General features: G+C 39.4%; 1 protein-coding gene across 2 annotated transcripts; it reads right to left on the reverse strand.

The window, feature by feature from the left end:
• Positions 1–20,253: 20,253 nt before the first annotated feature.
• Positions 20,254–60,435, reverse strand: LOC135711182 (troponin C, isoallergen Bla g 6.0101-like). 2 transcript variants are annotated; one of them, XM_065233964.1, is made up of 4 exons: positions 60,258–60,435; positions 46,459–46,486; positions 21,133–21,528; positions 20,254–21,071 (listed from the first exon to the last, which is right to left on the reverse strand). In XM_065233964.1, exons 1-4 carry the CDS (start codon positions 60,267–60,269, stop codon positions 21,037–21,039), a joined length of 471 nt encoding a protein of 156 aa, XP_065090036.1. In that variant the 5' UTR covers positions 60,270–60,435; the 3' UTR covers positions 20,254–21,036. The 2 variants fall into 2 exon arrangements, with proteins under 2 accessions (XP_065090036.1, XP_065090037.1); XM_065233965.1 differs by lacking the exon at positions 60,258–60,435 and adding an exon at positions 59,611–59,789.
• Between the last annotated feature and the right edge of the window lie 11,536 nt (positions 60,436–71,971).

Raw genomic sequence — 71,971 nt, forward strand, 5'->3', positions numbered from 1 at the left:
TATTGCCTTCTAGTATTTTTCCACATTGAGCTGCAAAACAGTTCGATAGCCATTCTTGTATAAAATTTTCTCTGTTTGATCGTTTCTATGTAAAACGAGACAGGAAAAAGTTATTAATTATTTAAGAGATTGGTAAACTTATGACATGATCAAGCAGCTGCTCTGTAGGCAACACTGTATTTTGCAGTGTGACATATTAGCCATGATTTTTGTGTCCTATTCAACGCCCCAGAAACACCAATGTTGCCTGCTGAGCAGTTGATTGAGCATGATTATAAGACATCAGCGCATTGAACCATTGATAACTTTCTATCCTTGCATTTAATCAAAAATGGTCTTGAGCAAAGTTGTAGCTTGGAAAATTTCCTACAAGTACAATTGAAAGTTTTTGAAACAGACCGATGTGGTGAATTATTAGATAGACATGAGCAAAAATCTTGCTTTTACCATAGTAATTCCCATACAAACTTCAAATGGTTTGTGCCATCTCAGTTTCTCACCAAATGGGTTCAAATTTTGAGAGGTTAGTCAGGATCCGATTTGGAATCGTTTAAGTATTGTGGAGCGAGGTGGGAGCACATATGCTGGAGGAATAACATCAGCAACAAGAGCCGGGTACATAAATAAATTGGATAATACCCGGGACGGGACTTGACAATTCTTAATGTTTTTGAAGAATGCCCTTCAATTTCGTTGTTTCATCCCCATTACCCTGGGATTTTGGCAATCTTCTGGAGGTGACTTTAGATTTCTTTCAGCGCACTTTAGGGGAGAGGCATTTTCCTATTGAGGATCCGCCCATTTTATAAGGTACGTGTATTACCGTAGAATCACCCTCATTGGATGAGTCAGAGTCTGATTCTTCAGCTCGCAAAATCGAAACTTGGTTTTCATTCTGGACGGCTGATACCTTTACCATTTATGCATAAGACTGCTTGGAGCGTCCAGAGATTGAACGCTGCTCTTTATCGGAGTGTTGCTTGTACACAGTAAGCGCATTTTACTGAGTATTTGTGGCAAGAATCCTCTTTGTGGTTTTTGCCACAATTGCCACAACGAGTTTTGTTTCCGCAATGGCTGACCGAGTGTCCCAGCTTGTTGCAGTTGGTGCAATTGTATACCTTCTGTACAAACAACCGTACCGGTAAAAAAGGACAATCAATTTTAACTTTAGTTTGGGAGAATTGAACCTACGAAAGTAACCCGAAACAAGTCTGAATGTCGATAAACTTGTCAAACGTCTAGCAAAGATACTGAATGCATTTGCCTTACATCGAAGACTACAAATCAAGAAGACTGGCAACTGTTCCCTTCTCCCATACAAATGTCAAACGTCACTAATAACAGCGGATCTGTCAATCAAAGGTGGAACTTTGAAGCACAAGTGTTAGTGGATCTGCTCATAAATAATGACTGTGTGTGTGTGACCTAATGTCACCGAAACGAATAATCAAAACATGGTAGGGTAGAGCACTACTTCGTCGTAATCGTCCATTTCCGCTCTATCGAGCAGAAAACATCAGTATAATCAATGATTTCACCGTGCACAAATCAGTAATGCGTTTGTACTGATGCGTTAGTTCACAAGCTACAACACAAAGCCTATTAGAGCGTATTGGGTGAATATTTACACACATTGTTCTCAAAACAAAATAAGCGCTCCTAACAAACTCACTTTTTCTACCTTCATCCGTAGGACGAAGAAAATCCAATGGCGTTTCAATGCGTTTGGACGGAATTGAAACTCGTAGGACGAATTTGGAATCAAGAAGCAGTGTTAGATTTTTAACAATATCTCAACAATGTGTGGCTCTTATAACTTATGGAAAGGGGAATAAATTTAGAAACCATTTTTGATAGAAACATTTTATTTATTGTTAAAACAAGTTCAAGAAAGAGAGGTAAAGCGTGGGTTGTGCTTAGTAAGACGGAAATTAGATCAACAACCCTACTCGTTGTTGTTTTTGTTTTGCTCTACAAAATTGCACGGCGATTTGTATCCTAATCCCAGCAAGCCGGTGGTTTTCCAACTCCAAACCAAAAAACTTGTCATGGTGGGTCAAGTAGAGGATTGAAACTCGGATCGATACCTAGTGAAAGTAACTTTTGCTGGTCAACGAGGAATTGGAATATTGTTTATTTTGTCTGTTGAAAGCTATCAATTATAAGGAATTAACAGCTTCCACCACCACCACTACCGTCATTCGGAAGCTGCTGAAAATTCAAGGATTCAAAAAGAAGAAAGATCCGGTACCTACATCACGATCCAATGGAAGGCTAATGGCTAATGTTGGAGAAAATGAAAATGAAAGTTTGAAGGACTACAATCCCAAACGGTACGTATTGATAAAGAATATATTTTTATGTTAGATGTTGTTAGAACATGAAACCAGCGAATAGTGATCCTCTGTATTACTTTAACAATTCTTGGAATTGACCAACCCCTTCCAGATAATGATAAAAAACGACACAACTTATACCCCTCCAATGTGGCCAGGTGCCAAAGCCGTGCGGAATGGGCATGTATTTTTCTAATGCACCATACGAATGCCCATAAATGCATCACTAAAGGGCTTAGAAAAAGTGGAAGATAATTCTAAGATTGCTAATAAATTATCAAAGAAGGTCCCACTATCATTGTGAATAGCATCATTGTCATAGTTTTTATTTTCAAAACAAATTTACTTACCCATCTGTTCAATTTCAGCTGGAATTTTACTCGTCAGCATAAAGCAAAGAAAGAAAGTTTAACTTTTTACGACAATAATAACAAAACCAATAATTGACAGCTATTTATTGCTACCTATGTGTGTGAATGCACTCGTGAATTAACACACACCATCATATACGGGTTCCACTTTTGCTCCGAAGAGGCGTTACCGTTACTGTCTCCTGATTTTTGGCAGAGTTGCCAGTCTTCTTGATTTGTAGTCTTCGCTTACATCCAGTATTTTCAGTAGCGTGGTAGCATAGGACGAGTTTTTAAAACTACCCAAGGCATGTTTCAAGTCCTCGACAGTCAGACTCGCGTCGGAGATCACGCTTGCTATCTCCACATCTCGAAAAGGGATGTAGATGTTAACACTAGAAGGCTCGTGTTCAGCAATTTCATTTGCCACATCATAATTCTGTGCTTATACACGCTGTTTGTTGAATCCCTTCTTACGCTCGTAATGTCGATAGTTCTCAAGGGTTTATTTTTGGGACGAAAAAAGACAACTCATGGTCCTATTGAAAACGGTTGGTAGTAGCTGGTTTGCCCAACGTAGGTATCTGAAGAAGCCATACGTGTTGCGCAAAAGCGGCACGCAACCGCTTAGAAGGGATACAAAATTTGCAAAAAAAAAATATTGTTCAATTAATAAGTTTAAAATACTAGTACTACTACTAGTAGTAGTATACGATAAAATCAACAAAATAAAGCATTTTGATTCTACAATAAATTGTGTCTAAACTTTATTAACTAGTAAATCTACACGATCATCAACCTTCACCAAGGTGTCAGATTCAGTATTTCACCTCTCGTCGTGTATCGTGTAATATATATATATATTTGTCCAGCGCCGCGCCATAGTAGAAGAAGTGGGTGTTTTGATCCAAATGCGTCCCTCCGTCCGACTGTTTCGCATTCACTTACGAGCGCGGTACAGTGAAACGGCAGGAATCCCGAAAATTAAATTTAGGCACATATAAAATGTATCACTTAATCAAAAGAATTTTCCGCCGAACCGTACAAAGTGATGCGGCTCAGGGAGTCCGGACAAGTGTCCAAGCGGTAGAAAACAGAACCGGCGGTGATCGTTCCGCCACATTTGAGAGGACATTTTTCGGTTCGTTATTTTCTCCGAGAATCGAAGCAAGATTTTTCCTTCTATCATCCAGGTTCAACGGTGCGGGAGCGGATGGCGTGCGGTATGGAATTTTATGCGGAAAGCACCAGAATGACAGTCGCATCTGTTGGCTGCCGGTGTCGATAGGAGCAATGGCGCAAAAATCAAGACGACAGCAGCGTGACGTTCGGCCGAAATGAAGCAACACATGGCGTATGTTTTTTTTTAGATTCTGGAAGCAGTGTTGCCGGTGTGAGGGAGTGCAAAAGCAGTTGGGCTGTTAACGTAAAATCGATGCATACGGCATCCGTGTGATTAGGGAATGACAGGTTGTTTCCGAGCAAAGTCGAAAGGCAGCAATGGTCGTTTGGTCGGTCAGCAACGTGAAGATGTCCATCTACGACTACGACGACGACGACGACGGCGACGGAAAGGAATGTAAATTTTTAACGATGTTATCATTCGTCACGGTCGGACGATGTCAATAAAATTCCATCCCCGACTTGGCACGACTTTGGATGCGCCTAATTCGAGAGATCAGCTCGGGTTTTCTTATTAACATTTTCTCATTTCTCCTGGGTCATGGCCGTGGAAAATGTACTTGTATCGCTTTGATGGAAGTTCAGTTTTGTAATAATTTGATTTTGTAAATTGTTCCAATAATGAAACTCTAGATGGAGATTCTTCCTAGGCAGATGAAATCGCTCCACATAACGCGCCCCAAGCAAAGGTAATGAGATAGACCTCCAAAATGCACAACCTTTTACGAATGCCTTATTATTGGCCTGATAATATAATGGATTAGATTAGGGTGCACCCAGCAACAGTTTTGGACCAGAAATGTGATGCTGTGAAAGTTAAGTTTTCTTTATTAGAGAGGCTTTTAGCCTGAGGCTGGTTCGTCTCCGATATGATGCTGTGGCTGGAGCGACCACCTCGATGTTTTGGGTACTTTTGCGCAAAGTAGATTCATTTGCATTCGCAGTCAGCCGCTGATGGTGGGGTAATTTTATGGCGAAATGAATAAAGACCGCCGAAAGAAGTTTCAAGAAACAACTGAGTAGAATGGAGACTAGCCGGGAAATGTGATTCGGTTTTTATTTCATATTTTCACGGAAAATTGCCAGTTGAAAGAAACATCATCAAGCATCTTGCGGATGTTTATATAGCGATCAGCAGAGGAAAATAAGATAAGTTAAAATGATCTATGGAAATGTTTTTGGTTGGTTTGATTTTTGTCGAAACGTTGCATAAAATCTGAACTTATCCAGCTATGCCAAGATTTGACCTTTCTTATGAATTCAAATTCCGACAAGAATGCTCCTTTACTTATTCAGACAATTTCTGAATGATGTGAGTATGGGACCGTCAATAATCCATACTTAATAGTTAGATGGCATTATGCATTTTATTCAAGTTAGATTCTGGACACTTCTTCACAAGGTGCAACCAATTTATCTCCGGGTACTCAAGATGACAAATAGAATTCCCAAGTGCTTTGATACGCAGCATGATGGGTTTATCACACATCAGTGTCTGGTCGCTCCCCCGGGATCATGGCAAAGTGTTGCTTATGTGGTCTCTGGTACTAAATACCTTGCCATATTATTGCTACTTCACCGGAGAGTTCTTGTCCGGGTGTTGCAAATGTAGCCGTGAGTAATCAATGCATCAATAACCATTTAGTCAAGCAACTGCATTCATTTTCCATAAGATGTCACTGTTGTTGCTTGCGGTAGCATCTATTGTAAATTATTGTAATTTCCATTAGTTGCTCACCTAGGATAGTGCAGTCAAAAAACCTTTAAATCCCATTAACAGACTACAACATTGAGTACCTGACACTGAAAACATGTCTGGTAACTCTAAAGGGTGTCCACGATTAAATTGCCACACTATGAAATTGCTCTAACTTTTTAACCGTTGGGTAGAATTTAATGAAAATTTGGGTGGATTTAGTTCATAGTGCATTATTTACATATTTACATCCTGCAAGTTTTAAAGTCCTGTGATCAAAACTCGCGGAAATGGAGTCGAAAGAACAGCTCGTGCGTGATAAAATCTTGCGCATTCATCACGAGAACAAGGATCTCTCACATCGTTCCATCGCTAAAACGTTGGGAATCGCGAATTCCACGGTGTCGCGAGTGATTAAGCGGTTCGAGGAACGGTTGACCACCGATCGGAAGCCCAGAAGTGAAGGAAAAAGTATTCCGTACAACACCAAAAATCACAACCGCGTAGTTGGGGCCTTCAACCGAAATCCGAACGCCTCCGTTAGGGATGTGGCTAAGAAGCTGCACCTAAGCCGAAGTTTTGTCCAGAAGGCCAAAACTAAGGCTGGGCTTCAAACGTTCAAGGTACAAAAGGCCCCTAATCGCGACGAGAAGCAGAACAAGTCCCCCAAAACCCGTGCCAGGAAGTTGTACCTCAACATGCTGACGAAAGTTGAATGAATGCTGCATCATGGACGACGAAACATATGTGAAGGCCGACTTCAAACAGATCCCCGGCAACCTGTTTTTCACGGCCAAGGATAAGTTCAGCGTTCCGGAGCATGTCCGCACTCAGAAGATGTCCAAATTTGCGAAGAAATTCCTGGTTTGGCAAGCCATCTGCACGTGCGGGAAGCGGAGTGCACCTTTCTTGACCCAGGACATGATGCACGGACAGGTGTACATAAAAGAGTACCTCCAGAAGCGGCTGCTTCCTCTCCTGAAGGCCCACAACGTCCCAACAATCTTCTGACCGGATTTGGCCTCATGCCACTACTCCAAGGACGTGCTGAAGGGGTATGCGGACAATAAGGTCAATTTCATGCCGAAAATGTTCAACCCTCCCAACACTCCGGAGCTCCGCCTCATCGAGAAGTACTGGGTGATTATGAAGCAGCACCTTCTTAAACGACCTAAGGTAGTGAAGACAGTCGAGGAACTGAAGAAAGTATGGGTTTACATGCAAAAAACGGTTGATTCACAGGTTGTGCAGAATCTTATGGCCGGGGTTAAGGCCAAGGTGCGGGCATTTGCGTATGGACTGTAAATAAAATACGAGTAAAATGGTAAAATGAAGTTTAATAGTTATTTCTCAATCCCTGAAAATTTGATGGCAATCGGATGAAAACTCGAATTTTGCGAATCAATTTTGTGTGTGGCAATTTCATCGTGGACACCCTTTATATATACATTTTGATTCGCATTCGAAGTCCTTCCTTCTTTGCATACTTGACACAAACATATTTTCTAAACCCCACCCTTAACAGGATTTTGCACAATTGGTACGAATAGGACAGGATTAAGAAGCCATAATTTGTGCCGAGTATGTAAAAAAGGAGGGATTACGCATAATTAGGCCAGTTAGAATAACATCAGGGAAAGTCTAAACTTTTGGGAAACTTCTAAGTCGTTGAAGTTTTCCGTTCGATAATTACTGCGCCTTAAAACATCAGGAAACTCTAGGCTATTAAACAAGATTTGAAGTCACGTCGATAATTTAAGTGCAATTCCATGAACATCAGAAAAATCTTGACAACTCCAGTGAAAATCAGAGAACTAGGGGAAATGGATGTAATGTCGGCCTAAATGCCCCTAATTTGGGCCCATACATAAATTCAGCAATCGACTAAATTTGCACCGTCCCAATGACGCGGTCATCTAGATAAAATTGATATATAGCAGATTTTTAGCGATGGGCCCAATCTTAGATCCATAGGCCAACACTAGAGCCATTTCCCCTATATATTAATTATTTCGTTTTGATTCCAAGACAATTTTGATAGCTTAAAGAAGTTCCAGAAATTTCAGAAAAACTTCAAATTTTACAGATCTTCAAAGACGTCCATGAAGCTTAAGGGAAGATCCGAAAATGTATGGAACTTTCATGGAATTTTTAAAGAAGATAAGTACGTTCAAAAAAAGGTAAATTTCAGGAAGAGTTCAGCTCCATATGTTTCGAAAATTAGCGGGAAATTTTAAGAAGTTCCCAGATGTTCAGAGAACTTCGGAGATGTTGAAACAAATTATTTCAGTCTTAACATAAGTTCAGAAGTTCATGAAAACTTAAAACATTTTCAGAAAAATTCAATTGAATTCAGGGCAGTACATGAAGCTTCATGACAACTTCCAATAACATAACTGACATTTCGAGAACTTCAAGAAAGAACAGAGAACTTCAGAGCAGTTCCGTTAACAGTAGGTAAATTAAATATATTTTAAAGAAGTTTCGTGAACTTCTATGAATTGTTAAAACTTTAGAGAATATCTATGATCACTGGTAAATTGAATGAGATGTATTTTGAGCATCAGGCTAGTTTCTCAAACTACAAAAGAACTTCAAGGTAGTTAGCTTAAGAAGAAAAAAATTGATTCCACATTCAACCAAGATTTCTCATGATTTGTATACTCCCGAAATTCGCATTTTATTATTCAAGAAATTCACTTCGACCGCTTCTATGAATTTTCTAAAAAATATCACCATAATAAATTTATTTAGAATGCTTCTCGCAATTCTATTGAATAATTCTTTAATATTTCTTTTGAACTGTCCTCCAAATTTAAGTTTCTTAGAATTTTTGTCGGAATTACCTTGAATTCTTCTCAGTAAGAAACCTTTTGGAAAGATTCTTAGAATTTAATTTCAGATTTCTTTTTGAATCGGAATCCTTTCCTCAATTCTACTCACAGTGAAAATCTCTTCAAAATTCATTTGCATTTCTCCTAAAAAATTCCGTAGATTTCTCTTCATAAGTTGTTTGTTAAACTCTGCTGGAGGGGGTGACCTCGGCGAAGTGGTTAACATTCATACCTCTCACGCCAAAGTCACGAGTTCAAATCTCACCCCCGGACAAGTCACGGATGACCCAAGAGTGTTAACGTGACTATAATAAAAAAAAACTCTGCTGGAATTCTTCTCTCAATTCCGCTCTTTTTAGAGTCCCCATCAGTATTCTCCAAAAATGTCCAAGAACTTATTCTCCGGAATTATTTTCGCCCACAAACTTCATGGAATTGTCCTCAGAATTCCCTTGTAGTTTTCCAGGGGTTCTAGTTCTCAGATATTATAATGAGTTTTGACAAAAATTTACTTTGAATTCAATTCAGGGTTTTCTTGAAATTCTACTCACAAAACTACCTCAGGTTTTACATAAAATCCAAAATTCCACAGAATAACCTTGAAAGCAGATTGCACTTGACCCTTGTTCAAAGATCAAGATTTTCAAAGATTTTTTTACCCAGAACTCCCTTGGAATGAGGCCCTTAGAAATTATTTAAAAAATCCATGAGTCTTTAGAACAGTGCAAGTACAGTGAAGTTCAGAGAAATCAAAAGAATCTTAAGAAAGTTCAGAAAACTTCGAGGAAGTCCAGAGAAATTCATGAACAATTCCGGAATCATCAAAAAAAAACTTACAATTTTGAGGAACATTTTAAAAATCGCAGGAACTCTATGGATGTTGCCTTACATCTAATATCTGACTATTCAACTTGCCATGAGTCCAAGATACCCTGTCTTGGTACTACGTGTATGCGGGGCTTGTTGTAAGTGAAAGTAACCTCGGAATGGACGGGAGTGACCAGGCATTCTGAAATGAGTTACTGAATCTCAACAGAGCTATCACCTTTCAACTTCTGGGCTAAAATTGTTTGCAATGGGATCAGTATCAGATAATAATAGATTGTATTGCAAACATTTTTCTTCCATAAAAACACTGCTGGACAGTGGAAGTTGGATTGTATTTACATACATACATGCATTCCATCATTTGCATGGTAGTTTTAAGATCTTAATAAATAGCTGCAACAATGAGCAACTGAAAATTTTAGAGATTTTAAAGAAGTTTCATTATATTCAGGGAAGCTCCAAGTACTTGAATGACGAACAGAGATCTTCAGATCAATTCCATCAATTTAACGAAAACTGCAATTCCATGGAGTTACAAGTAATTATGAGATATTCCTAGAATTAAGGAAACTTCATGGATGTCCAGAGAAATAAAAAAAAAATAGGCGAAGCTCCTTGAACTTTATAGAAGTTTTTAAAACGTAATGAAAATTAATGGAATTTCAAGGAACTTAAAGTCAACTAAATTAACTTAAGTAAAACTACGGTGACTTAAAAAAAAACTGATAGATGAAGGGAAGCCTAAAACACTTGAAGGAAGCTCAAAGATCTTTCTGGTAGTTTCAATAACATAAGGAAAGCACATTAAACATCAGGATAGTCACTGTTCAGGGAATTTTAAAATTATGATAAATTTATTTTCATAATCAGGGCGTTTTCATGAGTTTCAGGAAAATTTTGAGAATTTGTTTGAAAATCTTAGAACGATATTTATTATTAAGATTTGAATTCAGTTAAATTGCGGGGACTTAAAGAAGTTACAAAAAATCAGATAATTCCAATGAACTCTAGAGAAGTTAAGAACCCAAGTAACCATAGGCACATTATTTCGCCTTGTTGGCTATACACAAGTAAACAACGGCTTTACCAGTATTTGCAAGTTCTGGTGAGGCCCTTATATACCAAAAAGGCGACATAACGTGCCTATGGTTATTTGGAAAGTTTCAGGAAAACTGCGGAATCTTCATACAATTCCAAAGAACGTCAGGAAAGATCAGAGAAATTCTGAAAACATCACGAACATGTGTTAAGTAAACTTTTATGGGACTAACTTCGACTGATTTTACGAGGATTCAGTGAATTACTGATGAGACCTCCTTTCTTATAGACACTGTTAGGTAGAGTTTTTGGTTTACAAGATAGTTTTTTATTCTACATCATTCCCGATGTTATACCCAATACAGTACAAATACAATGATACCTTGAGATACCGGAACCTATCACCGTTTCTATTGAATTATTAGTCAATACAATTCAAGTTATAGCAAATCAAATAAACTAAGTATATTTAAGCGAATTATTCCTTGCACGGTATCAACATTTAAATAAAAATGTAATTAATTTCAAGAATCAACAACATGCCAACACAATTTAAAAGAAGCTCCGTAAGCTTCAGGGCTGGTTTGAGAATTGATGGAACGTCACGGAAGATCATTACAAATCTATTAGTTGCAGAATAATAGCGGGAAAATTTAAGATGTTCCCAGAAATTCTGATTTTTTTTTTTGGGAATTTCAAAGAAGTTCAAAGAACTCAGAAGAACGAGAGTGTCAAGAACTTATAAGAAGTTCCGAGAACGTCAGGGAAGATTAGGGAACTTAAGGACAGTTCCATTCATTTCAGAGATATTTCATAAAATTTGAAGAAGTTTCAAAAACTTCATGGAAATTGTCAGTGTTGGCAAAATCAGAAATTAATTGATATTTTGCCGCTCTCATGCGCTCGCAATATCACGCGTGCTATTGGAACAAAATATCATGCTTGATTTTGATTTTACAAGCTCCTTTGATATTGTGAGACTATTCACAATGTGCAAAAATCAAGCTGAGAGTTGACTCGACGCAAAAATGATTCCATTGTACATCGTTTTTTAAGAAAAAGAAAGCATAGTTTGCTATCTCTTTTTAATCTTCACCGATGGCAGACGCAAAGGGACTGCTGCAAGCCGTTATGGAAGTTTCGGTTGCATTCGGGTGTAAAGCAAAAATCATTAAACTCAATCTCACCACAGTTTGGTGAGATTTGCAGTTGGTTAGTTCTGTTAGCTTGATATTCCGAGCTGCGATATCACAGCTTGCAATATCAACCGCAGTAGTTTGTTTGTTGATTTTTGACTACGAAAATCAAGCGTGATCTTGGGCGATGGTGAGATTTGATTTTTCGATATTTTCCCAACACTGGAAATTGTTAAGACTTTAAGACGTTCCTAGCATTCTAGAAAAATTTCGAGAACTTCAAAGATGAAACATGCTCGTTAGGAAAATAGAGTGAACTTTAGGAAAGTCCAGAGAAGTTCAGGGAAATTTAAAGATTTCAAGGTAAGTACGGTTAACTACCCCATTTCCGGCCTATTAAGCACAACCCACACTTAGTCTTTCTTAATCTAGCGCAGTTTAGCACCAAACGGAATGTTATTATTACTGAGGGCTTCCAAATTTATTTACCTTTCCGTGTGTACCAAAAAATTTGATAAAGAGAAACCAATCGTTGAGATATTGTCAAAATTCTAACACTGCTTCTTGACGCCAAACTCGGCCTACGGATTCTAAACTCGGCCTAACGCATTGAAACACCATTAAAACGCCAATGAATTCACTTCGGCCTATCGGATGAAGATAAAAATTGATTCGGTCGGAGCGCTTCTTTTGTTTTTGGGAATAATGGGTGCAAACCTTCATATCACGCGTTCTCATAGGCTTCGTTCCGTAGCTTATAAACTAAAGTATCGTACCAAACGTATAATTGACTTGTTAACTCTGAAATCATGGATTTATTTGAAGTTTTCTGCTCGATAGGCCCAAAATGGGCGATTAGGCCGAAGTAGTTCTCTACCCTACCGTGAGCATCATTTTTTTTTTAACTTTGGAAGCCCATCAAAGCAGTTCCATTAATTTCAGGAAAATTGTGTAGCTTCTAAGAAATTTTAAATACGTCCAGTGAATTGCAAGGAAATCCAGAGGATACAAGGTAATTTTAAGCAGCTTCGGTGGTGTAGTGGTAAGCGTGATTGCCTCTCAACCCAGCAGGCCTGGGTTCAATCCCAGACGGCACCGCCGGGATGTTCTGAGGCATAACATCTCTGATCACGCCTTTCTTTGGAAGGCCGTTGGTCCCCGGTTTATGAGATGATGGGTCGATATATAGGGTCCAGGTGTGGGAGCTGCCTTCCTGGCACGTCGCATTGGTGCTCAGCACGGAAAACAAGATCGACAGAAAACAAATCAAGAAAAACAAAATAAGGAAATTTTTAGAAGATAGAGGAAGTTTAGATAATTAGGGCAGTTACGTGAACTTCAGCACAGTTCCGAGAACTACGTCTCAGATTGTATTATGGCAAGCTGAACGGAAACAAGTTTTACTCATATCCAGGTATGGAAAGCTCTTTCGGGCATTTTTTCATTATTTTTAATTATAGAATGCTTACGTTAAATACTATCCAGTTAAGCCATCTTAAAAAAAAGCAAGTTTAGTGCTATTAATCTCTCTATTAAAATTCAAAATTTCCGCACCGCAGAGCCACACTCTATGGGCCACACTGAAGGTGCATCTGAGAGCGCTCTCGAGTCCACCTTTAGTGAAAACACAGAGTATGGTTCTACTGTGAGGAAATTTAACCTTGTGAGGTTAATAACATTAATAACATTAAACTATTTATTTAACGATGGGTAAACTGAATTCCACTGGATTTTACGTAAGCAATATAAAGGGTGATCGGTCAAAATTTGGTCAATATCAACTTGACGTATTTCTTTCAATTTTGCATTTAAAAAACCTGAACACCCCTCATTTTGAAGGTGTGTGTGTGTAGAATGTTGCTCCTATTTTGATTTTGGAATTCACTCTTCAGTTGTCAAAATGCCGTCCAAGCAAGAAGAGCAGCGTATCAAAATTTTGCTCGCGCATCGCGAAAATCCGAGCTACTCGCACGCAAAGTTGGCAAAATCGCTAAAAGTTGCCAAATCAACCGTTACAAATGTAATTAAAGTGTTTGGGGAACGTTTGTCGACAGCCAGGAAGTCTGGATCGGGGGGAAATCGAAAACCGGAAGCCGCTGAGACGACAAAGAGAGTTGCCGGTAGTTTCAAGCGAAACCCTAACCTCTCTCTCCGAGATGCCGCAAATAAGCTGGGTGTATCGTCTACAACCGTGCATCGAGCCAAAAAACGAGCCGGACTATCGACTTACAAGAAGGTAGTGACTCCAAATCGCGATGATAAACAAAATACGACGGCCAAAGCGCGATCCCGGAGGCTGTACACGACGATGCTGACGAAGTTTGACTGCGTGGTAATGGACGACGAAACCTACGTCAAAGCCGACTACAAGCAGCTTCCGGGACAGGAGTTTTATACGGCAAAAGGAAGGGGAAAGGTAGCAGATGTTTTCAAGCACATGAAACTGCACAGCTAAAAAAAAGTAGTGTAAATTTCCGTTACTATGATGCACATAAATGGAGCGTCATATATCATACAAGTTTAGATTATAGATCGTGTAAATTTATGAGACATGTCATGTAATATCCCATATATTGTATGCAACTGTCCACTTTTGTTTGCAACATTTCTTGCAAGTTGCTAGTTTACGTGAAAAGGAAGTTTACATGCATGAATGTTTGCATGCATGGATGTTTACATCGCCAGTAAAATTCAGAATTTTTTGGTGTGTGTCAAAGTTCGCAAAGAAATATCTGGTTTGGCAAGCCATCTGTACCTGTGGCTTGAAAAGCAGCATTTTCATAGCTTCCGGGACTGTCAACCAAGAAATTTACGTGAAAGAGTGTTTGAATAAACGTCTGCTGCCTTTCCTGAAGAAACACGGTTGTTCCGTACTGTTTTGGCCGGATTTGGCATCTTGCCATTACGGTAAAAAGGCCATGGAGTGGTACGCCGCCAACAACGTGCAGGTGGTTCCCAAGGACAAGAACCCTCCCAACACGCCAGAGCTCCGCCCAATTGAGAAATACTGGGCTATTGTCAAGCGGAACCTAAAGAAGACCAAAAAAACTGCTAAGGGCGAGCAGCAGTTCAAGGCAAACTGGCTTTCTGCGGCGAAGAAGGTGGACAAGGTGGCTGTACAAAATCTGATGGCAGGGGTCAAGCGTAAGGCCCGGCAATTCGGATTTGGAAAAGCGGAAGCCTAACTGAATATTTTTCCTGAATTTTATACTAATTGAACTTGAAAAAGAAATTTAATTTGATTTTTTAAATAAACGATTTCACCGATTTACACGCGTTTTCCCTTGACCAAATTTTGACCGTATCACCCTTTATAATAAAAAGTAATGAAAACTTCATCACTACTCATATATCAGTGTCAGTTTGAGGGAACTCAATTGTATGTACATGCAAATATACAAACACCTATATTACAATTAAGGGCACTCCTGAATGGGGGAGCATCCCAAGTAGCAAATGGAATTTTATGAGGGTTCTGTAGAACCATAATTTAGGCTTGAAGAATGCTTTAAAACCTCTATAAAACTTGAATTGTTACTTGGGATGGATTTTAGCTCGTGGGGCGAGCGCATCGAAGAACTCCGTGAGTAACCATCTCTAAATTTACCATGACAGTACTCATGGTAGGATAGAACAGTGATTTGGGGTTTGGCTAACAAAACGAGCTGGCACTTTACAAATGGCACTCTTCCTTGTTAAGTGGTTGTGGTTGTGGTATTGTTAAGTTTCATAGGAAACTGATTGCATACAAGTTTTACCCATACCCCAGTGTCAAGTAGAGGGAACTCAATTGCTTGTACATGCCGCGCTCTTGAAAGGGGTGCATGAATTTGAGGTGGGTGGGGTGGTCACATCTATAATCAGTGAGTAACTAGGCCTAAATTTACCATGACAGAACTGTTGTATACAACATCGCTGATTTAGGCGTTATTTCACTTAAATTTACAAGAAATTTCGTGTAAAGCTACGCCAAATCTAGCTGTTGAGCGAAGCGTAACGAGCGTCACTACGCACGCCTCAAGATAGCACAGGGACATAGAGTCACCCCGTACCGACTAGGTTAACATGTCAGAAGTCCGTTCACATAGATGACGGAGAGAGATTAGTTGTGAAATTGAAAGGAAAAAAAAAAAAAAACAAAGTGGGCGGTGAATGCGCGGTGTTAAACCAACCGATTTTCACTAATTAGTAGTATTATTGAGTAATATATAATTAAAGCTAGTGATGTGATGATGTGAATGGAACCCACCATCAGTGCAAGGATTACCAATGTCTGCAGATACTATACCGGTTGTAAAGTTCTGCCTGATGGTTTGTTACAGCAGGGTGAATCAGCTTCATTGAAGACCTTTGGAAGACAAAACGACCAGATGGCCATCTGTAATCACGTGACAAGGGACTGGCAAATCCACGAACCCTCGTCCAGTCAACAATTCCTTTGATTCCCTTAGGCTGCCCCCTCTATGTTTTAATATATATGAATTACAGTAATGTTCCACCACATGCTCAAAAATGTTCAGACATTTGGCGTTCAATGATGATTTCAAATAAACAAAAAATGGGATGTGTGGAGAAAACTCCATTAATAATTTGTCAAATTTAAGAGAATCATATAAATTTAGATTATATAGATAAAATCAAATACGATCTTACCAAGTTAGTCCAAATGAATCCACAGGAAGCATCCGTGCTATTGTTGCATTGTAGTTCCAATGAAAGATGGTTCGCTTGATGAGGATCGACATAAACTAGTCCCGTCCTATGTAGATCCAATTTGAAGTGTCCAATCGTCGAAAATGTAAACCGGATTAATAGCCAAATAAACATAAAAAACTCCGAGAAAAAAAACGAACGTCATGTTCGTTCACACGCGCAGCCTACTCTGATTATGAGCACTATACAATTGCAAAAAAAAAGGAATCGGTGGGCAATTTTGTGATTCGGAATTTCCATAATCAACCGGGAATGGACGAATTTCACCACATCCAACTGCGAAACACGTTCAGGGGCACTTTTGGTACACTTTCGATCGAACACACTTAATTTTTTTTCAAAAAAAATTGCGAGTGAACCAACATCATCACCGCGTAAATAAACTAAAATTAAAATTATCACTAAAATCAAACAACGCAGATAGCGTCAAATCTTCTGTTGCTTGCAAAAATGATGAATCATGTTTTCTTTCTCGATTCTAAAACTTCTTCGGAAAGCGAGAAAACCACCAATCACACACGCATAACCGTCCGGGAGGCAGAGTGCCAGCGCTAATCCAGCAAATGCAACCGAAAAATATGAATGCGAACGCACGCACAAAACAGAGAACAAACTTAAGACACAACCGTATCCAAAGGCATTCGAAACTGCACTCAAGTAATATATAATTGAAGCTAGTATACAAATAAACAAATTAATAGTAGTGATGATGCAGTTGGAGTAAGTTGCATTATTGCTTAATCTATTATGAATTCCTATGCTAAAATTTATGAACTATTATGAAACTTATAGGTTATGATCAACTACACATATTATGTCTACTGTATTTGCTCAATCATACTAGCTTAAACTAGCTAAAATAGTAAGTAAATTTATTCTAAATAAATTATAAACTATCGTAATCCTAATCCATCAAAGCTATAGCTGTTAAACCAAGTGAATCGAACGTATTCGACTAGAAGTAGAGTTGAGAATTGTATGGAAATTAAATCTCTCTACAATATCTTTGCTGACGATTATTGTTCAATGAAAGACTAAAGCATTGTTCAATAATAAAAAATAAAGCATTGTTCAATAAAAGACCACGAACTGCTTAAAGAACCGTGACTCATTGTACCTACTTCGACGTTGGAACACTATTAACATAACTTACTTCATATGGTGTGGATGCTAACCACTATCTATATCTGTATCTAACTGTATCTATAATTAGTATTTTTTTAAATTTGGTCGTACCTGTTGACGGGACTTTTATGAAGAGCTTTTTTGAGTGTGTTGATTTATTTCCTTTTAATTCCGTTATAATTGCTTATATTTTGACAGATACGCGTATTTCGTCTACTACTTGTAGGCTTCATCAGTGTAAATTGCTGTTCAGTACTTGACACTGATGAAGTCTACGAGTAGTAGACGAAATGCGCATATCTGTCAAAAGATAATCAATTATAACGGAATGAAAATGAACTAAATCAACACACTCAAAAAAGCTCTTCATATAATAATTAAATACTTAGCAGTACAATTTGAATATTTGATTGAAAATTATGGGACAATCCTAAGAGTATGAACACAAAACTGAACTATCCCGTTCAATACGGTACGTTTGATCAGTATGTAGGGTGTTCCAGAAAGTATAAGCACAGTTTATTATTGGAATAAAACAACGTTATGATAATAAACTCAAATTTTTATTTCATATATAGGGGAAATGGATGTAATGTCGTGTGTCTCTAATTTGGGCCCATACATAAATTCACCAATCGACTAAATTTTCAGTAGCAACCAAAAATATCCATTTGTACCATCCCAATGACGCGTTCATCTAGATAAAATTGATAAATAGCAGATTTTTAGCGATGGGCCCAATCTTTGATTCTTAGACCAACATTAGAGCCATTTCCCCTATGTTATCTATAGTATTCTCTTTCAATTAGATGAAAATAAGCAAACTTTTGATCTGACGCTGCCCATGAGCTTTAGCACAGATTCCCAGATTGACTGTGCCTCCGGACAATTCGGAGGATTCATTTCTTTTGGTACGAATTGCACATTGCTTTGTACCAAGCTACCGTATCTTTCAAGAAGTGCATTGACACCAAATCGGACCAAAATAGTACTGGGCCATCATGTTGATGGATCATATACCACAGACGCCGATTCAAACACTCCCAAATGTAAATTTTAGTGTTCATTGTCTACTTCGTCACAAATGGCTATGACAACTTGCCATTCTCACATATAGCTTGCCAAACCATGGCCTTCTTACCACATTTTTCGGAATCAATTGACTTATCGGCATCGTCAACTTCCTAACTATCACTGACTGTGTAGTATTGGTCTCCTGGAAGCGTTTTATAGTCAAATTTTAAATATGTTCCATCGTCCATAACAACACACGTCAATTTGCCATACAGCATACTATCTTATAGCTTTCGAGCCCTCGGTTTGACGGATGCGACTTGTTTCTGACTCCGTTTCGGCTTTTTCTGCTTCTTGAACGTTTTCAGCCCGTTTCTTGCCTTGGCACGTTTGACGTTACTCTTCGATGTTCTAAGTTGTTTGACCAAATCTCGAACAGAGGCTTTTTCTTAATGACGAAAGCTTGGTGATCTTCTGCTCCACCGTTCCCGGTTTACGGCCAGATTTCGATGTGTTCTCGAAGATAAATTCTTCGCCGAACTTCCCCATGGCGGTTTGGACTGCTACGATACTTACTTCCTTAATTTTCGCCAACTTCCTTACTGATAGGATGGGAATAGTGCACCATTTGTGCACGATTGGTTTGGGCTTTACCGGGGAAATGCCTCGCATTTGGATGATTTTGTGAAAAAATGCACTCTGCGCACACAAACTTGTTGAGCAATAAGTAAACAACAACACACATGGATGAACAGCTCATAAACTTCATCGGGGTAGAAATGGCGGTGAGTGGAAAGTGTGCTTATACTTTCTAGGACACCCTATATACCAAACGGTACTCAATGGAAAGTGTACCGAATCAGTAGGTGTCTTAAGTAGAAAAATTCATTTATTGTGTGTACAAATCTGTTAAAAATATAAGTTATTTGCGGGTTGTACTTGGTATGATGGAAATTGGATCTGACCCAACACAAACCCATGCAGAGCTGGATGCTAATAACTTGGAACAGCTTCAAAGAAACTAAGTTGAAAGCAGGCGTTTTCACATGTAAGAACGTCAAAGCCAGCAAGAAAAATAAATAGTTCATTGCATCAGGCAGGATGAATCAATCTACTCTAGATATTTATCAAACTCCAGTTTACCGGATGGAGCAATTCAACTTATAAACCAGCTGACATGCATGAAAATTGGCAATCAATTGCCGAATACCAAGCCTAATGTGTATACACGTAAGCATGCGAGTTATCCTCTCCGGAGATAAATTGAGTCAACTTTTCCGGAATGTATCGATCGGTCATCCATCATCCGAAGCACTTCGTCAGACGTGAGCGGAAATTTACGCAAGGCGATACCATGTCACACGAAAACGTTCTTCTTCAATTCCCGACACGATCATGATTGATGACGGTAGCAAGATGCTGGGCTCCCGGGTAGAAGGAAATATCAAAATAATATAAATTTTACTATCAATATCTTATTATTTTGTTGGTAAGTTGAGCGCTATAACAAATCAATAGCTTATTCTGCTATCATAGCATAATTTGCTATTGTTATGATTTTTTTTTAGTATCAGTAATTCAAGATCTAATTTTGATCTGACAGGAGAGTAAGCTAATCATATGTGATTAAATTTATTAATTTAAACAATACATCAATAGCTTGATGAGATATAATAGCGAAATGTGATATTAATTTGCTATGATTTTTGCTTTTCTCTAGAAATGCAATGAACTGACTTTGCTATCACTCAGTTATGGTCCCATTGATTTTTTGATATTTATCTCTTGTATGAATCATACTAATAACAATTTTTGATGTTTTGTTCCCCAATTGCAAAAGTAAAACCTTCTATTAATTTGATATTATCGTCTACTCGGGCTCTGACACCAAATTTTTGAGCTCGAATTGTAAAAGACTCACTTTTTGCTTACTTCAACGCACACTTAGGAAGGAGGGACTTTCTTTGTTCAGCAGAAAACCAAAAACCCTTATTGATATTATCCAGTACAAATTGATTTTATTTTGTACAACAATACAATTACTGTTTTCGAAAAAGTTGAAAACTAGCTCCCGGGTACCAGCTGCTGCTGCTTTTTGTTCACGTGGTTCGGGTGGAGTTTGAAACAAGGGTGGTAGCTGGTAGGATACAGAGTTTGACCCGGTCCGAGTTGCAGCGATAAATTGTATGACTCAATAAACACTGTTACATAGATGTTGGCTAGCGACGCGATTCAAACTTTGAACTACCCCCTGCCGGCATCGATGGGGCTTCTTGTATTGTGTGTGTAGTGTCGAATATTGTTATTTTTATTCCTGACCATTGTTTTTCTCCTTTCTCGGTGGTAGCAAATACAGTCGAGTGTCCTGATTCCCGGATGGCTTGGGTGCCTGTATTCCTTTATTCGGATTACTTTAACCGGATATAATGTTGACCGGATATGATATCCTCTTCAGCAAAATAATGGCGTCCAAGTATCCGGAACAAAGAACACGGACGATTGAACCATCCGGGAATAAGGATTCCTCACTGTAAAAACTTTGCTTTCGTCCATTCCTACGCGGTTGGTTTTGACTCTACGACACGTGCATTCTGTTTCTCTGTTTCTAGCTACTGTGCTACTGCGTTTACTTGGTAACATGATTCCTTGTATAGAAAGCAAGGTGGAAAATTTAAGCTAACATTATCAAGATAGAGTAGAAGGTAATTAAATATTAAAACGAACATTAAGCTAGCGAAAGGTGGATGGTATACTGAGTTGGACGGGATAGCGCTGATGCGTTTAGTCATCTCCACCAGTCATGACTTCCATGAATTCTGCAAAAGAGATGGAATCGTTAGTACGGTTGTGGCTGGCGCGAAAAGTTGATAAACTTACCATCGAAATCAACGGTTCCGGAACCATCAGAATCGATTTCCTCGATCATCATGTCCAGATCGTCATTGGTTATGTTGTCGTCCAGCTCCTTAAGGATTTCGCGCAGCACCTGGGTGGTGATGTAGCCGTTGCCTTCCTTGTCGTACAGACGGAAGGCTTCCTTCAGCTCCTGCTGCATGGCTTCGGCATCCTCCTCAACCAGGAACCGGGCAGCCAGGGTAACGAATTCCTCAAACTCCAGTTCACCGGAACCGTCAGCGTCGACCTCGTCGATGATTTCCTTGAGCAGCTGGTCGTCCAACTGGTGACCCAGCATGCTCAGGATGGTACCGACCATCTGGGTGCCGATGCATCCCTTCTTCTCCTGATCGAACGCGTTGAAGGCGTTTCTCAGCACTGTAGGGGCGAAATAGAAATGGAGAATACGTCAGTCACAATCGCAAATGCGGGTGAACAAACAAGAGTGTGGACTAGGGTGGGTCAAGTTTGTATGATGGATCACAACCCCCTGTTCCCCATTGCTCTTCCGATGTCCCCAACAACGCTGTCAAATTTGAACGAATTTGGTTATCATCTGAATTTGCGAGAGAATTTTATATTTTGTATGGGTGAATGTATTGGAAACGAAACGAACCTATTAATTTGCTTGCCAAATATTCAAATATTGATCAAATCGCGGAAATAAATTGAGAATACTATGCAGAACAACTTTATCGAAAACTGCAAATAATTTAGACTTCTAAGAAAAAAAAAAGTTCGCACATACCTACAAACGCATGCATGAGCTTGTAGGTACGTGTGGAACACTTGGTCAAAAGTGAAAGATTAGTTTTTGTTTTGCAAAAAGATCAAATTGATTTGCAATCTTTGACAAAGTTTGTTTGTTTTCCTTGATTTGTTTTCCATCGATCTTGTTTTTCGTTCTGAGTACCAATGCTACTGACGCCAGGGAGGCAGCTCCCACACCTGAACCCTACCTATTAACCCCATCAACTCATGGATCGGGAAACAACGGCTCTACTTCCCTTCCGAAGGAAGGCGTGATCAGGGATGTTATGCCTCAGAAAATCCCGGCGGCGCCGACTGGGATTGAACCCTCGACTTTTGGGGTGAGAGGCAATCACGCTTACCACTACTTCATCGGCACCACTTTTTGACAAAGTTTGTTGTATAGTACGTTGAGCAATATTTGGAGTATTGGTAAGTAATAGGATCAATCCGTTTCCCATCATTTGCCATATAATGTTAAAAATTCTCCCGCAAATTCGGTCAAATTTTGCACAGGTTTTGAAGCCTTCAATACATGTTGAAAGAGCACCCTAGTGTAGACACAATCCCGAGAACCTTGACCCGATGCGACCAAAATGCAAATTAAATATCAACATTAGCCTCAGCAGCTGCCATCGTCGGCGAGTGAACCAAAGCGATAAATTCCCACCAACTGTATCCTGCCGACGTTGATGTTGCATATTGAAGTGCAACTTCTAGCGCTTGCTTCATTGTAGATAAATTGTACAGACCGTCCAGGATTTGCGCGAATTAAGCCATTCAATTTGTCTTTGTTATTGCCGAGCAGAGGGAGAGAGGCGGGCGTTGGTGGCGAGGTAAATTTTTGATGGCGAGCACGTTCTCTGCTGATGAGGTATTAATAGACGTGCAAATTTAATTAGATTGCAGAGCGCTACAGAGTAGGTACAGAGCAGGTACTTGGTGCGGAATAATTTGAAGATGAATCGTGTCATTAGTGACAATCTTGCCACCAGAACAGAGGCAGCTCGAGTGATGAAATCTTATTGCTGTGTGTAATTAATAACTGATTTATGGTTCTTGAATCTGGTTTTCTGGTGCTATTTCTGTGTAAAATAGATTGACGGTGGACAGTTTGTAATTAGCTTTATCTCAAAGATACAAAAATGCAAAGCGCAGTTCAATTTGACCATTCATGCCTCACAGGCTATAGGTCATGCGTTCAAATCTCATTCCCGGACAAGTCACGAATGACCTTATATTTGTTAAAGTGACTAAACTAGCATTCAAATCATTCGGGTACTAATTTGTATCAAACAATAGTTAAACTATCCTTAGCAATGGGAGTAAGGATGATTCAAAATGAATCGGTTTTTGTTTTCACAGAACGTGTTGTCGAATTGAAAAATTCTTACGCTAGGTCAAGTTCATAAGTAATTTGATGAGAAATTCGTAATGCTGCTAGAGGAAATAGTGCAAAGATCAAGCAGGAGGAACCTTTTTGCATTACTAGGGTCAGGCTTGTTATTTCCTCACATATTGAACGCAAAGAGCAAACTGCAAAGTTTATCACATTGAGGAGAACGATTGCACAGCTTTATGAAAAGACATTCACATTGAGGCAAACTCAAAACGAAACGGAGATAATATCCTGGATTTATAAAATTAAGATTCTGGATCAAATTATCGTGCCATGAGCCTTACATGGGGATTTCCTTTATTTGACAGTTTGAAGAATTTTTAAGAATGTTTTGATGAAGATATCAATTAAATTTGGAGGAGAATATATAATAACTCTGACTAAAATTTATAGGAAATTGTTATGTAAATTTAGGACAACTTTTAAGAAAATTTCAATTAAGTTTTGAGGAGAAGCTAAAGGAATAGAATTCTGATGATAGTTCCTAGAAAATGTAGAAGAGAGATCAAAGTGAATTAAAGGTTGAAGATACTGCCATTAAGGCATTTTTTTTATGTGTAGAATTTTCTAAATTCCACTGAATCAAGCTAAGAGTGTATCGAATCACAGTAGACATTGGTTGTCAGGAAAAGTTCATGGCATCATGGCATCACCGCAGCAAGCACGTCGCGATTCGATCATGTACGCTCGAAACGCAAATCCCGGTCTATCCGTTCCTGGCAGTTTTCGATCAAACTTCTGGGCAGGAATATAACGCCTCAAAAAGAAGTCGAAACTCCCCAAAAAGTTCCTTGTCTGGCAAGCAATCTGCAGTTGTGGGCTGAAAAGCTAAACTTTGGTTACTGTTGGGACCATGAACCACCAAATTTTCCAGAAGGAGTGCCAACGGAAGAGACTTCTGTCTTTTCTGGAGCAACGTGAGGTGGATTGCCTATTCTGGCTGGACTTGAAAAGCTGTCACTATTCAGATTCTACCAAACAGTGGTACAGCGAACATGGCGTGACAGTGGTTCCCACAAGGGGTGGTCACTCTACACACGTATTTTGCGCAAACTTTTTTCTCAGTGTACCTCACGTGTGCCTACCGGCAGTGCCGAAAGTGTCATCAGACTGATTTTTTTTTTGTATAATTGTATGTTTGGCAACCTGGTTTATTTGACTGTTTACAATAAGCAGTGGAATCCTATCCCAGATCCTAAAGCTGGGTTTAGACAGGGCAAGTAAATTGATCAAGTAAGTTGAATTCAACTGACTTGAACGCGAATTGAACGTGTAAACCATGCCATTCAACTGACTTGATCAACTCACTTGAATTGAAAAAATTTGAACCAGGCTCAAATTTTCAAGCCTATTAAGTTCAACTGAGTTGATCATTTGACTTGGCTAATCTAAACCCAGCTTAACTGTCGTGACTCTCGGTTCGTTGCTCCCATAAATCGGAAAAGGACTCCACTGAACCTAATAAGCAACGGCCTCGGCCAACGAATCGAAGCCTCGAGCAAGAACGTTCTCCGGGGGAGGCACTTCCAATTTCCGACAGGACAATAACTTCTACTGGATTGAACCACAGGTGACGGTGGTAAGTAGACGAAACGAGTGTGCATCATCATATGAAACTGATCCAGGTGCTCTTCAGATTCTGATGAACGCTTCTGGTAGGAGTTTCTCCCGAAAGCCATCGACTCAGTCAAAGATGCGTCGCCAGCGTTCTGGTGGTAAGAAAGTAAACAGCGGTGAAGATTCTACTTCCGAACATGGTCCGAGTGATCATCGAAGGCGAATTCATCGATGTCAGTTACGATGAGGAACGAATCAAGGACGTGAATGTCGGTTGGCTGATCAACGAAGTGGTGAAGCGGTACGGAATCAAACGTGGTAAACGACCACTGATAAAACTACTACGGCCAGATGGTGACTTTGTATGGACACCGATCCCATTACGATCCTCTGTGCGGCTGGGATTCCATAATTAATTCGTACCTCATAGAGTTCGAAAAGCTGCGTTCGCATCAGTTCTACGAGGATTATTGCAAACATCGCGATGTTGAAATTCTTACTGAACTGGGCATCATGGAAAATACCGGTCACTTTACACTTCGCCGGGACTTCTTCTCGGCCTAGCTTATAAATATTATATTTCAAGCGCTGGGTTACCAGGGTTGTGTCTGAGAGCTAAACCTATCCTTCAACCAACTCACCGATGTCGACTTTCAGGAGCCAAACAGCTGACCAATCAACATCCTACAATTACACGTAAAACTTTGACTGTGATTTCAGCTCCGTCACGAATCTCCCCTTCCTCTTTCAGGGTCTCGCTCTCCCCACTAATCAGCTCACTAATTACATTCCGAATCGGCGTTATGACTTGTAGCAGTCCCTTCATGGTCATCTTTTCACTCAGCTTCACAGTTCGATCATCTTGAGTGGATGTTCTCCGATCTAGCAGTCTTACAGTAGCGACTCCGGAGCGCCATCCGGAAGAATTCCAGTATGACCTCCAGATTACAGTTGTACTTGGCCTTGATAACCTTGCTCATCCTGATGTTTTGGAAAACTGTACGCTGTGAGGAATCCATGGCAGAACTTCACCGGAAATTCACGGTTGAAGTTATGAAATCAAAAATTGGATTGTGTCAACAACAATGATTGCAATGATTAACATTTTGACACATGCACAGAGCAGGTGCAGATATAGTACAGTGTTGCCAGTAACTTTAAATATTATGAAAATTTCTAACCATGGGTGCCAATGAAAGTACCCAGGTGTGCCATCTGTATTTTTGGCAAAATGTTTGGAGTGACCAACCCCTTGGGTTCCCATGGAGATGAATCCGGCCAATATTCCGGAACTAAGGCCAATTGAGGAATACTGGTCAATTGTGAAGCACATACTGAAGAAAAAGGATGGAATTGAAATTGACCGGACGGATATCAAGCAGCAAAGAAATTGGTAGCCAAACAAGAGGGAACAGGACTTGTGCAAAAGAAGATGGATCATGTACGAAGAAAAGTTCGAGCAACAGCCTGTAGTAGAAGGAAGACTGAACCTTTAATCGTAATGTTGAGCACCTGTTGTTGTTGAACCTTTAAGCATATTGTTGAGCAGTTTTGGGAAGACATTCTACCAGCGATTTAACGAAAATTTCAGATTCGCAATTAATTCCAGATTTGTCATGCTTAGCATGAATAAGAGCCTATTTTCTCGAGGTTTTAGAAGAAAAATCCAATACCAAAATATTGCTCCATGGCATAGTGCGAGTTGTAGGAAACGTCATTTTTAACTGTTCGAAAAATGTGATCCATTTCGAAAAGTGTTCGAACTATGCGTTCAGTTTTAAAGGCAAATATCTGGAAAATTGCATGGCAATTTTAAAAAGAACTCAAAGTAATTTTTGAGAATTTAGTGATGGTGAGGGGAAATATCCCTCACTGCCCCTCACCAACGGGTGACTTCGGTAAAAGGAATGCTCGATCCGATTCGTACCTTCCTTACAATTGTCCTTCGCTCGCTTTATACTTTCCATATACAATTTTAACACTGCAGTACTATAACGAAACTATCAATTCTATACTTTCATCTCCTCATCTATCGTATGGAATGCTCACTTTAAATCTGATATTGATGTTTAGTATATTCAGCTATGTAACCGTTAACTTGACGCATGCTGTAAAAAAGCATGATTAGTTAAAGTTTTGATTGATGACAAATAAATTTAAAATGCATGAAACGGCGAGATCTAGTATCAACTCAAATTTCTTGAGACTTGGTGAATCTTCGGAAATATATTTTTTAGACTCTTGATTAACTTAAAAATGCATGAAATGACGAGGTTATTCCTACATCGTTTTAAACTTACAAGGTCACCGCTCTACCCGGAGTGTGGAAATGTGGATACACCGGAGCACACAGTCTTTGACTGCTCGGGATTTGAGGCAGTGCAGATGGAGTTGCTTACTGTTAGCGGAGTGATCATCAAAACAGAGAATGTTGTACAAGAAGTCTATAGCCATAATATCTTCAAGCAGTGCACTCTAATGCATGACTTCTCTCACGGGAGAACCCAGGAGAAGATAAACCATTACATGAGGAATACGCCAGTTGCCTAATCCTCGCCTTCCCATCATCCCGAAATTTAACGACTCTTCTATCTGCATTCATCTAGCAAACCCATTTCAATGGAGGGTAGCAAAAACTTCCGCTAACAGTTGATAAAAGGATCCCCCAAACAACCCGGCACTGCTGAGCAACAGGGTAATGAAATAAACGAAACAAAGAAATCTAAGCAGCGGAAAAACAGCGGAAAAGTCCCCCACCACACCGTAAACATAATGGCAATCCTGGTACTAGTCATGCCGTCCGTGAAAAATGACACAACTCGAACCAAGTTGGGGCAAAGCAAGAAGTCATAACCCGAACGCCGGATTCTCTGCCGGGTATGCAGCAGTGTTTTTTCTATTTTAAATAATATATTGTATTCATAAATGGTGATCAAATTTCCAACTGCTGGCATGACAAGGGAATCTCGGACAGGAGTGAGTTGAACTTATTTCTTTTGTTGTTGGAGCTTATACGTTGTTTGTGTCTCTCATCGTCAGGTTGTGCTACGCTGTGACCTACTGCTGGCTTCCCGAGTCGAGCCACACAGGAAGTGAGTTAGAAAAATGAACCTCTCATTTTGTTTTATAAAAGCAGGAAAAATGGTGAAGATGAAATATAGGAGGGGGAGGGGCGGGGAATGAACCAAGATAGGATTCGCTTTTCGGGCTTGCTGATGGCATTGTTATTATGCCGCCGCCGGTCGGAAAGTGACCGGATGGAAGCAACAGCACATGGCATTCTCCGGGTGGCGAGTTTCCGACGTGGCATGGAAGTGAGAAAAATCGATAGCGTCAGCATCATCTACCTAGATCTTCCGCTGCAAGTGTATAGCCGCCTGAGGCAAGAAAGCAAAATGTGATTATAATGAGGAAAGTAGGACAATCAAAAAGACGGTGAGGCTTGTGGGAATGTGCCTTTTCCTTTCCGGTGAAGAGGTGACCGTTGAGGTTAATTTGGGGACGGAAGGTTAAGTAATGCTCAACGTCAAACTTGTGTTGATTTTAATGGAGGGTCCTGCAAAAATGACCAAGGGCGGCAGGGAATGGGGAGAATTCAAAGAGGTTTTCCTGGAAACTTCACCACGCAATTAATTTCATCGACATTTAATCAATGGGCGAAATTCCAAAGGTATTCTGCAGAGAACTCCTAGGGAATTTTGGAAAAAAAAATCTTGAGGACTTCCGTTGAGAATTTTGAAGCAATTTTGAAAAGTACTCCATGGGCTTCCAATGACATTACTTCACTGAAGATGTGACCAAATATTGTTGATATCGGCTAAGATTGAATCCAGTCATTTTGCGGTGAGATAGCAGTCACGCTACCCGAGCAAAGTCGGTTAACAAAATGAAAGCAAATCGATATTAAAGTGTGCAGTTCCTATCATAATGAAAACTCATTTTGATTTCAAATGTTGCGACATAAGTCTGATATCATATTGTGCTTTCATTATGCAGTCAAGACGTTTTAAATGAAAGCAACTTAACTTGAAGTTCTGCTGTTTACGTCTTGTTTAAAATTTAATTGAAATTCATCTGTCGTTGAACTAATGATTATCGTTTATCTGATTTGTTTAACACATTTTAGGTCATTCGTGACTTGCCCGCGGTGAGATTGGAGCCTAAGTCTTTCAGCTTGAGAAACATGAATGGTAACCATTTACTCTAGGCCCGTATTCAGTTAAACATTATGAATGCAAAATCAGTAATCAAATTGATTTCATTGAAAGCAGGATTAGTTTTCCGTTTGCTTCAACAGTGTAAAATTTTGCTCTCATTTTTGCTGTGTTAACCGTTAAGTCAACCAAAATGAGATCAACTGGAGTATTCAAAATAAGTTACATCATAACAGCAAATTTTGATTTCAATTTGATCTTCAGCTTTGCTCGGGTAACCACTCAACCATCGGCGCCGTCAAAACCAAGCATTTGATTGTTTTGCAATTTGGAAAGGTTGCCATTTCAAAAGATTGTCAAGGGTTCAGCAAACCCTCACGCATCAGTTTGGCTCTCCAACTCGTCTTGAATGTATTCTAAATATTCAAAAAAGTTCTTAGAACTCAACAAAAATTTGGTTCGTCGCCATTAAGGGAGCTTGATTTTCCTATAAAATACACAGCTATTCGAGTTCAACCAATGCCAACTTGTAGCAAAATCGTATCGAAATAGACCCGTCAACATTCTTATAAACGTGCAGTACAAGTCTGTTCATCCATTTCCCACCACACCATCCAATACTGCAATCGACAATAATACAACTGATTGAGAAAAGTCTGCCAATGAGGCGATCTCTCTATCTCTATGCCTCTGTCTCTAACCTCGCCGTCCAACGTCTGCCCAATCCACAGAGCTGCCAACAACCCATCAGCGAGAATTGTTGTTCAAGAAAACGATCGCCGCCCTACGCCAAACGCATCAAATTGCAATATTTTCTCATCTTCAGCAATTTTTGCTCTACTCAACAACAACAACAAACCGCTTTCAACTTGTCTCGGGTTTAAATTTATATCGAAACATTTTCCTCGCTGTTGCAGCTCTGCACGTGCTCAGGTTCAGCAAACATCGGCATGGGCAGTGTCTGTCCCATCCATCCATTGATCAAAAAACGTTCTGCTCTGCTCTCCGTCAGGAGAGCTAACAGAGCCGCATCTTCTGCCCGGACAAACCTCGCTTTTCCCTTGCACCACTTCGGTGCACTCGACTTGAAGAGTGAGTAAGCGCGCCGTGTAGAGAGGGCAGTTAGTGGATTATATTTTTAGCACCCGTCCCGGTACCGAATTCCTCTAAAATTTGATCGCTCCCATAACACCTACTCGTTTGCGAGCGCCGCCGAATCGAATGGGTGTTTATAGTCGTTTTCCCTTTGCAACATGAGGCAAAAAGTAATTTAAGTAGAAGTGTTGCTTCGACGCCCAGCTTGAGCTTGACTGAGACGAGCATCATTCATAATGACGACGAAAACGCCGACGATCAGTCGGTACACAGTCGTTGAGTTCGACTCAAAACGCAAGTCACTCATAGACTAAGTACAAATTTCCCAGATTTACAAGGGAAATCGAGGAAAATTTTACTCAGTCTCAGTATGCTCATTCTTCTTTGGCTTTAATACGTCCCCAATGGGACTTTCCATCTGCTCTCAACTTGGTGTTCTATGAGCACTTCCACAGTTGTTAATTGAGAGCTTTCTTAGCCTGCACCATGTTTGCATTAGTATATATTGTGTGGCAAGTACAATCATATTACTCAGTCAATCAGGGAAGTCAACCCCTAACATTCCTTGACTGAACTGAGAATCGAACGCTGCCCCCTCCAGTATGGTCTTGCTTTATAGCTGCGGCTTTACCGACTGACCTAAGGGAGGCCCCCGAGTATACTCATAGACTGATTAAAATAGTCATCGATTTTCCTCATATTCGAGCAAATTGTTGTGGAAAATCATGAAAATTTTTGAATACTTGATTAAACGGAACTCAAAATTTAGTAGGAATCATTGGCCGTGCAGGAACGATCGACTGTTGCTGATGCCACCAGAGAAGGTGCTGCAACTGAGAAGGTTTGTTTCTCGGCTGAATCGGTCCGCAACACTTTGCATGGTGCTGCGCGACACATACAACCAGAATGGTTCGGTCATGGTTAGGGGGAACCTAAACAAACACAAGGAAGCCAGGCAGTTCGCGAGCGAGTGTATTTGTAGGAAGCGTGTAGTAATTTTCTTCTCTCTTTTCACCCGATTCGATTTGTTTACTTCAACCGATTAGAGGTGATGCACATATGATGTCACGCTCTAGGGGAGAGGAGGTCTAAGATTATGCGACAAGCATCGCATTAGGCATAAGAAAAACGTGACGAAAGGTGGGGGGTAAAATTTTCTCAATTTAATTAATGCATGGTTCCTTAGTCAATAATGATCAAAATTCTTGCTACTGATTTAAATCATGTAAGACCATTGAATAATAATCGAATTGGTCATTAGGCCGACTTAGGTAAAGTGAAAGACTGAACTTGGAGTAGCTTTTTTCTTTTTTTCCTTTGGTTTATTTTTTCCGTCGATCTTGTTTTCCGTGCTGAGCACCAATGCTACCGACGTGCCAGGAAGGCAGCTCCCACACCTGGACCCTACCTATCGACCCATCAACTCATGAACCGGGGATCAACGGCTTTACTTCCCATCCGAACGAAGGCGTGATCAGAGATGTTATGCCTCAGAACATCCCGGCGGCGCCGACTGGGATTGAACCCAGGCCTGCTGGGGTGAGAGGTAATCACGCTTACCACTACACCACCGGCGCCGTTGAACTTAGAGTAGTTGTTGGAACAATTTTCAACACTCTGAAACTTTGATAGTTACCTAAGATCTCAGTCTAAGAAGGGACAAACTTAGATTTTTATCTAGTTCGTTTATTTGGAAGGCTTAATCGCATTGGCTTTGCTGAGTCGATAATTCGTTATTCTTTGTTTGCAACAAAATTCACTTAATTCTATGTATAGTAGGAGTTGGGCCGAATACTCGTGGCTTAGCCGAGGTTAGAGGGGTACATTGTCGAAGAATAGGAATAGGGGAGGAGCTCGTGGGTAGGATTTCGTTGTCTCATCAGAGCGATGTCGCCAGTATGAACGGTAGTGTGCACACTTAGAAAAAATTATGTAAATTTAGTTGCTCTGAGACTGACATATACGAGCGTCAGTTTTGACATAAAATTGAATCATAATAGACGCAAAATTCAGCTCAACCAAACGTGCTTTCAAACTTTTCAGTCTCGGAGCACTTAATTTTACATGACATGTTTGTTTTCGTCTCATCTTTTATGTCAAAGATGGGTTCCGTCATATATAAAATTAGGTATTTTTCTAAGTGTGTGGCTCTAGACTTTGAGAAAATATCAAAATCGCATACTTGAACTATGAAATCGTTGGGAGCAATTTTCATAATTCTGCGACTTTGAATAATTTGAACCATCTCATTCTAAGGTAACCAAACTTTTATATTATTTGAAGATTGTCAATTTGGAATCCAAACCGCGAACCTTTAAATAATTTGCTGATCTTAGGCGAACAAAATGTTCTAAGAATTAAGGTGTTTCCTCGTTGAGTCCGTTTTTCCATCACACCTCGCAATTTCAAGAGCACACATCTCATGATCTACGAGGTGTATACATCTGAAAATTTCAGACATTCTTTGCTTCTCCACAGCAAACAACAAGTAGTAGTTTCAGCTACGTACATTCACAAAAACCTTATTATTTTTACGTGTGAAATGGCGAAGTGTAACACGAACAAGGACGCTACAGGGAATCACCTTAAGGCTATGACAATATTTGAGAGATCTCGCAGTTAGTAACATATACGGATGTGGAATTTTTGTCCTTTGATGTTTAAAAGTAGATTACTCCTTCTGTCAAACGTGAGAAGTTCTCCGAGTTCCAACACTTTCATCTAAGTATATTTCTAGCGTTAGACTTTTCATTGCAGATTTTACCTGCTTTAAAATATGATCGTTTCTTTTTGGGGCGCATTATGTTTTTATATTTTTTCTTGAAAATTTATGATTTTTTTTCACAACATATCAAAAAATCAGCGATATGTTTTTTTTTCGTTCTTCAGTTATATTTTTTTGAAGTTATTAAGTTTGGGTTTTCACCCAATACTCCTATGGGACTCATGCGTCTCCATTGATTTATAGCGGTGCTCTGGCCAGCTCTGAAGGCGTGTTGCCTTTTGTCGAGTCGTCCGTTCGACTCTAGTTTGGTTGTTAATCTTCGGTTCACGACAGGCTTGATGGAGATTCACTCGTGAGTTTGAAATGAGCCGAGCGTAGCATTTTTCTGAGGAGTAGAATGCCTACTGCCAAATCACTCCACTGAGCTTGTGAGCGAAGGGGGGATAAAATGAGAATGAGGTTTGCTGCCATTCATGTTCATGTTTTCTATCACACGCTCTCACTCTCACTCTGGGTGAACTCTGAGCTTCTTGCGTCGAACAAAAAAGTCATCCGAAGTCTCGAAAAGCGCATCTCACGTCCATCCTCTCGCTGAATTTCGCTCTTCCTCTCTCTCGAGGAGTTTTTGTTTACTTCTTTCATATTCCTGCCGCCACTCACTCGAGGTGAGGGCTAGCTAAACTCGCAGGACAAGAGTGTTTCAAAACCTCCAGTGAGTTTGAGCAGTTTCAGCAAGCCTGGTTCACGATACGCTTGAACACCTTCGCAATACAGTTGATGGGTCAGAAAGCGGCAGGGCCAGACTCTGTAGAATTCGGTTTCGGGATAGGCACTATTATTCCATTTCGCCAGCTGGTCGGAAAAACACCACTATGCCATACTATGTTGAGCATTCTTGACGGATGATAGAGGAAGTCGTCGGAGCATATGGAGTCGGGACCTGTAGAAACACTACATCCTTTATCGAGTGCTCACACAAGCTCGTTCAGGGTGAAGTCCGAGTTATATACATCGTTGGTGTCTGGTAGAAAATCAACGCGATTCCGTTCCCCTGTTTCCTTCACCGATCTCTAACAGTAGTATTTAGCCAGTTCTTATGCTACTTCTTCCGCATTATCCGTGTACCCTTTGGATCGTTTGATGACAGCCCTGCTGAGCTGTTGCTTGCCTCTTAAAGTGTTGACCGTCTGCCACATTTCTGCCGTAGTGTTGCTTGGAGATATTTTCAAAACGAATTCTTCCCATGATCGACACTTGGCTTCGTTCACTTCCTTCCTTCGCTTCCTGGTACTTTATCAGGACATCCACTGTATCTGTACCCACTGCTCTGGTACGCTTCAGTGCTCGGATGTTCGAGGTATGATAGCTGTTCCTACAGACAGAATCCGGTCAAAGAACTCTTCCACTCCAATTTCATCACCCGGGCTAGCAACCAGCCGTTCAAAGGATGTCCAGTCCACTTGATTATAAGCCATCTTTTTCGCTTCGTTGTGACCTGTGATCGGAAAGTGGTCGCTGCTGTGTGTGTCCGAGATAGCCTGCCAGATAAATTTGGGAGCAAGCTTCTCGGAACAGATCGAGAGGTCTGAAGATGAACCGGTTGCTGGGATAATCCGAGTGTGCGATCCATCATTCAGGATTATCAGCTGTTCAGTCAGCGTTTTCTCGGCGATGAAGCGGCCAAGTGAATTCGAAGATGTGAAGCCCCAGGCGGGATGGTGCGCATTGAAATTGCCAAGTAATAACAATGGCACTGGTAATCGTGCAAACAAATCGTCTAGCTCGGTATGACTGGGAGGGATGTATATCGACACCACCGTCATTTGTATCGGAAGATAGATCCAAACTGCGATAGCTTGGAGGTCACAGTCGATTTCGATGCGTTCGATTACAAGACCGACTCCCTGTTGCCAACACCGACAGCTGCCGGTTTCAAGGAACAAAGTGAAGTTCTTGCCGGCGAAGTCCGTCGCGGTTGTCCACTTTAGTCTCCTGCAAAGCTATTACGGATGGTTCATGCTGGCTGATGAGCAGCTTGAAATCGCTGATGTTGGTGCATAGGCCACGTATGTTCCACTGCAATGCAAAGCATTTTGTGGCATCACGGTGGCTTATCGTAGACGATGATGATGATCTGTGTGTTCGTGCAGGATTCCAGAAGGAGACAAAGGGTGCAAGACTTTCGTGGTTGGTCCCACTCTCATCCCGCCGGAGATCTACTCCCATCCTTGGGAGGGGGGGAGGTGTCTGCTTCACGCTCTTCTTCCTACTCCGATTTTTCAGTAAAGATGACGGTGGAGATGCATCTCGACTTTGCTGTTGACGACGAACTTCACCGGTGGAAAAATTCCCGAACCGGTTACTAGGAATGATAGCGCCGGTAAAACTAACAATGTTGTGGTGGCTAGTGTTGGCTGACAGTGGTTTTACGATTGGCAGTACATGCCGACGGCTTTTTTCGTTGGAAAGTGGCCATATGGATGTATTGGGTGTAAGCGGTAGATAGGTGGTTTGTGGCTCTAATGTTTCATAATCAGCCGCAGAGGGGGAGTCTCCATTAACGGGTTGGGGTCCCGGACAGATCCTTCAGCCTGCTGTGCCTGTGCTCTCTCCTGTGCAAGAGTACACTTTCCCTCCCTGCAAATCGATCAATGGTAAGATTTGATCTTTTTTTTTAATAATTTCCCAACACAGTGGATGAATATTCCAAAGGAAACCGGAAGAAACTTCCAGAGATATCTACTTGAAAGAAACTCTTGAAATGAAGTAAAAAAAATATTTGGAAAGTCGGATGACGCAACATGGAGTGAAATTTCTTGAACAAGTTCTTGAGCAAGCAATTTTGTTATTGTAATTTTTCTCACAAAACGATTGAGCATAATTTGATTCATAGCAAATCGCTCAAATTGACTCACATTTTGGATATACGAAAAAGTGTTAAAGTTGACTCAAAGTTTAGATTAAAAAACAATTTAAGATTTGCCTCAAGGCTCTGGGGGTGTTTACTGTGTTTTACTGCGCTAGTGACCAGGACCTTCTGAAAGAAGACGTGTCCAAGGGATTGTTTCGCTTCAGAAAATCCCAATGATCTCGACTTGGATTGAACCCAAACCGACTGAGGTGAGAAAATAAGTATTTTTGCTGGAAAGGCCAACCAATTTACGGCAACTTTGTCTCAGATGTCATATCGATTAGATGAGCCGTTGTCGTGCTATGATTTATTAAAAATATCGAATAGGCCATTTTTAAAAATTAGGTGCCTGACACGCACCTAGTTTTTAAAAATCGCGTATTCAATATTTTTCAATAAATCATAGCACGACAACGGCCGACAAAGCCGAATTCCAGCACTATATTATTTCAGTTTGGAATCTGACTTCCATTGTATTCCACTGTAGTTGCATGGTTCAAGCAAAATTGTGGTCTCCAGGGATGAAAATAAAGCGGCGCCGGTGGTGTAGTGGTAAGCGTGGTTTCCTCTCACATCAAAAGGCCTGGGTTCAATCCCAGTTGGCGCTGCCGGGATTTTCTGAGGCATAAAATCTCTGACCATGCCTTTCTTCGGAAGGGAAGTAAAGCCGTTGTTTTGCACAGTTGATTGGGACCCCAAATGGAATCAAAAAAGGTTTGTTCTTGCTTGATAAAGTCAAGTTTGCGTTTTTCCACATACCGGTGATCCACCCAAATATGTATGGATGATTAGCTTCTGAGTTTTATAACAGTCGTATTTCAGTCTTATATTGCAAAAACGTTAATAGGCGGGCTTGTTGGTACTTGGGTATTTGGACTTTTCCCATTAGCTAGGTTAGTTGCATGCCGTTTCTTCATCACATTGCATTAACAGTGTTATGCTTGGGCTTTCTCCAAATTATCCTTGAAAAGAGCGCTTATACTCACGGTCTCAAGCCAAAGCCATAGAGAACGTTCTTTACGATATTGAGCCTGAGCAATTTGCGTAGATCGAGGTAAACTACTCTTGCTCAGTCTGCTGCTGAATGATATTAACCATGTTTTATTGATGCTTGAATGATTCAGAAACATGTCAATGAAACAAACAAACAAACAAACAAACCAAAAATTGAGCTCAGGTATTGAATGTGCACTAATCACGCACATGTTAGCCCTCTAGGTAACAAGAACTATAATGCCAAAGTTTACTCAACCAATAGGCTATCAAAAATTTTACTGCATGTCCTCGCTTGACCGGCCCTCCAACCACCCATGCTGCAATGCTGTACCAATCAATTATAGCTGTTGTGTGCTTAACGCCATGTTATAGGATCTTTAATTACCTTGACAAAACTCCATAAAATCAGTGGTGCTTTTCTTTCATCACCTTCGGAAGGTACACACCAAACCAGAAATGTCTCTATTTAGTAATGACCCACCATAAGCTGCAACTGCACTTGCCCGAAAGGCAAACGTACCTTCAGCCGAGCGCGTGTACCGCCAACTGCCAATGGGTGACCTTAATTTGGTCCGTTAACCGTGCACGGTGTGGTACGACATAAAATTTGCCTGCCACCGCAAAATAAAGGGCATCAATTTAATGCATGATTTGGGTCTTTAAGAATGTCTTCGAAATGGGCGAAAATTGTATACCCAAGTGATTGTCCCCAAAACGGGTCTTGCCGGTCCATGGCATGTCAAATGCCAGACATTTGACACCTCATTGACCGGGTCATCGATTGGTGTGGCAAATTTCCAATCACAGTCCCCAAAGCCCTACAAGGCAATCTGATCGTTTACGCAACTCTTGTCAGTCGAAAAATTGCTCTTACGATTTATCCTCCCTCAAGCGAAAACGAAATCCAACCATTTTTCGGAGCTACACCCCTTTGCTGTCACTTTCCGTTGGAAATGCAGAAAACGACTTTCAATTTGCAAATAGAAACCGATTATCGCTTCGTAACTTCCTTCCCCCGTACCCCGAAGCGAAGAACAATCGTTTGAATTCACCAATGTTTCCCATCTTGCCAGACCGCGTACCTAGTAACCCAATAATGAATTACAAAAAAAAAATAGCAAACGATCGACAAATCTGGTTCAAACGGCTGGTCCAATTACGCAACGTGTCACCTCACCAAGTCTGGGAACAACGCACAGCCTAACTCGGGGGAGACAGTCAACCCAAAAAGAAAGAAGTCAATTATAATTGACACCGGTTTTGACTTGGACGAGCGCCGGCACTTTTGCCTGCCTGCCTGCCTTCGAGCCAATCCATCATCTCTTCTGTATGACTGACTGGTTGGGCTTCGTTTGCCCAGCCAAGACCACCACGTCGCAGATTTTGCACCAAATTTCGATGCAAAACCTGAGGCTGGGAGGTGGGCTTTCACTTTCACGATAGGGGTCCACCCAGGGCGTTTGGATTCTTGGTACAGCCTCCGGCTGCATGCTGTGAGTCGGCTAATCAGCCATCGAAATGAGTCTCTTTAGATGCAGTTTAAGTCTCGCAAAAGGCTCAGGTGGCACGGGTTGAAAGGTCGCTCATCGGGTATTATTGTACAAAACGATCGTTAATCAAACCTCAAGACTGTGTCCAACTGCATTTTCGTCAGCTATGGTCAAGCCATAACATCGACGACATAACTGGAGGTTGTGATAAGCTATTGTGTTGGCTTTGGGGGCGATAAATAATCGTGTTTTATCTTATGGATAAAGATACCGGAGGGGTCCGTAGCTGATCAACCGTAATTAAGGTTTTGCGAACGAACACATTTTGTATCAAACGACTATTTGCTGCATAAGGCACGCAAAATGATTGACCATTGGAAACAATAACATTTCGGTTGGTATTTGGGTTGGGTTCCGACTAGGTGTGTAAATTGCATGACGGACGCGTAAGAATGGGTAAATGTGTTTTTGTTCAGTAATTTTGTTTTGGGCTGTCGATTGTTTGTGCATTATCGGTTAATGCTGACAAAATGTGTTCCACGATCGTTCATCATCGGTGCGTTGTTCGCATTGTGGCAAAATATTAAATATATATCATATTAATAATGTGACCAACTCTTCTGTTGAGCTGACGAACCGATTTCAAAGAGATCAGATCGGCTCTGTGTCAAAAAAATGCTACCAACGTATTTATTGTTATTCTCCATAAGAACCGAATAAACTCCCCAAATTATCACTTAAATTGGTAGTGTCTTCGAAGAATTACGGGCAAAAGTGTGTTTAGGGATGATAGATTATATCATTTGTATCGTAGAACGGGGTAACAATGATAGCTTTTCTTAAGTATATTCTAAATATTTTTTACATCAATTAATGTTTCTCAAATTTTTATTTTTTTTTTTTAACAAGTACTGAGGATCCTAGAGTCAATTCGTAAGTAATATGTTTAAAGAAAATTATTGCACTTGCATTATTTTTTTAGTCTTGTGACCGAACATCAGTATTTTGATTTGGGGTTACTTTGATAATGCTCGATGAATGTTGACAAATATGCGTGAATCTCGAACAATTTAGTTCAAGAAATATGAAACTTTGAATGAGTCTATAATCATAAACACCATAAGACAACATTGAATTTGTGATGGCTATATCAGAAACACATTTCATACGTGATGGTTTGAGTGCTTTTTCAATATGTTTGGCAAACATGTAACACAAACAATATAAAAATTATATGCAACATCAAGGGAAATATCCTAAGCTACAATATGGAACCAATGTTTCTTATTCGGAAAAAAGGCAGAGAGTAAAATAAATCATTATTTTTTACTATCAAAGTTACCCGCATTATCAAAGATACCGCATTTTACGGTACACACTTTGGGGGCGTACATCAAGATAAAAACAATAGTGAATCACCTCAATTTAACTTCAAGGCATGATTGCATTTCTCTTGAAGATGAGTTTAGAAGTATCAGAGTTTTGATAGGTCATCAGGAAGCTGGAATGGCCTATAGTGGGGCAAAAGTTCGAGTCGTGTCCCAGACCCATTTTATCATTCAATAATGTTTACAGCATCTACGATAAGCAATCATAAATGGAGCATAATTTTACTTAAACCTCGCTCAAAATTCAACCTTTTTGCATTTATTGTGGAAAACATTATTTTCTAAAGGATTTCGTTGTTTGTCAAGTTCTGACAATATTTGGATATAAACATGTGTTTTTTTTATGGCCGTCACAAAACCAATGGTATCGATCTGAATTTCACATAATATTCATGTGATCACATGATTTCAATATGATAAATAACTTAAATTTTATTTGACACATAAAGTTCATGTCATTTTGTGGTGCAATTCCTAATTATGATATCACATGAAAGTTAGGTGAAATTCTAATGAATATTTTCCATTGGATATGCGATATATTATTTGAGTGTACCATGGAAGAAGATTTCCATATGCAAACATTGATATATAGGGGACACTGATATATAACGCACTCCCTGGACAGAATGCACCAGCTGACCATTCATTTTTGTTTTTCAAGGATCTTTCGTAACTTTTCGTCTTATCAAACAGCACTTCTTGCATAGCATCTGACCGCGAAATGCTGCATGAGATCCTAAAATTGAATATAAAATACCAAGAAAAACTCAAAATAAAATGAAAAAGTGCGTTCCACCCGGGGATCCGTTACGTACCATTCTCCCCCACACCTATCTCAAACTGACACAGAGGCGGGAAAGCATCGAATTCCACAGTGTCTAATTCCTCACATAGGTTTTGATTTCTTTATGGGGGTACACTTTGTGAAAACCGAAAATCGAACATGTAACAAATTAAGAAAGATTTTGAACGTTAATAACTCAGCTGCCCCTGGTCCAATTTCAATAATTGTATCACCAATCGATCACCAATATGGCTACGCATCGATAACAATGCTTCCGAATGTTGATTTTCAACAAGAAACTATTGAAAAACTGGTAAATGTCCAGCATTGTCCAAAAGCTTCGAATTAACTAACAAATCCACCAATTACCTACATGCATATGCTGCTTCCCCAGCACAGTCGTCAGAGAGTAGTAAGTAGACGAAACAAGTCGAAGTGGCATTCGCCTCCGATCCTCGGGCCCGTGCAAATAGGGAGGATGGAATTGCGTAATATTTTGCACACTCATCGCCATATTCAGAACCAAACGCAAATTCTTCGAGATAGCCACCATCCGTCGTCTGGCTCGCCGTGGTGGTGTCTGACGTATCTACGGTCTGATTTACGCGGTGTGCTGAAGGTGTTCCTGAAAAATGAGATCCGTGATGCTGTCACCTACACTAAACACGCCAAGTATAAGCAGCCATGGATGTCATCTACGTTTTGAAGTGACAGAGACGCACTCTGTTTGGTTTCGGTGGTTTAATCATCACCAACGTTGGCAACAAAACGGCTCTTTTCAGGGCCACCAAGCTTATTACAGTAAAGAGTAGGAATACAATTCATCTGCCTGTTTCTCCATATTCAGAACTAACGATCACACAAAATGCTCATGTAATCAAACTGGAAGCAGGGGTACAAATTATTTTGATCAACTTGATCAACTTTGAATCGCCACGGCCGGGTATTTTCGATGGAAGAAGCAACAATCTAGCATCTAATTCGACGAAGACGGCAGGAAACATTTGTGAAGCCGAGTTATTTACGAAAGAGAGTGTCGGTTAAGAGAATCGATCAATGTAGATGGGACCTATTGAAAAGTGACGCGAGATTTGTTTTCCATACTGAGCTCCAATGCTACCGACGCCAGGGAGACAGCTCCCACACCTGGACCCTACCAATCGACCCATCAACTCAACCGGGGACCAACGGCTTTACTTCCCGAAGGAAGGCGTGATCAGAGATGTTATGCCTTAGAACATGCCGGTGGCGCCGACTGAGATTGGACCCAGGCCTGCTGGGGTGAGAGGTAATCACGCTAACCACCGGTGCCGATATCTTTCAAGGTGATATCATGGCAAATGAGATCGACCCAAATTTGAGCTTTGTTATCTCAGAAATAAGAAATAAAGTGCAGGAAGACCGCGATGAGTGAATTTGCTTCATGTTTTCCCAGGATTTTCCAGGGAAAAATTCCCGAATTTGAGAAAAGTAAAAGTTGGATTCACTCAGTCTATTGCTACTACTCCGAGACTGAATAAAATTTTCGTCGATTTCCTCATTTTCTGGCAGATTTTTAGGTTTTCCACAGGAAACCATGAGACAAATTTACTCATCGCTGAGTTCCTGCACTTTTGGCGATTATGAGTGAACTAAACTCAAACTTGGATCGTTATCATTCGCCGTGTACGCAAAAGGAAAAGAGCCAGTGTCGCTACTTGATAGCAAACTACTCATAATGGGAGGAGTCTTTGTAGCTTTTATACCACTTGGTTGCACATCATTCTGCTTTTACCTGAAAAGATATAAAAGAATGCTGCTGTATGGCATTAGCTCATTTTCGCTTCGGACGGCGTCGTGAACAGCAATAGCAGCAGTAAGAAAGTGTTGGCTAGTCCACTCCTTCACACCTAACAAGCAACAATTGACTGTGACTGGGTGTGGCAAAGGAGGAAAAGGTCTGGTAAAGGAGGCGCCAAGCGTCATCGCAAAGTTCTTCGAGATAACCGCCATCGGTCGTCTGGCTCGCCGTGGTGGTGTCAAACGTATCTCCGGTCTGATCTACGAGGTGTGCTGAAGGTGTTCCTGGAAAATGAGGTCCGTGATGCAGTCACCTACACTAAACACGCCAAGTGTAAGTGGCCATCGATGTCCTCTTCAATAAAAGCCCTTTTCAGGGCCATCAAGCTTACATCAGTAAAGAGTTGGAATAGAATTTATCTGTGCTTGTTTGTCCATATTCAGAACCACAAGCCCCCAACGACCACACAAAATGCTCTGTTGTAATCTTGTTACCAAACTTAGAAGCAGGGGTGCAAGTGATTATGGTTGATTATCTTAATCAACTTCTTCTTTGAAAAAAATTACTACAAATTTGGTACGCCTACAATTCAAAAACGGAAAGAGTTGAGATAATATATAATTGATCAATTAAAAGAACTAAATGCTCTTCACATTTATTCTGTCCACTAGCGGTCCTACATCAAGCTTCCGTTCGTGCCCCTAGACGCAGACCCTTCTACTTTTTTTTTGGTTTATTTTTCAACAACATATATGAAATGTTACCACTTTAAATATCACTTTCCGTGCATTAGAGCTGTTGATCAACATAAAATGTTGATGCTTTCTAAAAACTTCAGAGTGCAATAATTTTGAACAACGTAGAAAATGGTCCAGCACGGTAATCCGTGCAACAAAAGCAATCCGAAGAAAACAAACATCGTGTTCAAACATCGTGTTTGAACACGTGGCTTCAACAAAACATTTATGTGTGTGTATTGGACAGCATGCTTGAAATGAATATTACAACACAAGGAAGAGCGTGTACGTGTTCAACAAAACCGATATATTTCTACATCGGGTGCAAATGTGCGCGTATTTTTCGGAAGACTGGTTGTTGATTACGAAATTTTAAGAACTATGTTGATAAAACTATAGCTGTTAAGCTTAGGATTATATTTCTTTTGCAGTTTTTAAGATTTAAGATAGGGTGCCCCTATACAAAATAGTTGTTATAGAATAACTCTTTTTTTATGATTTAAGATAGGGTGCCCCTATAAAAAAATAGCTGGTATAGAATAACTCTTTTATTTCAATTTGAGTCGAGATCGAAATCTAGTGACAGCAAGTTGAATGGAAATTTAATCGAAATTGTTTTGTGTTATAAGGAGCTCGGTGGCCTTTTGGTGACCAATTTTTCTTAATGAGAAAAGAATCATGGGTTCAATCTCAAGCTCCCTCATATTATAAAGTAAAAGTGTAAATCGCTATTTCAATATGTATGAGATAAACCGATATTCATGGTAAGAGGAATGAGTACGTGTTGGTTAAAAGTCCAAAACAAATCCTTCTGAAGAGCACCCTAGTAAAATTTGAATGGTTATTTTGCTTAACGACGTTCAGGGTATCATCCAAACCATTTGTGGAATAGCTCTATCATTTGGATTATCGTTCGGGTATGGTATTTTTTATTAGGACAGTTGTTATCGTCATCAGTGAGGTCACCGCCAGGATCAAAACCTAGGAACAACAAGTTAAACAGAAACTTGATCGTAATTGTTTTGTAATATAAGGAGCTGGGTGCTCTAGAGGTGACCAATTTTGCTTACTCAGCAGACGACCGTGGGTTCGAACCCAAGCTCCTTTGCGCTTTTGAATTGTTCAGCATATCGTTTCAATTCAGCATATCGTTTACCAAAACGAATCCTGCTGCAATCCCAACCCTTTTATCCAACAACGCAGGCAGTGCTGAGTTGCATCACGGTACTGACAGCCTTTAGATTGACAAAAGAGATTCCTACGGTTAACAATCAGGTGAGGGTGATTTCTCTTCCAAAATCATGGATGAGGCGATAGCTGTGATGTATCAATTAAACAGTCTTATCCTGCGTTATTATTGTGAGAATTCATATCTGCATGAACACGTACTACCTGCAGTCACGAATGCTTATTCATGGATAGAGTTTTTGCAGCTATTCATTTTTCCGGTTACCGTGACGCTTGAGCTCCAAAAATAAGGATGCTGACACCATATCGTATCCAGATTACCGAAGCGCAAGTATCAAGGGATCCGTAACCAATAAAAAATCCTTGTGTAAATAAGAATTCCCATTCTAAATATTGGAATTGTGGCTAGAAGTGTTATTGCTGAGTAATCAAACGTTGAACTGTTGAACAAGTCATTATATATCTTTAGGTTAAACACAATACAATAAGTGCTTGCTTTACCACGAATCAGTATTATTTCACAAAAAAAGTTGACAAGCATCAAATACAAGGGTCATACAATAACGTTAGCAGTTTTTCTGGATTTTTCAACTCGACCTCTCCCAATGTAAGACTTTGTAAAATCATACCAATTGCTCCTCCACCCTTATGAATATCCTACAGCATTCTGCATTTGATTTATTCATCTTTACATAAGATATATCCCACTCACCCCATCCCTCTTTAATGCTTACACTATTCAAGACCAACAATAAAAAAGCCTCAATCCCATTCTCAAACATAAAACACAATCGGGAAGAAGAGAATTCTACCTGTTAATTTTGTTGGTTTGCGTTGGCGGACTTTGGTTCGCGACAAAATAGCTTTTCAAGGTGTGTTTACAAAATGGAGTTGAGACCGTTGCAATTGTTGGTCTTGAATTATTTCACGGTGCACATAAATAAATAAACATTTTCTTCACTTGAGGTTTCAACAATCAAAGGCCATTGGTATCCATCAACAAAGAAAACTTCAAATCGTTACTTTGAAGTCCGTAAGGAAACGCATTGTATTTCAATAAATCTTCACTAAAATTAATAGCGAATTCGTTTATTATTCAGCCTGGATCGGGTATCAAGATTGGATCTGCTTGTTTTCTGTAAAACGTTCGTTTGCTTTTAAAACCCAGCTCAGGTTGGGGTTCGCACTAACAAAAAGTTCGGTTGCGCATTCAAAAATTTAAGATTTTTCGCTTCACTTTTCGCTCGAAACAAAACCACGTTGAAAAGATATTTGTTTTGACAGTACAATTCTTGTGAACTTTTCAATTGTAAGTTGTGCCAGTTTTGAGATTTATTAAACATCATACACAATGACGCGTACGTAAAGATTTGATATACGTAGAGAATTGATATTGACGATGGAACATAAAAAAAATGTGAAAGTGGCTTTAATTTGCAAGTTAAGACATGAATTTTTTGAAGATAAACGGATATTGAGATCAGTGATAAGTTAGTGAATGATTTTGCTATTCTCTCCTTGCCATTTAATCTAACTGTCATGGATGGCTTTTATGAAGACGGTCTAGTAAAGTAGAAGTGTTTCCAAGTGATATGCTAGTTGACCGTCATTTTTGAGATGTGACTTTTGTGATTTTTGAGTATTACGTCAATATATTCCTACCCATTCCTTTCTTGACCAGCATTTGGACAACGTAATAACATTACATGTCTTTGTTTTCAAGAGTAATAAACACATTTTCAAAAAAGTTCTTGGAAACCAATTTATTTGATGGCAACTTTAATGTTTACCCCCAAAGGGCCTAGGTTCAATCCCAGTGGGTGCCGCTAATATTTTCTGAGGTTTAAAATCTATGATCATGACGGAAGTGAAGCCGTTGGTTTCCGGTCCATGAGTTGATAGGAAGGGTCCACGTTTGATACTCTGTGCCGAAAACAAATCAAGGAAAAAACATGTTTATAACCATAAAAAAAGGACTTTTCAAGCACAAAAACTTCACCAAAGACACCAAACGTCTAAATATTGCAGAAAAAGCTTTAGGACTACTATTCCGGCTAAATTCCCATTCTGCATCACTGTGCATTGTGCAAACCTAATGTAACAGCTAAGCCTAACGTTGAGATCAACATGGTAATTACATCGCCATTGAATAATTTCGCTCACGCAAAACAAAACTTCATGACATGAAGCAGCAACAGATGGTAGAACTTTTATGGCTGATCGTCTCTCAGACTCCGGGGAGGGCAATTGAATAAAATTATGGATTACAGTACCAGGAGTAATAATTCATCATGCTTCAGGAAACATGAATCCAAGACAAAACTCCCAGCTAAAGCACAATATAAACTTACGTTCCAGCTGCTGCTTGTCAAGATCCTCCTGCAAGTAGAAAAGTAATAAGCAAAAATGATGTGATTAGTTTCGATCGATAAACTAAAACGTCGTCAAGCTCTGCCAAAAATTAAAAGAATTTCCATCCAGAACGAAATGATGGCAAGCATCCGACCGAGTTCCAAGGCTCACGTTCAACTCATAAAATTGATATTTCATCCAAATCCTCGCTTGGGTACAACAGACCAATCACTCATTAATTCCAATCAAAATCCCATTCCAAGGCACTCTTCCTCTGGGATATCCTTCAAGTATAATCCCACCTGCCCGAGTAGTAGCATGCAATCTGATGAGAGCAAATCCTCATCTGTATTCCACACGTTCCACTTCCGAAAGGTTTTCGATTCTGTTTCGCTATCCTTTTTTTTTCAAAAAAAAATAAACAGCGCCATGGATAGCCGTGGCTTCAACTAGTAGGGGGTAGGGGGAGTTTGGAATGAATCTACCCATGTGGACAAGGCAATACGTGAAAAGGGGAGGAATGGAAGGATTCCAACCGATGGGTAGCTGTCGAGGGATATCAGCGGAATGGAATTCAACATTTGGATAGATTAGCAATGGGACATGCGACACCAAAATGTAAGACCATCAGGATAGTGCTACAGGATAAACTCGATTATTGGATTAGGAATGTCCAAGGGGACTATCCCATTTAAGAATACAGTGCCCATGGCAGGGGATTATGATATAAAATTGAAAGTTGATATCAGCTAAAGCGCTTGCTCAGAGGTGACCTGGGCAGGTTGCAAATCCGGTATGTCCTCTAAAGGCACTTGCAAAAAAACGACATCCGTCAAATTTCTGTTAACACAAACCAGTCGAAAGTGAAACGCAAAAATTCCCCGGCCTCACGAGACAGACATTCGGAAACGGACGAAACATGATTTAATCTCTTTCATCACGCCACTCGGCGTGACAATCGAGCATATTAAGTGTCCTCCTCGCGTCCGGCTGCTGAGAAATGCCCCTCGAGAGCTGAAGCCGAAAACCAGAGCTAAGACGATTAATCTACCTGTCGCACCCGAACGAACCGGCGTTCGTCGCCACCCACCCACTGGCTAACAACACGTTGTTTGTTGTTACTGCTTTGGACGTATTGATGGCATCTCGGCACACTTTGGGTGGAACCATTTTCACGAAAACTCGTCGTTTCCGTCTCCCCACCGGGGCCATCATTTTTCCTCACTCAAAATTGCCATTGTCCGCAAAGGGACGTCGCCAGAGAATGGTCTTCAAACGAATATTTCACAATAATTGAGCACGATTATATAGTCGTTTGCTATCCTGCCCCAAAGGCCGCAGGCAGTTACTAAGGCGGTACCAAGAGAGAGAAAAAAAAAACAATAAATCAGCCGAGTGCGATGATGCCCCCGCTTTTCATAGTGACATTGAGGCAATTTTGAGGAAAGTACCGTTCTCGTTGCGAAAATGAGCTAGAATGTGCCCGCGGCTCAATTTATAGCATTTGTTTTTGCAAACAGTTATAACAGTCGACGGAACATTCAGAGATGGCCGCAAACGAATGCCTTGATTCTAATCCGACGCTGACGATAAAATGTACGGTGAATGGCCAGTCCGTGTTCCGGAACTGGCAAATGGCTGACGAATGAGGTCATAGTCATATGTGGCGAAACGGCGACGGCGGTGAACGCAACTACCGCACATTCACCGGGGCTTCTGGGGAAAGCAATTGTACGGACCCATATGCGGGGGCGTACGAGTGACGTAATGGGAGAGTTAACTGAGTAAATAGGATTTTCTAGTGCTGTTGCTTGTGAATTGGTGAGGGATCGTTTCAGCTATGGGTTTGCTGATGGGAAATGCGCAATGCCCATAGGTAAGTGAGACGGATTTGAAAACCTGGTAATGTGGACACAATCAATCAATTTTAATCTGGATCAAAGTTGATGATTTGATTTAATCACCAGTGCAGGTTCCGTTCGGTACGGGAAGATTTAAAATTTCATGTAACCATACGCAATAGTCGAGAGACTTAAGGTGAGCCCATAAATGGCCTTCAAGATGACTGACTTGGGCTATCGTTTACAGTTTTCTTAATAAAAGATCTCGGACACTGCTTTGGCTTTGTTCAGGATGAAACCTATTTGCTTCACCGCAGCAAACGTGAGTAGGCAGTTCTGTCACTGTGTGTCTTCTGGGACCTCGGTCGTAGGAATTCAGAACAATTGCTCATACAGATTTGAAAGTAATTTTGGTTTCCAATTGCTTGCTAGATTTTGAAATTATTCAAAAAATGATAAAATTCTACACCTATTTGAAAGAAAGAATTCCAATTTTGTTTTACTAAATCAAGCCTCTAAACTGAATCTTGCCCCGTAACGTGGGTATATCACCTTTTAGTGGTACGTTACGGGGTGTAAGATCTACCACCGATTCCTAGTCCTGACAACTTCACACTAGGGGAACAGGATTTTTCAGTAATCCAAGGAACACATCTTAGTCCTTGTTACTTTTTATGCCTTGTTAATAGTGATAAGTCCTCGGGTTGCCTGGACCGAGGATGATCTTGAAACAAAGAAAAAATGAGTTAGTTAGTCTTCACCTATGTGATTCATAATCTTTTACTCGTTGTTCCCTAGTTTGAAGTGGTTAAGACTAGGGTTCTGATGCATGGTCATTGTCATTGTTTGTTTTTGTTGCTAAGGAATCCAGTTTTGATTGACAAAGGGCGCGCCTTTGGAGGGTCTTCCAACACTTCAAAGGGTATAAATAGCGGGATCTTTCAATTAGAATCGATTCCTTGCGATGAAGGCAAGAATGACAACTGTATGAAAACCGAATACTTCATCATTTCTCAATAGTGATGGAGTAATACGACATGCACTAAACTAAGGACACGGGATATAGTACAATAGATCAATTACTGGTCGCAGTAGTGTTATGTCCCGAACAGAGAAAAAACAAACTGAATCTTTCTTTATATAACGATCCTTAAGCATTTTGGTGTTTCAAAACTAATTCGGAATGTTAACGCATTATGGCGATTGATTGGCTATTTTGAAGTTTTTAATATTGTTTGTGTTTAAGAATTTGGGATGGTTATTAAAACAAGGTTGTGCTGGAATGAGCTAATTTTGACTCTTTAAAAATAAGTTCAAAAATTTGTCAATATTAAAGAGTCCATTGTGTGTCATTTTTTATAAACATAAGTATAAAAATCTTGAAAAACGTTCTTGTTCTATTGAAGTTTTTTGACAAAATTTTGTGATTTTTTTTTATTGCATTTTTGTTTTCAAAAGGCAATCCAGTTTCCTACAATTTGTTCTCAGACGTCATTTCGATTAGTTTAGGCATTGTCATGCGATGCTTTATTGAAAAATATCAAACACGCCATTTTGAAAAATCAGGCAATGATGAGAATGGCATATTTTCAGTACAAACTTGGTTCATTGCCTCTAGCGAAAAATGATTCCAGGTCATTTGGCCGAATGCCATTTGACCGAATGCCATTTGACCGAATGCCATTTGACCGAATGGGTCGTTTGGCCGAATTACGAACAACAAAACTTCAAAGAACTGCTTTTATTCGAAAAAAGGTAAAATCTCTTAAACTTTTCATAATATTTTTTTAATGAAATTTTAGAACATTTACTGTGCAAAAATAATAAGAACATTAAAACTTTAAATTTTAAATTTAAATTTAAATTTTATAAAACAAATAATGTTAGCAGCATCAGTGGTGTAGTGGTAAGCTTGATTACCTCTCACCCCAGCAGGCCTGAGTTCAATCCCAGTCGGCGCCACCGGGATGTTCTAAGTCATAAAATCTCACATCACGCCTATCGATCTCAGGGAAGCAAAGCCGTTTGTCTCCAATGCATGAGTTGATGGGTCGATAGGTAGGGTCCAGGTGTGGGAGCTGCCTCCCTGGCGTCGGTAGCATTTAAAATTTGAAATATCTTTTCAAGTATTTGGCTACACGGCATTCGGTAAAATGGCGTTCGGTCAAACAGCATTCGACCAAATGGCCTGAAACCCAAGTTTGTGAAGTTTCATGGAATTCAGAGAGGGTAAAGTCAAATCGATTCGTCAGTTGGTGTGAATGTGCTCGACTGTTTTATCACTTAATATCTTACATAATGTTCATTAAAAACATTATTAAAGCCATTTTGTAAGTTCTAGATCTTTTCGGTGGTTTCAAAACCATTGTTGGTTAATTTAAAACCATTTTGTTTATTCTAGACCAATATATTATTATTTTATAGCTGCTTAGTTTTCTGATGTTATATCCAGGCCATTTTCGTGATTTTCAATTATAGGTATATAAAAACTAAATATTCATCCCAATTTACAATATCTTTATAAAAAATGTATATGATCTGCATTTGATCCGTTCATGCTTACGCAAGACGCAAGAAAGCGTACGCAAATATCAAACACCACTTCCTCCTAAATGTTAACGTAATTATTGAACCAAGCCATAGGCAAAAGTTTGGATTCCCGTTCCGATCGGGGGAATATTTCGAGTTGAAATTCCCTGTACCATACAGTGTATCTTAAAATTGAGTGTACAGCTTTCCTTAAATTTAAGGAAAACGGCTCCAAAAGCACATTTTGTAAAGAAACGTTTTTGAATTTTTGTCTGCTGACTCATCATACATTTATCAACTATTGGAACAGTATTGGGCATATTTAGTTGAATTTATAAAAAAGTTAAAAATATATTACTAAAATGCAATTTTATCGAAATCCCTTATTTTCTAGAAATACCGTGAACTAAACTTTTTGAAATTTTGCCCATTTTTGACACACTAAAAGTCATTCATATATCACTTATTTTACTGAAATTTGTCAATTAGGTAAAAAACTAAAAATCGAGCGATTTACTTAAATAAATCCAACTTCATACAATCTCTTCCAATAAAGTCCAATACTATAGTGATAAATTAATAAACGTCCCCAGCCAAAATTAAAAAAAAATCTATTCACCATGTTTAAAAAAATTGTCCAAACCAAAAAACCCTTACATAATTTGTAGATGACCCCTTGAAGAACTATCTGTAGCAAGCACAATGATAGCTTACAGTGTAAATTGAGCATATATTCTGCTCAATTTACACTGTAAGCAATCATTGTGCTTGCTACACAATATGGGGTAAGCGATCCTATAGTTTCGGTAGGTTAGAAGCGTTAGGTTCATATAGTTGTGTATTGAGTTTCCATGTGTATTGAGTCGCCACGCTTCTAACGTACCGCAACTATATGAGCGTTTTCCCTACAATTTCATTCTTTGGTTGGCATAGAAAGCTATCAACTGATAACTGTAGAAGTTCTTCACGTGGTCATCTACACATTATTAAAAGGTTTTTTGAACGATTACTAGACTCTTGCTCATGCTCGTACTCGCTGAGTTTTAGTTTACATTTTCCTTATTCCAAGCCTTGGGTTTGGGTCTTCCCTCAATACTCCTATGCAACAAGTCTACCATGCGTCGTGACCATGTTACAAGGGTTTGTGTTAATGTTATTATATTTTTCCTAAACATTATTTCTAATTAGTTTTCATGCGATATTTTGATCTTTGAAATCAGCCCAGCGGTTCAAAAATTATAAATTGTTTGAAAAAAGTGATTTTTGAAAACAGTATTTTTTAAATCGATTTTATTGACCATTCTTGCATAGAAATGGTCATCTTAATGACAAAAAAAAAAAACATACGGATTTTATATTTTGCCATACGGAACAAAATAACAAATTTTTACGAAATTCTGTGAACCACCATATCGTTTTTCTATGCAGTGGCTGCATTTAGGATTTTGTGTATGCAAATTTTTATAAGGTGCTCTCGATCCAAAAAAATATTGCTTCACTCCTTGTGCTAAAATCAAACGCTATGCAAATATTCAACCTAATTATAAAAAAAAAAATGATTGTAAATTGAGTTGATCGGATTTTATACGATTTACGGGGTATATATCAGAGAACTTCAGGACAGTTCCACTAATTTTAGGAAAATTTCAGGAACTTTAAGATTCAGGTTGGAAATGCTATCTAACATGAAGCTTTCGTGTGATAATTTATTAGCAAGGGAATGGCCTTGGAAGACGGTAGGTAGATAGTCGCATCAATGGCCCTTCGCTTATTTTCAACTTCTATTCAATTTTCATACTGCCGTACTCCAACGTAACTATCTATCTTTTAAGACCATTCTATAACTAATAAATTGTCACACTAAAGCTTCATGTTAGATAGCATTTCCAACCAACTCTGAAAATCGCAAACTTCGCGTATGAAGTAACATAAAAACACTTTGAATGTAACTTTGAAATGTTCTGAGATATTCAAGGAAGTTCAGAGCTCTTTTGTGAAATTTCGAACATCAGGAAAGCTTTGAATTCGTCAGAGATGTTCCAAGAACTTTAGAAGATATTCGATACTACGATACAACCGAGATCCTCAAGATAGTTCTGTTAATTTCACTATACTCTATTTAAGGATTTTTCCTGGAACTTAAAGAAACTCCAGAAAACCTCAGGTGTGTTTAAAAATCTTTTGGAAAGGTCGGAAAGCTTTGAAAACGATCTGAGAAAATTGGAAAATTTCTAGTAAATTTTTTTCAGTGATGGGTATATTCATCACTGCAACCATTACTTTAATCAATTGTGATGTTCCGGGACATTCGATTATCTTCAAAAAACAAAATAAGGTAAACTTGCAGATATTCCAAGAACAAAGTCCAGGAAATTTCAGAGAAGTTCGGAGTCCTATGATCCTAAAAAAATACGAGAGTTTTAATGAAGTTCTAAGAATTTTGATTGCATTATATTAGTACGATACACAGAAAAAAAAAGTTAATTTCAATCGTGATGAAAACATCCCTGCATGCAAAAATGAATGCATGTAAATTTCCTTTTCACGTAAACTAGTAACTTGCAAGAAATGTTGCTCACAAAGATGAAATATTTCATTTAATGTGTCATAAGTTTAACCGATCTGTGCTGTAAACTTTTATGATATACGACGGTCCATTTATGTTCATCATAGTAACATAAATTTACACTTAACATACAAATTAATTAACATCACTAAAATGACGAGAACCTTCACACAGTTCTGAGAATTTTATGGATAATCCAAGAATTTCAATAGTTCTGAAGTTCCAAAAAACATTAGGTTAGTTCCGAGAGCTTAAATGACCTTCCGAACTTCGGAGAAATTTGACGATATTAGTGTTTCTTTTTTCCTTGATTTCCGTCGATCTTGTTTTCCGTCGATCTTGTTTTCTGTACCGAGTACCAATACTACAGACGCCAGGGAAGCAGCTCCTGGACCCTACATATCAACCCACCAAATCATGGACCGGGGACGACTTTACTTCCCGTGGTCAGAGATTTTATGCCTTGGAAAACCCTGGCGGCGCTGACTGGGATTGAACCCAGTCACTATGGGTTGATTGCGATAGCTTTAGGAAAGTTTCATAGATTTCTGATAACTTCGAGAACTTCAGTGATGATTGATCATCTTCAATCATCACTGAAAAGATCATCAGGGAATTCATGAGTAAGATCCGAAACGTTCATGTAAATGCAGAAAACGTTATGAAGCTAAGATCTTTAGGACAGTTTGATCAATTTCAGGGTGAAGATTTTTTTATTTGTAACTTTATTATTGGGGTTCATTCAGCGTGATGAGATGAACCAGCCAAGGACTGGTAGCCTCTACAATATAGAAAACCAAGAAATAATATCCGAATAATTCCAGGCATATCATCAAAATAGTAGCGAGAACTTTAATGGCGAAAAGTACTGATGAGACACGTGATTTGGTCGTTTAGTGATTCGTTTATGCTGACGTTTATGGGATTTCATAAGCGTCGTCTGCAAACTAAACAGTATACGAAATCCATCGGATTAGTCGATGCGATTACCAATTTCATCTGTTAATTTTTGCAATGGCAAAAAGTACTTATGAGACACATGAGTTAGTCGGTGAATAAGACAGATGAATTTTTGATTGCGCCTTTTATGAAATCCCATAAACGTCGTTGCAACAATCGGCACAAGATCTGATCTGTCAATTTTTTATCAGGATCTCCCTAATGACGTTTTCGTGGCGTTGCTGCATCGGTGTAGTGGCACCAAAAAGCGCGAGCCATTGACAGCTCAGCATGCTTTAAATGAGAAACTCATAGGCCCAGCGTTGCCAGGTCATTTTCAAAAAAATCTGGACCTTTTAAGTAGAAAACTCTGGAATGCTCCAAAAACTCCTGCATTGCTAAAATCATCGAAAAGTTATGAAAAGTATTGACACAATGTGCCCAAAAAAATTGAATATCCATTACGCAGCTTTTCAAAAAATGAGTTTAATTGTTGTTAAATACTGCAAAAATTATTTTTATAATTGTTTTTTAAAATAAAAAATCAAGCAACTTTGATGGGTTGGATTTCTTTACCTATTAGTTGATTTAGTCCTAACTATTTGATGCAGTATCTGTACTTATGTCTTGAAGATTGTATCTGTTCTAATTAATTCTTATATTAAAGGTTGATCAGTCTTACAATTTAATTCTTGACATCATACAAAACTCAAAACCAGGTAGACCAGTAGGCAATTTTAGTATAATTCACCTTCTCTGAAGTGGCAATTCAAGCCTAACATCGTGGTACTCACTTTCAGTATACCTAAACTACGGGTAACTCGCATGACCATTATACATAATTTTATGCCAAAGAATAATTTTATTATATAAATAAATTGAAAGTCTCCAGATCTTGAAATGATTCTAAATTCTGGAATTAATATTTTTCCTGTGTCCCACATCATGAAATTTTTTATCGTCTGAATTTACTTGGAACTCTTCTCCGGATATCTCCGTCCTTTTTTCAGAGTTCCATTTTAATCATCCTAGAATTCCATTATGCTTCTTTTCTGGATGCCTCTAAAATAATCCAGATAATATCCAAACTTTTTCAGTAACATTCTAAGAGTTCTTAGAATTATCTCTTGTAATCTCTTATAAATTACTCTCTGATTCCACAATTCTCTCGAACTGGTAATAATTTCCAAGAATTGGCATAATTTTGTCTCCATTTTTCGCTGTGAAATTCGCTTAGAATATTCTTAATAATTTCCTTGGTACACTCTTCAGAATGACTCTTCCGACTTATCTGATAATTCCCATGGAACTGCTTTGTAGGTAAAGTCTTCTTCAGTATTTCCTAAGCACTCAAGTACTTTGCCAAAATGGCCTTGAAAGCCTCCCATAAGTTTCCAGATGTTCTTTTCGCATAATTCCGTTTAAATTTCTTAAAATTTTATAAAAATGAATCTCCATAGAAACGTTGGACCGAATTCCATTGAAATTATTCTCACGATTCGTATCAGCATTCTCCTTCAGTTTCATCTTACATTTTCTATGATGTCTCTTCCGAACTCTAACTATTTCCTTTCTTCACAAAATCTCCATACAATTGTCCTCAGAGCTTTTAAAAGACAATTTATACCGTCTTCAACCAAAGGTTGCACAGACTGCATACCTAACACTAGACAACTGCCAACACACCACAGCAGTAGGGAAATTTTCAGGGTTGCGAAAAGTTACACTGGCTGGAGTGGGAATCGAACCCTCACTTCGTGGCACTCACAACACGTCTAAACGACCACGAAGATTCCAGAATTGACTTGAAATTCTCCTCTGGTTTCACAAAGTGTTCGCTTCACACTTCACTGTAAATTCTGAATTCTAGGGCTGTTTATGGTGGACAGGAAAAAAACTGAGGTTTGAGAGCTTTATTTATCGATGTGCTTCAAAGCTGAAATTCAACAATTTGTCAGAAAAGCTGGGTCTTGTCTTCCTCGCAATTTAACGTCCACTTATCAACAGGAATCAAATAAAATTTAAAATAACTTCTCCTACAAATCAAACAATTGGATTAGCAGAATAGCAACAAAGAACAGTGGATGCTTAATATGTTCTGAATAACAGACCATATGTTGACATACGTCTTCACCACACTATCTTATATTTTTAAGTCCACCTGTTGTTATGCAGAATTCGTAAGAATTCACTTTAAATCATAGTTTAATTTACTTAATGCGTACTCGTCGATTATATATTAGATTGCCTGAAGCAGACTATATAATCAATTCTTCGCCAAACGAGCTATTCACTATTAGCAATACATTTCACAAATCCTTATTGGATTCAAAGCCATTAATGATGAAGCAGTATCATGGTCATGACAGTTCCACCGTAGACGCCACACGATGAAGACTGTCGGCCGCCCTCATGATGCAGGGCTGTCTATACTGTCCAGGTTACCAGTTGTATTTCAAAGCAGCAAAAATGGCAGTTCAGATTTTTAAAGTAAATCAATATTGACCGGTACTTTAAAAAAAATAATAAAAATTATCAGATGCTTTTAAAATTCTCCTTAAAAATCTAATAAATTATCCTCCAAAATCTCACAAACATACTTCAAAGTCATGGTGATTAAATAGATTCAAAGCTCAATTTATTGCTTTCAATCCTGAACAGTTTTCGATTTTTATAAATTTCATAATTAGAAAAATTCCTCCATATTAAAATTTTGATTTATAAAAATCCAGGAGTCAAAAAATAATAATTATTGCCAAAATCTAAACAAAAACTCCAAATAAAAACAATTCAGGCAAGATTTTTTTAAAAATTTGATGATTTTTTTAAGCCAATAATCTTTAGAAAATGAATAAATTTTCATGATTCTGCAGTCCATTTCAAACATGTTATAACAATTTCATGTACGATATTGAAATAATGTCCAATGTTGATGACCTTCAATAATAAAAGTAGTAAGTTTGGCTTTTTTAATTTTTGACTATAGGGTCCGTCAATTGCAGTAATATTTTTGAAGCACCATGTTTTAAAAATCTGCGAAAATGTGGAACATATTTTAAAAATCTGGAAATATGCATGATCTGTCTGTGTATCTGGCAAGACGACTTAAAATCTCAAAAATCCAGATAAATCTGGAATACTGGCGACGCTGCATAGGGGCTCCCCTTAGCTCAGTCGGTAAAGGGGCAGCTACAAAGCAAGGCCATGATGGAGGTGGCTGGGTTCGATTCCCGGTCCGGTCTAGGAATTCTTCGGTTTGGAAAATTTCTCGACTTTTCTGGGTATAGATTATGATGTTGTGGCAATTATACTAATTCAAAAATGATACAGGCATGGAGAGCTCTCAATTAATAACTATCGAAGTGCATCTAGAACACTAAGTTGAGAGCACGCAAATAAGCAAATATGCGATAAGCTTGAAATGCGAAGAAGAAGAAGAATAGGTCTACATTAGATTCAAGAAGATTGTGACTCCTTATCAAATCCAGCGGTACGGAAAGGCAAATAAATTTGAGTGTCTTTTTTAGTAGAAACATTCTTCTTTTATGTTCAAACTCGTTCGAAAAAAGAGATACAGTGCGGGTCATGCTTAGTAGGCCGAAAATCAGTTCTAAATCCAACATGGAATGAAATTCTCTTACATCTTTTAGCAAATTTCTATTATTGATTATTTGTAAAAATTATAAATGGTCACGCATACCGTTTGTGCATTCTTATAGGACCTCCCAGACAACCAGAATGCACGTATATTCAAATTTGTTTTCGTGATATACAAACATATATACAAACAAACAAGTCGTTTAGAATGCAAAGAAATGGCTTATACGTACAAAAGTGGAAGCCATATACGTGCATATTTTCGTTTAATTTTAAACGAGTTGATTTAACATCATATGCAATTTGATCTGTAATAACAAATCCATTTTGAAAAGTCTTACGATGTAATCCGATTAAATTTGTGATACAGTACGACGGAAAAATGAGTCATCGCATGTAAGTCGGAAATTTGCATTCTCTACGATTTAACTTAAACATAATGCGAGGTATGCCATTCTAATATGCGATTTTGACTTAAACTGTAGCAATTTACGATACTGTCTGTACATTGTTTTACGACTTCTGGTTGTCTGGGCTGTGTGGTTTGTCTTATGGAATGTATAAGGCTGATATTTTGGCAAAATATCATGAATGAAATATCATGAATAAAACTACGAATTTTCGTTCCGTGTACACTGTTTTTTTTTCCGTCAATCGTAATTTCACTTGTAAGCAAAGAAGACGAGTTGAAATTAAAATCAACTTGAATGTTTTGCATCCTTTGCTTATAAAGCGCACGATGTACTCCATATGATGAAATATCATGGATATCTAGTAGAAATAATTTACTGGAGAAGGTTGAAGAAGATCCAAGAGAGAATCTGATAATGAAAAAGCCTGGCATCATCTGGAAATGATAGCGACTTAAAAAATAAATGCATGTTACTCTTTGATATGATACTCTTTGATATATTATGGTTGTTTACATATTTGATCGATTTTTCAAATAACGTACAACACATTTTCAACCTGCCGTGGAAAATTCATCAAACTTCATGATTAACATTCCTTCTTGACGTTAGCGAGTGATACCAAAGCTGACTTTTATTCCATGTGAAAACTAGAGTTAGGTACTTCTCGGCAATGGTGTTAGCCCTTTTGTTGTTTTCACGATTTTTTGTTGACGCTCAAATCTATTTATACGTGGCCTTGGTCAATTTTCAACAATTAAAATGAAGCGTTGCCAGTATGGTGGAAAGTTTCTGGCTTTTGCCATACGTCGTAGAAAAATTCCATCGCTTCGCAGCCAAAGACAACTTTCACACCATCAACGCATTAGTATGCACCGCATCAGCTCCCGTCTGCACGATTCCAAGCACTTAAACTTAACACGGAACGAAACAAAATAAGAATGTCAAGCCAAACTAAAAAAAAAAACAGTGTATAAATGAAACCAACCGGAGCTCGACCGGTGACCCGACTAGCATCGATCAGTAGAAGCCAACCGATAAGCAACACTGCAAACACTTTCTTCACTACTTCCATGCGATTCGAAACGTTCCGGACTGAGCTCCGCCGAATCACGCTGATGCAATCGTTATTCTTCTTTGTTTCCAATTTGTGTGTATTTTCCAAAATGGCCAAATTCGGCAAATTCGTTTCACAAGTTTCCAAAAACAAAAGACATACGTAACTAAGTTAGTCGAGCAAGCAGTTTGTTACAACAAATGCACACTAACCATTGCTGCTTTTCTAAATTAGAGCGAGGGGTGGTTCGACGAACGGAACTTTATCAGCACTTTTGTGTTCTTTTCTTTGTTGCACCTGAGCACACTTAGCCTGACTGTTGGCGAGGAGGATCTAGAACTAGGTTTGACCGATTGGCCGGCCGCTGAGCAGAATTTTATTGAAAGGGTTTCCCGACTCAGACCACACAATCGGTTCACCGACTAGGTTTGGCACTAAGGTAAAAAGTACTATACAATTTCACCAACTTATTCGCACAAGTACACCAACACAGCCAGCGATATTGCTGCAATTTTGCTGCACTTTTTGAGGTATTTCACGATGGTTTGAGTGTGCGATGCTGCAGCTCTCCGCTGGCACTACATTTTATAGTTGTTTCAAATATGAGCGATGGACGGCGTTTTCATAGATCTTGGTATATTCTCGGGAACCCGCCTGCCCGGTTGGACCGCCATGCCAAGCCAGCCGTTGGGGGATTTGGCACGGACGAAGGCTTAACTCGCTCGCTTTAGACGCCATAGTAGCAGGTGTGCCGAGGTGCAAAATAGAAAACCACAACGTGCCAAAAATTCCGTCATCATCGTGCCCCTCCGGATGGATGGGAAACTGCACATAGACACCGAGTTGCGATCATACTTACAATGGAAGTCATTTTTAGTACAGCGATAAATTTGCACTTTTAAAAGGTAAATAAATCGAGAAACACACGCGCGCGTGGAGTCGGAAGTCACGGAGTTCCGGAAAAGTAGTAGCACAGAACTGTAGGCTTAGACGTGGACCACGGTCAACACTTGTACAGAATGGAGCGCTTGACTGCCAATCGAGTATAGTTATATATAAGCTTTCGTTCCGTTTTCCCCGATTTTCCAAGACCAAGCCGGCAACGCACCGCACCCTCGCGAAAACCGCAACAGCAGCTAGGGCATCCCTGTGCTCCTTCTCCTCTTGCCAGCTTTTGTTCCACCCACCCACTCACAACTTAACTCGAACGCGTCGAGTTGAGAGAAATTATTTTGTAATTTATTCAATTTAATGAAAATTTATTTTAAACTACCTCTTCTGCCTTTTTCTAGTCTTACTGATTTTCTCTCTCTCTCTCTCTCTCCCGCACCGGGATACGTTTTCATTGAACGTTCCATACACAGACTTACTAACAAACCTATTCACACTCACACACGCACGCATTCTACGCTTCGCTTCAATAATGAGGTTGATGATAATTTTCCCCGCAAGAATGAGTCTGACGTGAGCGAGATATCTCACATGCAGACCTCTGACTCCGTGCACAGCCGCCCAACCGACAGACCAACCGATCGGCCACAGGTCGTGAATGGAAAGGAAAGGAAAACAAAGGAATGAAAATTCCACCCACCGATGAGCGGTGACTTGATGAAGCAATGTCCTGAGAATAAAAATGTATGGTAATTTCATGCAACGTTGCTGGAGACTCCTTTTATCAAGCTCTTTATCCGACAATATTCATTCAATTTCATTCAATTAGGGTGCCTTTACAAAAATCAGGGTGTTTATTCCAACTCACTGGTTTTCATTTTTTTTGTATAACCCTTGCTCGACATTTTTTTTGCTTTTCCTACACCGTGTTATTCAAATGAGAGCTGGGTACACGGGAACCCTGTCGTGCACATAACGGATAACTTCTCTAGCGTGGCCAAACAATGAGAAACACAAAGAATGTCTTCAGCAAAGTTGCTGTAGAAACTATTTATGAAGCTCTTCGTTTGACCACAACAGAGCAATTCTTTAGTTGTCTATTGAGGTGTTCCCTAAACAAATGAGTTTTTTTCTAATCATCTTTCTTCTATCAAATTTCTTGAAAAAGTATTGTTAGTAAGACTTAAGAGCTAATTAGTGTGCCCAATTTTCCTATCGATAGTATACTCTTATGTTTTGATTTTCATGAGTTACATGTAGTTTTCGAATTATTGTTGGGGTTTCCAAAGACCATTCTCCCAGTTTTAACCCAAAATATTGCTTTTAGAGTGAATTTTCAGATGTCGTATTAACCTTTGAGTGCCTAACGTCTAAATTTGCATAGATTTCAAAATTGAATAACCTCTAAAAAAAATCATTCCTCAATCTTTTTATGAACAACAAGTTGCGTTTTGTCGGGAATCTATCCAAATTTTAAATCCATTAGGAAAAGTTTTAATCAATACATTTTTCCATTATTCAACGTCGGTCGGTTGCGATATCAAGTCCCAATCACCAACGGACATCGATTGCCATCCATTGACGGCAATCGAATGGGAGGCAGCTTCCACACCTGCGTAGGATATCAACACACATGGGCCTGGCCCAACGGCTTTACTTCCCTTCCGTAAGAAGACGTGACCAGAAATTTTGATGCCTCAGAAAAATCCCACTGACCTCGGCTGGGATTGAACCCAGACCCATTGGGGTGAGAAAGCAGTCTCACTTACCACTACACCATCGGCGCCGGCTTGTTCTGTAATCACTATACACACGGTGTACATAGTATCTTCTCACTCAAATGATATAAATGGACGAATACCAGCTAAACCGATGGTCCATGATCACAATGGGCATCCCGGAATAGTGCCGGTTCCCCCGGGGAAGCGGCCAATTCTCGACAAGAACCAAAACCCTGGCTGGTAATGGCTATACTGACAGTTCATAGTCTGACTAGCTCTTTTGGGCATCATTTCCTGTCTGGTGCCTTCGAAGTGGTAGCCAATTCTCGACAAGAACCAACACCCATCGTGCTGTATATCAAAATTCATGATTTTACATTACTTGGCCGGTAATGGCCTCATTGACAGTGCACGGTTACACCACAGACAAACAGACATAACACTCACCATCACATTTTTCACGAATAAGGTTTAGTTGGGAATGTGCTTGCCTTTGTAATGGTGGCGCCACTGAAGCATTAAGCAAGCCACTACATTTCGAACTTATCAGTGATGCCAGTTCTTTTTCAGGTCAATTTAGTATATGTCAGCTCTTGATAATTAGCCGACGCCGGTGGTGTAATGGTAAGCGTGACTGCTTTCTCACCCCAAGGGTCTGGGTTTAATCCCAGCCGAGGTCGGTGGGATTTTTCTGAGGCATAAAAATCGCTGGTCATGTCTTCCTTCGGAAGGGATGTGTGTTGAATGGGTGCGATATCCTACGCAGGAGTGGAAGGTGTCTTCCCGCACATTCGATTGCCGTCAATGGATGGCAATCGATGTCCGTCGGTGATTGGCACTAGATTGCGGAACAGAGACCGACGTTCAATAAGGGAAAGAAGAAGCTCTTTATAATGATAAGGGTACCAAGGGATCCCACTGAAAACAGTAATGACCGGATTTTGCCAACAACCTCTTTTTTGAAATTTTTTTCTAATGATCTACGTAACCCATGCGCTTTTTCAGTGATCTTATTGGACCAAAGTATACCTTAAACACCCATCTTGAATATGCATGAGAATGATTTGGAATTACGATTTTATGAAATTATTTAATGATAAAAGTCTAATGCGCTGAGGGGTTGACAAAATCGGGTCATCATTGTACCACATACTAATCTCACGAATACAGAAAAAAATGATGAATATTACACCCAAACAGTCCATGTGATCCACGACTGCTTTTCTCACCCCAATGAGGCATAAAAATCTCTGGTTACGTCTTCCTTCGCAAGGGAAGTAAAGCCGTTGGTCCCGGCCCATGTGTGTTTGAATGGGTGCGATATCCTACGCAGGTGTGGAAGCTGCCTTCCTGCATATTCGATTGCCGTCAATGGATGGCAATCGATGTCCGTCGGTGATTGGCACTAGATTGCGGAACAGAGACCGACGTTAAATAAAGGAAAGAAGAAAGAAGAAGGTACCCAAACAGTCGATTGGTCAATCCGCTTGTTGTGTAATATTACGTGTATGAACTTACTGAGAGTCCACGGTCACATTGGCCCTCCTGGAAATGTTCCGGTATCCTCGGGGTAGTGGCCAATTCTCAACAAGACTTAATACCCGTTGTGCGACACATAAAGCTCCATAATGTTGCAGAATTCAGCCAGTAATGGCCTTATTGAGTGTCCACGGTCATATTGGATCTCCCGGGCATGTTCCGGTGCCCCGAAGAAATGGACAATTTCCAACCGTATCAATATCGATGATGCTCTTATATTCAAAACTTGCGTCACTATCAACTGAACACATGTGGCACACAGGACTGAAACGTCGTCATGCTCAATTAATCTGTTACCATGTTTCTGCGTTCATTTTCCTTCAGATGTCACTGCTGTTCTTAATGGTGACATCTATGTTCTTTGTCAGACGGATTTAAGATTATTGTGAAATGGTTTATTCGGAATTCAGGCGTATGTTATAGAATGTAGATTCCATCGGATCACTCAATGCGCGCATTGTGCTGATTTTTTTAATTCTAAAAAGTTAGATTCTAACAAATACAACGTGTGTTAGCTGTTGACCCTACGTAATGTTAAGATTCAACAAACCATCATTGTTTTTTCAATCATCATCAAAAAATCAAAAGCAGTTTTTTCGTTCAAATTCAAAATTGTGCCAACGAAAATGTCATCATTGCATTCTACTGGCTTACCGGAACACAGTGATGACATTTTCATTGGCAGAATTTTGAATTTGAACGAAAAAACTGCTTTTGATGGGTGAAAATTTAATGATGGTTTGTTGAATCTTAAGTAGTGGAGAAGAGAAGAAATTCACATCCAGAAATAACGAAAACTCAAAGTGTAGCCACCGCTCACTCCGATGCAAAGAGCGCAACTATGTGTAGGGTTGCAAATGGGAAACCCAGCTAGTGCTTTAAATTTTCATATCATTCGATTGAAGATGAACCAATCCAACCATTCAATCAATTCGGTGTAAACGAATTCTCACATGACCATAATTTGAAGAGCCCCTTTCTCATTCGAAGCTCATTGTCACTGTCAATGGAGTCACTCACTATCATTTGATATATGACAGTGGAGTATGGGAGAAACCCAGCAAAATGGTCCCGAACAGACAAGCCGACCCGATGTCGGATCAATGTAAGGCTAATTAAAGGTCGATGTCGACCCAATGTCGTGTTGTTGTCGGGTCAATTTTGGGTTTATGTCGGGTCAATGTCGGGTAAATGTCGGGTCAATGTCGAGATAACATAGGGTTGGGGTTTGGTAGAAGTCAGGTTGGTGTCGGGTTGACTTAGCTTTTTCGCCGGAATGTCGACCAGAGCTCCGTTTATGTGTAGGTTACACTCAATTAGGTTACACTGGAGTCGCTTTTTACGCGGGTGATACGTCCCGCGTAAAAAAAAACCGCGTAAAAAAACCGCGTAAAAAAAACCGCGTAAATTCCGGAATCCACGTAAAAAAAACCGCGTAAATTCCGAAAACCGCGTAAAAAAAACCGCGTAAAAAAAACGTGTAAAAAAACCGCGTAAAAAGCGACTCCAGTGTATAGCGTTTCTCAAATGAGAATGATCCATGCTTTCGTCAAATGACTAAGCAACTGATATCACCCATTCGAAGGAGGTCCCCTTTGATAGCGAATAGTTACTTTTCTCATTTTCATCAAAAATGTTCAAATGATTTTGAGAATTTACAGCACTGAACCCAGCACAAAAACGAAATTCTTCTTTGTTATGCACTTCTTCATCTCCTATGCAAGCTATCGTGGTCCTAGGCGAGTAAGAGAGGTGGTCATCAAAGACTGCAATGAACACACTCAAGTCGTTAGCTGCTTGTTGTATTTTATATGCTCCCTGCACTTCCCGGAGTGCACCTTGTGAGTGCTCTTGTGAGTGGATCGCTAAATCAAAGGTCGCGTGATATGAATCTGTGCACCCATTATTCTCAAAAACAAAAGACGCGCTCCGACCGAATCAATTTTTACCCCCATCCGGTAGGCCGAAGTGAATTCAATGGCGTTTCAATGGCATATCAGTGCATTAGGCTAAGTTTAGAATCCGTAGGCCGATTTTGGGGTAGAAAATCAATGTTATATTTTAAACAATATCTCTTAAAATTTGTTACTCTCATCAAATGTTGCAGTACATACGGAAAGATAAATAAATTTAGAAGTCGTCTGCAGAAAAAATATTCCATTTTGTGAAATAATCCGCTCAACAATAGGAATGCAAAGGGCGAACTGTGCTTAGTATGTGAGTGTATGTGTGTGTATTAAATCTAACCCCCACTGGCCAGCAGTGGTAATATGGAATAAATCTGCTTGCAATAATCCTTGAGGAGACAAGCGAAAGGAGGTTTAGTTAGAATGTGATAGCTTTACTACGGATCCAGCAACCTAATTCAGAATGCCTGGTAATTCACGTCCGAGGTCACATTCACATGCAATAAGCTCCGCATGTAAACACTAGCATTATCATATGGATAATGGAACTGCAAACACACTTCCAGGTTCGAAAATATTCCTTGAAAACCAGGCGCGTATTTTGTTTAATTTTGATATTTAATGTATAAAGAATAATTGGCCCGGTCTCACCATGTTCCGCTAGTCTGCTGCCGTTGATTGTTTCTTTTGGAATCCTATGTTCTTCACCGGCAATTTCCTTCCGTAGATCGTCCTTGGTCGGTTCTGATTCCGTCTTTTCTGGGTTTTTCTTGTTTTCCAAGGGAGATAGATCCGCACTATTCCGTTCCTGGTTCGATGTTGACTCCTTCCTCGCTGGTTGGTGTGCTCGGTCTCATGTCCACCATCTGTCACAGTCTGGAAAAAATATCTAATAGCAATTACCTATGCTGTGATATCTCCTTCAACGAAAACAAATTGTCTTGACTGGCCATGGTCATCTAAAGTCGCTGGTCCACCGAGAACTCGGAATGAGCACTCCGTACATCATTGAATCAATGTTGAAATTAGTATGAGATGGTGTTTTATGCAAAGTGTGGAAAGAGAATGAAAGAAATACGAAAAAGATTAGTAGCAAGAAGTAATAGTTTCATCGGATTCCCCTACTAACCATACTCAAACAAAGTAAGTATGTACAAAGCTATATTGTGACTATATGGAACACAAGTTGAATAAAAGTAAAATAAAAAGTGAGGCAGACAGTATTATTTCTCATGCATTCTTACACGCCTACCCTGACGTCATGACATTATACTACGTTCAGACTATAGTTGATATCACGTAATATAATTTGATATCAAAAAGCTTATATTACGTGATAACTGTCAGCTATCAGATAGTCTGAACTAGAAACACTGGAACAAGAGACCAGCGGAGAAAATAAAACATGAATTTGGCAACAAGATAAACATCAAAGCAATCCTGGCATCACTTGCATTTGTAACTGCTTGCGAGTTACTTCGCCAATGCACCGATGAGCAAGTTCATTAGTAACTGTTAAACGATTTTAATACTCCTCCCTAATTGAAGCAAACCATTTATAAACATTTGGAACCGCTTTTGACAGTCAGATTGGAATCATAGCAGTTTCTGCGCTGGTCTCTTATTCCAGTGTTTCTAGTCTGAACGTACTAGTAGCTCAAAGGCAAACCAAACAAATCAAGGAAAGACAGAATATATCTGCCATTCCTCTTTACATACCAGATTGGCAACTGACAGGAACCAAACTGAATACACGCTAAGAATCGTGAACCCAAATTTGGGTAATCTATTTACACAGATTTGTGTTCACCAGAACGTTCTCGAGCAACATATGAAAAGTCATACACGGCGAATGAGAACGTCCCAAATTTGAGTTTAGTTCACTCATAATCGCCACAAGTGCAGGAATTCAGCTATAAGTAAATTAGCCTCATGTTTTGCTGTGAAAACCCTAAAAAAAACTGCCGGAAAATGAGGAAAATTGACGAAAATTTTAATCAACCTAGGAGTAGTAACAATAGACAGAGTGAATCATATTTTTATTTTATTCATATTCGGGTTTTTTTTCCTGAGCAAATTTGGAAAAACCTGGAAACGTGAGGCAAATTTACTCATCGCTGAGTTCCTGCACTTTATGTGATTTATGAGTTACCTAAGCTGAAATTCGGGTCATTCTCATTCGCCGTGTACAAGCCAAATGTAAACAAAGCATTTAAACGTCAATTGTTAACGAATTACAACATGTCTACACAAACTAACTATATCATCTGATAGCGCAAACTTTCTCTCCGATGCAGGTGTCGATTTGCCAGAATGAATCAATAATCACGACAAATCGACGTTTAAAGTCATTGTTTACATTTGACACATAGGTTGTTTTCACATGTTTCTCTAGTTATCAGCTTCCTCCATCCAACGTCAAAACAAAACTCGATAAAGTTGAGTTCAAAAAACAAATGAGACAGCTCTTGATGAGTGACGGGATTTGACATAATTTTATCCAGACATCCACTTCTCTGAAATTTAATAAACCAAAACATGGCTTAGCTGAAATGTAGAAACTGTATTTAAAACCCTGTTTACCTGTTTGTAGTTTTCTTTGGAGCTGGAACATCCATAAACTGCGCAAAACGATCGACCCATTGCGTTTATCTAAAAAAAAAAATCAGTATATAAAACGATACAGATAGCTTACATGGTAAGAAAAAAGTACCCAACGGCCAGTTCACTTTTACCTACTATTGACTAGTTTGTCTCCTTTTCTCCTTCCAATGTTGTCAAAAACGGAGGAGCAAAACCACCCAACAGGGGCGGTAAAGTGTGGGAACCCAACGTTGAGTATAATCATATTTACCTACTGTTGGGTACAACTAACTTACTTTTGGTTAAAGAGCCAGTTGAAAATTCCATACGAACTGCACATAAGTAAATGAAAATTACTTTGACCCGCTTTACCTACTTTTGGGTTCCTGCACTATAGTGCCGAGATGAGTGAAAAGAACTTAATTTTGGGTACTTTTTTCTAACCGTGTAGATTAGAGTCTGTGTATAAGATTTACTTCTGATGATGATAATGATGAATTGGAACTACCATTCCCTGTAGCAAGACAACTGTCGGTAGACTGTGGAATATCCTCACTGTTCGACTTGATCAAGTTTAATAACCTCTAATTCTCGATGAACATTTCAAAAGGTCCTATCTGCTTTGATCGATTCTCTTTATCGACTTTCTCTTTTGATAGCCACGCCTGCTCAAACATACTTCGTGCTCTTTTTGCCATATAGTTTGATAGCAGAAGTTATTGTCTTGCGCTTAGAACTTTGAACACAGCAAGGAATGCTTTTGAAATTGAATTATTAACTAAAGAGTTAGTCGATGAAGAGAATCGATGAATGCAGATAGGACCTCTTGAAATGTTTATCTAGAATTGTACTCAACGTGCCATTGTATGAAGTGCCAAAAACGATTTGGGTGAATCCGTGGGCAACATCTCCCACGTGCATTCACGGGTTAAATAGATTATTATTCCAACAACAGGATCATACAACCGGTCAAAAAACAGGCCATCCAACAGGAGAATACCCCAATGAGTGGGGAGAAGAACCCATCCTCTTTTCGCGAAATGATAAAGACAGGGAGTTGGCATTGCCACTATCCACATCTATTTCGCTTCAATTGGGTGCCCTGGTGGACATTCCCGTACCCAGCATATAATGTTTCATATTATAATGGAATGAAAGTTAAGGGGAAAATAAAGGAAAGATCTCATCCGATATGTTGCAAAGGAATCCAGGACGTCACGATGCTTCCGGTGTTAAAAACAGCACTCTCGCCTTTCCTTCCCCATACAGCAGCGTAAACCCCCATCAACCACGAAACACACCCTAGCTGCTCCAACTAGAGGGATCTCAGCAGAACCATCACCAATCTCTCGCGACACAACGGCTTCAGTTCGCTAGTACACAGTCTGTAAGACACAGCGCCGAATCAATTCGCGACCAACGCCGAAATCAGAATCAACAATTCCAGTGACCGAAAACAAACGCGTCTAATAACGGCCAGGGCACACTTAGATTGCATTTCTGAAATACAACCCGCACAAACACGATGACGACAACATTCGACAAGCATGTTTACGAAACTAACGATTTTAGATTGGCTCACTACTTGACTAGCCTATTGCAAATCGATTAACGTACCCAATTCTAGTATAAATTCCGCTACTACACTATGTTTGTTTAGATTCACTATGAAAGTTTGACAGATAAAATGAGGGGCTCGTGGATTTTTCTATGGTTCGAAGGGTGCATCGATTATCTTGGGATCGGAGATAGTACCACAGCTGAGCCAAAAAGTTGAGCTCATTTCTTCGGGACCTTCTGGTCTTAGAGTTACCTCTATGGCAAGGCAGTTCAAAGGGTGCATTATGTGAGACTACACTTTTAACTATACATCAAGCTAATATAATCTGAAAAATTGGAGATTCGTGAAATGGGATTAACTTTCTGGTCATCAAAATTTGCAAGCGGTTTTATCGATATGATGATTTTGGAATTCCACTCTTTTTAAATGTAAGTTTGGAGTTTGCAAAGAAATTGACCAACATCGCTACACGGCCCTAGAAAACAACTTTAAACCGAATAAGATTCACTTAGTTTAGAGTTTTAACGCTTTTGTTGTGAGCATTTTGCCGGCTGACAACTTAAACAAATATTAAATAAATAGAATAAATATTTTTAGTTTTAGACTAATGTTGTTTCTTTTTTCTATTACGTATTATATTCTGTTTTTACATAGCCTCCAGTTTAAATAATATTGGATTATAATATAAAACATGTAATTTTTACATTTCTGTGAAAAAAATTACTCAACTGAAAGTTGTTTTAGATAGCCTTGTTTGCTGTCAACTGCAAAGCGCTCAGTTTAAGGTTTACTAGTCACCTTTTGTGTCACTTGTGGCGCTAGTGTCAGGAAAAATCGTGTCTTGTGGATAAAAGATGACCTGTTAATTTATAATATTTGCTAAAATCATTAAATATTTTGATCGATATTTGATCAACAACCAGCGAGACAGGTTCAAAAATATCTTCAGAACTTTGTTTACATACCTTATGAATCAGTTTTTTGTGTTCCATTTATGCCTTTATCTAAATGACAAAGTAAATCCAACGACGTTTCAATGATGTTATAGGAAATTGAAACGCGTAGGTTGAATTTGGAATTAAGAAGCTGTGTTGCATTCTTTATCATTTTTGATCAAATTGTGAATCTTCTTTAGATCCAACGGTACACTTGGAAAGAAAAGGCACCTTATTAGAAGAAAAATTCCACTTTTTTTTCGAATCCTTTCGAAAAGATAAGTAAGATGCGGGTTGCGTTTAGTATAGGACGGAAATTTGATCTAAGCCCAACACTCTACAGGATAATGAGTCCAAACAATTTCTTTTGAAATGAATTTCAAACCCTCCCATTGATAAACTCATGAAACTGGACGTATGCTTTTCATATGATCCGTCTTATGAACCTCGAATCATAAGACGGATGATATGAAAAGCAGACGTCCAGTTTCATGAGATTATCAATGTAACTTGTTATTTAAAGCAGAAATTTATCATGATATGGAAATTTAGCTTGATAGCAAGATTATGTCTGTTTTGTGATGTGTGTACGAATAAGAAACAAAAGCGCTTAAGATTATATTTTCTTGGTAGTTTGTCTTCGATTTGAAGAATATATTAATTACGTTCCAATTATAATTCATATGCCGAGAATTGCCATAGCTCTTATGTTATTGGTCGCAACTGATGGAGTGTCACATAACTGCAACTTCTACGAAACAAACCACGAATCACACACCGTCTGCAACGTACACTCACAAAAGCACCAGTAGAGACGAGGCCAAGGGCTTGGAGTTTCTCCGGATTTTCATCTCACTTTATACTCCCTCACAACATGGCAGTCATCTTGAGTACACAACCCCAAAGCCGTACGAAAAATCAACCAACAACGATGCTGCTTGAGGCAAGTATGACATCCCGGCATACCACTGCGCTGCCTGTGAAAAGAGCGGTGGAGCACAGAGTTTCCCTCCCTTTCTACTCCCATCATCATCATAATTCAAGATAATCGTTCCCTCTGCCACCGGTGGCAGCCACTCACTCGGCTGCCGCAGATTTCCCTGCTGATTGCAATCGGCTAAATTTGCGAGTATGTTTAAGATCAATTTGAAAATCGAGCAAACCATAACAAGCAGGATGCTCCGATGTAACCTGCCATGTGAATCTTGTTGGATATAGCAGACTTCTATTTCAATTAGGATGAAAACGCCACCATAAAATTCTAGAATGATTTCGATCACAACAAGCAATCGCAGCACATACGTTTTGGCTCACACCATGAGCGTGTGTCGATGGAAATGTATAATTGCTTACAAGTTTACTCAAAACATACGAGCCAAAACGTTTGAACGAACAAGATGGATTGCACGAACCATCACCGTCATCATCTCGTTAGC

Source organism: Ochlerotatus camptorhynchus, unplaced genomic scaffold, assembly GCF_037179485.1.
Source record: "Ochlerotatus camptorhynchus isolate MF236.1 unplaced genomic scaffold, CSIRO-AGI_Acam_v1.1 ptg000423l, whole genome shotgun sequence".
NCBI lineage: Eukaryota > Metazoa > Arthropoda > Insecta > Diptera > Culicidae > Ochlerotatus > Ochlerotatus camptorhynchus.

Bases quoted from the DNA above. Each gene is read 5' to 3' on its own strand.
- LOC135711182 (XM_065233964.1), bottom strand. The intron at 21,529-46,458 runs GTAAGTTTATAT...TCGCCCCTACAG, and splicing joins TGACAAGCAGCAGCTGGAAC to TGCTGAGAAACGCCTTCAAC. The intron at 21,072-21,132 runs GTAAGTTTATCA...TCTCTTTTGCAG, and splicing joins CGGAACCGTTGATTTCGATG to AATTCATGGAAGTCATGACT.